This window comes from Aristolochia californica, unplaced genomic scaffold, assembly GCF_029961685.1.
Source record: "Aristolochia californica isolate CCGP_79_NKW_82.1479 unplaced genomic scaffold, dmAriCali1.0.hap1 SCAF_4, whole genome shotgun sequence".
NCBI lineage: Eukaryota > Viridiplantae > Streptophyta > Magnoliopsida > Piperales > Aristolochiaceae > Aristolochia > Aristolochia californica.
The window spans coordinates 7,593,696-7,665,784 of record NW_027182103.1 but is presented as its reverse complement, the minus strand read 5'-3'; the positions used below and the strand labels follow the sequence as shown (position 1 = coordinate 7,665,784).

Below are 72,089 nucleotides of genomic sequence, written 5' to 3'. Positions count from 1 at the left end.
TATGTGACTGCAAGCACTTCACCTTCAAATTTGTCTCATTCTCAACCATTGTTCTCCATTTCTTGAAGGTATCAAAGACTTTAGATTTATTTTTCATGAAATAAACCCATACCTTTCTGCTTGAACCACCAAGGGAAGTAATAGTTGAAGGCCCCCACACATCTGTGTGAACTAACTCCAATTTTATTGTCTTTTACTCCTTTCCAGCCTTAGAAAAACTAACCTTTTTCTGCTTGTCGAAAATACAACCTTCACACAAATTATTATTTAAAGTTTTCAACCCTAGTAGCTTCCCTTTGGACTGAAACACTTTCATTCCCTTCTCACTCATGTGATCGAGCCTATAATGCTACAAGTCAGAATCATTAACAACATTAGCAATTGCAACTGTGTCTCTGCAACTAAAAGTGATGTAAAAAGTTCCAATTTTAACTCCTCAATGAAAAACCATGAGTCCCTTTGTGACTTTCCAAGCAGCACTATTAAAATTCACATTATGACCATCATCATCAAGGTGCCCTACTGAGATAAGATTACACATCAGTTTTGGTACATGTCTCATCTTGTGAATTTTCAATACTGACCAATTTGACATCCACAAATTGACATTACCAATACCGACAATATCCAAAGGTTCTCCATCAGCAAGATGCACCTTCCCGTGATCTCCAACAACATAATTCTCCATGATCTCCTGATGTGTGGTGGAGTGAAAAGAAGCTATCGAATCTAACACCCAAGACTCAATAGGGCTATCAATCGACAAGAGTAAAGCTTCTTGTACCTCTTCAGTCACCGCATTTGCAGCATTACTTTTCTTTTCATCCTTCTTCGGTGCTTTGCAGTTCTTCTTTGTGTGACCAGACTTGCCATAATTCCTGCATTCCACATTCCTTTCGAATTTGGACTTGGTTCTACCATTCCTTGACTTCTCTCTACCATTGCGCTTGTTGGAATTCCTCTCGAAGTTCTTGCCCCTAGTATCGACACTTAGGGCAGAATTAGATGTCGACGATTATTTGGAGTCCTTTCTACGAACTTCCTCCACGAGAATCGTATCCCAAACAGTATTAAAGATCAACTTTCTGTTGCCTACAGAGTTGCTGACCGCAACCCTCATAGGCTCCCAACAATTTGGCAGAGACGCCAAAAGAATTAAAGGACGAACCTCATCCTCAAATTTAATTTTAACGGATTTCAATTGATTGACAATCGTGCTTAACTCAATCAAATGTGATGCAACTGATGTATTTTCTGTCACCTTTAAATTGAAGAGTTCTTTCATGAGATGTACCTTATTATTTGTGGAAGGCTTCTCATACATGTTGGACAAAATCTTCATCATCCCCGTTATAGTTTTCTTGGATGCCACATTGTGAGCAACGTTCTTCCACAGTGTTAACCGGACTACTCCCAACACATGTCTATTGAGGAGATTTCACTCATCATCTTTCATACCTTCTAGTTTCGTATCCAGAAATGGTGCGTGAAGCTTTTTACTGTGCAAATAATCTTTGATTTGCATCCTCCTAAACGCAAAATCCATACCATCAAACTTGTGTATCCCTACTGTTGATCCTTCTCCACTAGCCATTGCTCTCAATCACAAACCAAAGCTCTGATACCATTTGTTAGAAATTAGATGCCCTAATTCCAATCTAATAAGAACAATAATAATACTTGTAGAAGAAGGGAAAAACAAGCATGGAAAAACACAACAAGATTTATACAAGTTCGCCTCAAGGTGAGACTACGTCTAGTCTTCTACCGTTGCACTAATTCACTATGAAGATGAAATAGTTTACAAGAGAAATCGCACAATTACAGGTGTTTCTCTTTAACCTCTCGGGCTGCAACTCGAGATGCTCCTCAGATTAATATAATAAAACCCTAATAGTGGCACCCCCCAATTTAAAGAGAAAGCTAGGGCAACCGCATTACAAGAGTGAAACCCTCAACGTAGGGCGTTAATTAGACTCCACAACTTAACAATTTTATCAGAATATGTCCATTTTGCAATGGTACTTGATGAAGAGGAGTCACGTTTAGAGAAATGTCCATCAATAAATCCTAATAGTCAATGACACCTGACGACTAGGATAACTTGAATCTTCCATAGAAAAATAATTGTCATTGCCTACCTTAGGAGAGGTCTCCTAGGAAATTGTTAATTTTTAGAACTCAATGGATTTAGTTCATGGAGAAAAAGAGAGAGACACCCATTGAGAGAAAACAAGAGGAAGAAGAGGTTATGGACTTATGTCCTATCCCTCCCCTTAAAGCTCAATTTATATATTGCTAAAACCATAATATTACAATAATATCCCAAGAACTACTAATTACATCAATGCCATCTCTATGAGATGACTCTTTATTTACTACCTGTCATCACTGTATGGGCATGTGGGCCTTCCTTGGTTTTGTTGGCTTGGGCCCATCTTCCAACACTCCCCTTCAAGCTGGAGGTGGGAGAACATCATGAACGCCCAACTTATCACAAATGGTGTATAAGATCTTCCCATATAAAATGGTTGTCCACCATATCTTCCAACACTCCCTCTCAAGCTGGTGGTCTCTTCCACGAGGCCCAACCGACATAATATAAGTGAGAGTAAAATCCTTCTGTTATGATCCCGGATCTAACACAAGGATTCGTAGGGAGGAAGAAGAGAAAGATGAAAATCAAGCCGAAGGGAAGCTTGAAAACCCTAGGTTTTTTTAGGAGAATGCACACCCCTGAGCTCATTGAGGAGAACTCAAAACCCTTGTTTACGCTAAATTAATACTTGCTTTTTTTCATTACTCTTACCCCTTAAATAGGGTTCACCCTTACAAGGTTCAAGATAAAATATTAAAAAAATGTCCCTATAGATAAAATATTACATAAATGCCCCTATGGTTTATTAATCCTTTAACTGAAATAAAATAAATAAAATTAATTAGACTTTAAATAACTTAATAATGTTATTGCGTGCATAACATCCCCCCCCCCCCCCCCCCCCCCCCCCCCCCCCCCCTGGGAGAAAGAGCTTGTCCTCAAGCTCGAAGGTAGGGTTTGCTTACCAACGTTTCCACCTGGTCCCAAGTAGCATCCGCGGTATTTCGGTCAGCCCTCTGGACGACAAACTTGGAGCATTCCACCAGAGAACCAATTTTTTGTTACACTACCAACATCACTAGCTATAGTACACCCCAATACGGTTAAGCACCATGACATCGAATGCAGGAACTACTTCCTCATACAACGCCTTCACCGCAACAAAAATTGCAACATGTGGACCTATGCCCATTACAGAAGGGTCCACACCAAGAATTGCTAATGCTTTTTGCTCTGAAACTGATCTTCTCATAAAGAGGATTGCACCAGTACCATCACTTACTTGGCTCGAGTTACTAGTAGTGGTCGTGCCATCCTTCTTGAAAACAATCTTTAGATTAGCCCGATTGGACACAAATGCATTATGTCGGCAACTATCATCCATAGAAAGCGCAACATTTTTCTTCTCCTGATTTTTAGTGTCAATGATCTTTGTAGCCACTGATGCAGTTGCTGTAGCAGGTTGCTTATGGGAGAGAACAACAACGTGATCTTCCTTTTGCCTGGTGACACCAATTCAATGAGGAACATATTCAATAGTAATACCTAGAGGAATAAAATCTGGAGCTTGCTGGAAGTTTTTTATCTTAGGGTGGATTGAACCTTTCCACGTCATTGGATTTGCAGTCATCGAACCTAATCCAGCTCAAAGTCCTATGTCATCAAAGCCGGCTTGAATAGCTGCAGCAACAGCGGTAACAACCTAAAGGCTAGAAGAACCTTGATGTTTCACAGTTCTGAATGGGACCATTTCTGGAAAACCAGTGTAGAATACTTGCATCCTGAAAATCCACATGCCAACATGGGCTGGAAACTAGCAGCGTCATCTGTTTCATGCTGCACTGCCACTATTTTCAGCAATGGTTTCTACACTGTGACAACAACTCTGTTTTCTAGGCTGTCTGGCAGCACTATTTTCTGCACTAGCATAGCAAACATCATGTGGTGGAAGAACCCATTAGCCGCTTCAGTTGGCATATGCTGGGGCTGACTCGATCGACTGAGAACAGCCACCCAGCAGGCATCATTTTCATTATTTGGAAGTAGTTCTTGTTCAGCAAATGGAGCACCCAAGTTTGTAGTATCACTTGTTGAATTGTTAGTGGAGGGGAATGAAGGCATTACAACAACTGCTGCCAAGTTCATCCCGGGATGTGTCTCTGTAATGCTCCAACTCCTCTGTGCCACTTTCTCTATTCCAGGTATAATTCTCTTGTTTTGGTTGTCAACCGCAGAACCCATTGTGTCATATAATGTAGGACTGAAATGGGTTGTCTCTTCCAGCTCCGTCCAGTCCCGACGTCCTTGTAGGAGTTTGCGGTTCATGTTAGTAAATATTTGGTTGGCCTCTCCTGCCCAAACCAACTTCTCCATCTCCCTATACAGTGGCGGCCAATGGCCTGGCTGTAATCCATGTAACTTTCCAGCAAGTATAAGAGTCTCAAGAGCTCCATGAATGGCACATGCAGTAAGAACATTAATTACCTTTGTTGTTGTTCCTTTTCGGCCAGAATTAGCTACATCCTGCAGAGGAGTATCTATTGTACCCCAGCAACAGATAATTGTGCTTCATAAGTCACTACTGCTTCTACTCTTAGAACTATCAACACTGTTTTCAGCAGTGCCATTGTTGTCAGCACTGGTTGTTGCAGTGCCACAACAGTAGCACAAAAAAATTTGTTGAAGAACCCATGAGCGTAAGCTCAAGCTATCCATCTTGATACGTCCAAACGTTCCTCAGCGACATCCTTCAGATGGTTGTGAACACGTACGGTTATTTTGTGCTCTTGTAGGAGTCCTTTACATACAACATCTATCAAAGTTGAATATAGCAACAGAGGGAAGAACATTAATTTTCTCTAATGAATCACACAACCTAATTGCTTGCACCAGACATCCCTCATGGCACAAACTATTAATTACTGAATTATAAGTAACTATATTGGGTTGGACACCCTTGGCTCTCATCCTCTCACAGAGATCTAAAGCCTCTTTCAGGCATCCTTCTTTATAGAGCCCATCAACCACAACAGAGTAGAATTGTTGTTCAATACAGTGAAGCAACTCGAAGACACCCTCTATACCACCTTCATTAAACTTGGCATCCATCAATTTCATATAAATAAAATCATGTAGTGTCAACACATTTATTCTGAGTTCAAAAAAAAGGGCAGCTACCATTTCCACCATACCTTCTCTGCAAAGCACTCTAATGATGAAGTTATAACCAGTAGCACCAGAAGATCCTAGTGAAGTCTTTTTGTACTCATCAAATATCTCAAGTGCCTCACTAATCCTTCCTATTTTAAGACACCCATCAATTATTGTACATTTCAAATTGGTATATCAATAACAAGACAAGATTCTGCCAATCTCTTCACTACTTCCACCATTATTTCCCACTTTGGTGATCCTCTCATTACCAGAATTCATACCCCAAATTTTTTCGAAGTTTATTTTCCATTGGGCTGCCTAGGTCGAGATTGAGAGGGAGAAGTGTCGTTCTGAAGCCAAAGCCCACCGGAATTTTGTCCGACGAAGCCTCCTCTTTTTCTGGTGGTGAACAGCAACCCTTTGGGGCTTCACCGCTTGGAGATTTTTCGAGATAGAGGTCTCTCAGATTTTTTTCTTCTCCTATTCTGGGAGACGTGTTGCTTCCCATGAGAAGGGGGTTGATGTCAAACCCAAATCAGGACTTTCCGACAAGGGTTGTGCTGAATACCCCTCTTATTTTGGAAATTCTGTGTCCCTGCCGTTTGATTTCCCTGCTCGGGATATTGAATTTTTCTGGCCAGTCGTTGAACTTCCCTACTCGGAGATGTTGAAATTTTCTGGCCCGTGGCCTTTCTTCATGTCCAAGACAACGTCTACTCGAGCAAGTTTAGGTCGTATGACCTTCTTTCTACGCAACGAGATGCCTTTCAATTGCAGAGCATTCCTTCAATATTTTAGTGGAAGATTGACGCGTCTCCGGTTGCATCTCACAGACTAGGGTGCACACATCTTGATACATCTTACCTGTTGTTGTGTGCAAATCTTGAAGTATGGCGAGTATTTCCTCTCGGGTTGAAGAATCCATCATTGTGTTCCCACTCTGATACCAGTTGTTACGGTCTCGGATCTTACATAGGGATTCGTAGGGTGGAAGAAGAGAAAGATGAAAATCAAGCCGAAGGGAAGCTTAAAAACCCTAGGTTCTTTGAGGAGAACACACACCCCTGAGCTCGTTGAGGAGAACTTAAAACCCTTGTTTATGCTAAATCAATACTTGCTTTTTCTCATTAATCTTACCCCTTAGATAGGGTTCATCCTTACAAGGTTCAAGATAAAATATTACAAAAATGTCCTTATATATAAAATATTAAAAAAATGTCCATGTGGCCTATTAATCCTTTAACTGAAATAAAATGAAGTAAATTAAAGAAAAAAATTAATTAGATTCTAAATAACTTAATAATGTTATTACGTGCAAAACACCTTCCTATCCGTAAGACATCGCTCCATACTCAAGTCAAATAACTCATGCTGGATGTTGGGCACACTCCTATCTTCTGTAGTTAGTGGGTGTACTCTTAGTACTAGAAGTGTAATAAAAACTCTTCCATCACTGTGTCCCTCCATACGACATCGACTCTCAAATGGTAGGAGTAATAAATACCAATTGAGGGTCACGGGTAATTACACAGAAGGTAATACTATGGGGCCACCTTGTACTTTATTCTTCATCAGAATAACCAATGCTGACAAAAATCAGCAATTGAGAAGTCATTCAATAATAATGTTTCAGCCAAAGAGACACAATAGCACCAATTGAAATGGGCCTGACCCAATAACATGTACCAAAGAATGAAAATCTTAAAAAATTACCCATAAAATAATCCTCAGTAGTCTATATCTAAATAAGGAAGTTGCACTAAATAATATGTTGGAACTAAGTAATAATCCAAGATAATAATCCAGTTGAAGAAAAAGGGACCGAGTCAACCCGATTCAAATATCAGACGAACATAGCCAAGTCATAAAAAAATAGGTATAGAACTTGAGATCTAGACACGTATAACCGAGGCAAAAAAAATGAGCTGAGTCAAGTTGACCGAATTGAGTTGACTCGGTAGAGGAGGCACTTGATTAAATATGGTTTTCCAACTTAGGAAACATTTAAATCGGCAGTCACTGTCCCCGCTTTCGAACAGAGCGTGACAACAATTGTCTTCCAGAAATGGCCTGAAAAATCTTCAGGCCGTGATAGAAGCTCTATATTAGAGGGTGAGACAACTACGAGACTTACTAGTGTGTTGGTTCATAGCCAAAGAAACTAAAAGTCAATCTAGCTAGCATCTTCGTCCTCCCAAAGCGACAACCCAGCTGGTGCAAGAAAGGCTAGCATAAAAGACTCTATCTTCAGAAGTTACGGAAACAAAAGTTAGGGGGAGGACCAGCGAGGAGATCAATAAGCATAGAAGATCAATCCCGAGAATTTTTCAAATAAGAATCAATTCAGCAGAGAGTTTCTGTTGTGGACTCAATAGCACACCAAGTCACACAACGAAGAAGACAACAACAAATCACTCAATAGGATTTAATTCTTATATTTCTTTGAGTAGGATTTATTTCTTATATTGTTTTAAGTAGGAGTTATATCTAATTACTTTATATGTAAGGGCATTAAGGGAAATTATTGTAACCCTAACCCTAACCCTAAAACTCATTGACATGACCTATTTAAGGGAAAGGTATGAATGAAATAGGTAAACTTTGAGATTTTAGAATAACCTAGTCTAAACAGGTTGAGATTACCTCTTGATCTCGAGTTTAGGGTTTACTCCAAAAATCCAACCAATCCTTCACCCTCCATTGCCATCCATCTTCACCCAAATTCATCCCTCATCATCCATACTAAGAAGAGGAGCTTCCTGCCCCTATTTCAAGCCCAAAGAGAGGATCTTCTCTCATCACCAGCGTCAACAACAAGTTGGGATCAATTTCCATCTTGACGAGCAGCCAAAGAGGAAGAATTCTGGTTCTTTCACATGAAGGGTTAGAACAACTCTTCTTGCTGGGAATTCATCACAGAAACAGAGCAAGGACAGCCATCAATGTGAGCCAAGGCTGCCCCCCAAAGCTAGGCCTTCAAGTCCTAGAACGAGCTGCATCAAATCAGGGTTGAAACCCTAATTAACGTGAGAAAGAACAGGTATTCCTCTATTCTCTCTCCACCTGAATTACATCCATTCTAGCTATAACTTTAGCACTAGAATGAGGTCATAAAAAGGGAGACTGATCACTAGTGGAAGAGTACCTAAAGAAGGGATCTTTAACCCTCCTTACCGAGTCCAGCAACTCAGTACCAGTGCTGGATTCACAACTCCCATGCCGTGTTACTCGATCCATGACCCGGGACCGTAACAACTTGGTATCAGAGCAGGGTAACATGGGGGATAATATCAGCAATGAAGAAATCCAAATCAGGATACAAAAGATAGAAGATAGCCTTGAAATAATACAACTAGTGTTAGGAAAGGTTTGTGGTTTGGAAGAAGAGATGAGCTGAGTCATCAACATGCTATAGTAGTTGAAGACAAAGAGACATCATAGTCCAGAGGTGAGAGAGGTTGCTCAACCATATCACAGGAGAGGGGAGCAGTGGCCCGTGTGCACTGCTGTCCAAGGACCTCAGCATGGAGGCACAATCCCAAGGTACACCAAGTTAGAGTTTCCCTCTTTCAATGGTTCTGTGGATCCCTTAATTTGGTTGCATAGATGTGAAATTTTATTTTTTTTGAACCAAGGGAATACTGAATGGGATAAGGTGCAACTAGCCTCTTTCCATATGACAGATGAAGCCATGATATGGGTTACTCAAGTAGAGAAAGAGAGACCGGGAATGACTTGGGTAGAGTTTAAAAATCTATACACATTTAGATTTGGGCCTCTCGCCAACAGCAACCCCCTGGGAGAGTTAGTCCTATTGAGACAAAGGGGTTCGGTGGAACAATATCAAAAACTATTCTAGGAAAAGTTGGCTCGTGTTGGTGAGAGGGTATTGGTTGACCAGCAGGTCTCCTTATTTACAGCAGGTCTCAATGAGTATTTACGGCTAGAGGTAGAACTCCTTATGCCCACGGATCTAGCTCATGCCATGAATATGGCCCGAGCAATGGAACAACGACAACAACTGCAACAACGGAAGCCGGTTTGGTTGAGTGAGAGGAACACTTCCTCCACGTGGCAAGGGTGCCGCTATAATTCATCTCAGGGAGCATCTATAGTAGCACCATCTAGACACACTCCGACTATGACTCGGGTAGCCCATCCCCACCTAGGTAATTCCTACCGAGTTTTATAAAAAAATTGACGAGTGCGGAGATGGCAGAAAGGCGATAAAAAAATCTATGTTATAACTGCGATGAGCAGTATCAGGTTGGACAGCAATGTAAATGATTGTTTTAGCTTAAGGTGGAGGATTCAGAGGATCCAGAGGAGCCAGAGGATATTATCGAGGAGGAACCACCAGAGATATCCTTGCATGCTATTACTGGGCAAAAATCGCCTACTACAATGCAAGTCTTAGCTCATGTCATGGACCAAGAACTGGTGGGACTAGTCAACTCGGGGAGTACACACAATTTTCTGAGTTTGATAGCCGTACAACATCTCCAGCTCCAGATACACACTCATCCGACAACCACCGTCTCAGTGGCTAGTGGCGAGAAGGTCCCTAGCTATGGGATTAGTAAGGCGATAAGTTTTTCCATTGGATTTACTTCATTTAATGCAGAATTTTTTGTTATTCCCCTGGTGGGATTTGATATGGTATTAGGCATTAAATGGTTACAAACGTTGGAGCCCATTCTGTGGGACTTTTTGGCTTTAACCATGAGCTTTGATTTGGTCGGAAGTCGGGTGCTCTTACAGGGCTGTCAGGTGGACAGGGCCCACTGCATGCACACTTTGTAGACATAGGATCAGCCTGACAATACTAGTGATGGTCTGGTTGAGGAGTTATCTGACCCCTTCCAGGAGCCTTGCCTCCCATGAGGCACTGTGACCACATGATCTATTTGAAACCAGGTTCTGAGGTAGTGGTCATGCGACCATACCGTTACCCACACCTTCAGAAGGACGAGATAGAGCGTTAGTGCGATGAGATGTTAAAACAGGGTCTTATTCATCCCAGCCGCTCCCTGTTCTCTTCACCCATCTTACTTTTGAAGAAACATGATGGGACATGGAGGTTCTGCGTGGATTATCGGGAGTTGAACGTGCAAATAGTAAAAGACAAGTTCCCGATTCCGGTAGTGGATGAGCTCCTGGATGAGTTACATGGGTCGTGGTTATTCACTAAACTCGACCTCCGTTCGGGATACCATCAGGTCCGGATGCACCCCTCTGATATTGAGAAGAATGTGTTCCACACATACAATGGCCACTTTGAGTTTGTCGTCATGCCGTTCGGATTATCCAATGCACCCTCAACTTTTCAAGCTTTGATGAACAAGGTATTTAGCCCCTATCTTCGAAAATTTGTTCTTGTATTTTTTGATGGTATTTTGATATATAGCAAGTCGGTTGAGGAGCACTTGGCACACTTGAGGATTTTTTTCGACTTGTTAAGAGCACATAGCTCTATTTGAAACATTCCAAGTGTTCTTTTGTGGTTTCACATGTGGGGTATCTGGGACACATTATCTCACATGAGGGGGTTACGGTGGATCCCGAGAAGATCCGAGCTATTCACGAGTGGCTGCAGTCACAGTCGTGTTCTGCATTACGGGGTTTTTTGGGTCTTGTGGGCTACTACTGCAAATTTATTCAGAACTATGGGCTAGTGGCAGCACCATTGATGAGTCTACTCAAGAAAAATTCCTTTATTTGCAATGAGGGGGCCACCACGTCGTTTGTGGCACTCAAAGCTGCCCTCGTATCCGCGCTAGTATTACAACTTCCCAACTTTGACTAATTGTTCGTGGTAGAGTGCGACGCTTTGGGCGTGGGCATTGGGGCCATTTTATAGTAGTTGGGCCATCCTATTGCGTATTTTAGCAGACAGTTGGTGGTCCGTCATCACAAGCTGACAACCTATGAGCACGAATTGATTGGGTTGGCCAAAGCGGTCCAACTTGGAGGCCTTATCTCTGGGGTCGGGTTTTTCTCATATGCACGGATCACTACAGCCTTAAATTCCTATTAGAACAGTGTTTGACGACATCGCCACAGCAGCACTGGATCAGTAAGTTGTTGGGGTTTGACTTCTCGGTGGAGTATCGTGCGGGGAGATTAAATAAGGCAATAGACGCCTTGTCATGGTGTTTTGAAGATCAGCAGTCGGTCTATTCTATCAGCCAGCCGAGATTTCTCATTCTGGACTTGGTACGAGACACACATGCTAATAACCACGCACTACAGGAACTACATCAGAAGATCTCAGAAGGGACAATGAATTTGAAGTGTGTTACAGTCCCGAATCTGACACAAGGATTCTTTGGGAGGATCTGGGGTCTGCCACGGGTTACGGGTCTTCCAGGCATTACCGTAGGGATAGTAGGAAGACATGGAGAACAAAAATAAATGATTAAGCCAAAGGGAAGCTTGATACCCTAGAGCTCGTTGAGGAGAACTCTAAGCCTCTTTACGCTAGACTTAACCTAATTCTTAATACTTCAATCATTCTGTTTCTCATTACTCTTACCCCTTAAATAGAATTCACACTGTTAGGGTTTACAATAAAATATTCTAAAAATACCCCTATAAATATACTATTCCAAAAATACCCCTATAAATAAAATATTCCAAAAATACCCCTATGGCCTAAAACTGAAATAAAATAAAGTAAATTAAATAAAAAACTAAAATAATAATGTTATTGCGTGCTTAATATTACACCCCTTGGAAGACGAACTTGTCCTTAAGCTCGGTAGTAGTGTCGGTATGCCGACGTCTCCACCGGTGCCGAAGTAGCATCCGCGATAGCTGTGACCCCCCTTCCGGACGCCAATTTTTGTTTTTTTTTTTGGCCCAGTCCGAGTTAACCTAGGTTGACTTGGTTCAGGAAACTTGGTCCGGCGTAGCCCCACTTTTGGACGCCATTTTTTTTTGGCCCGGTCCGAGTTAACCTAGGTTGACTAAGTTCAGGAACCCCGGTCTGGCGTACGACTCAGCTTCGTGCGCTGATTAAATTTTCCTTCCTTAGGAAAATTTGAATCTACTTCATCTTCTTCCTTCGGCGTAAATTTCACCGACGGTTCGTCGAAAATCAGAATCCTGCCGAATTCTCCTGTCGATCCCGACGATAGCGGCCGTTTCCTTCCTCTCTCACGGCACCGACGAAGTTGCCTTATTTTCCGGTGGTGAATCGCAGCCCATCGGGGCTTCACCGCCTGGATAGTTTTCGAGATAGAGGGCTCTCAGAAATGTGTGCATTGTTGTTGCTCAAGCCCCCGAAACCGAGATCCCTTGCAAAAAAGTTGCCTATGGCACTGACGAAATCTCGTGCTTCGCTAGTGGCAAAGAGAAGCCTGTTGGGGCTTCGCCGCTGGGAGCATTGTCAAGACAAAGAACCTCTATTTCTCAGCCCCCCAAAACAGAGACGCCTTGCGGAAATTTTGCCTACGGTGCCGACGACACCTCCTCTTCCTCCTGTGGTCCACAGGAGGACGTCGAGGTGTCACTACTGGAGGATTTTTCGTTGCCTGGTTCGAGAGGCGTTCTGGCACCCCTTTTTCCTGTCGCCCTTTCTCCCCCCCGTGTGCTCCGCGTCATGCCGGCTGCCAGATCGACGGACCCCGACGGAAACGTGTTGAGGTTGGGTGCCCGCAGAACTTCCTCCGACGGTGAACAACACCCCTTAGGGGCTTCTCTGCTGGCCGATTTTATTGCCATAGCCAGTGGAATTCTAGTTTCCCGTGATAAGAGGTTTGGGGTCGCCCCCAAACCTTCCGTAGGTGCTTCGGCTGGTAAACGGGACAAAAATTTTGATTTTTCCGGCCCTTGGCCTGTTGCTCCGTCTAATATAGCTTCTGCTACCTCTTGTGGGCCTATGTGGTCGGAGATTTGAGGTCGTGTGACCTGTTTTGCTGCAGCAACGAGTTCCTCCCTTGCATAACGTTTAATGGAAGCATCTAATCGTGCTCGTATTTCTTCCAATTCCTTACCCATAGCAATCCATCTTTCTTGGGATATAGAAATAACCCATTGTGTTCTCGCTCTGATACCAGTTGTTACGGTCCCGGATCTGACACAAGGATTCTTTGGGAGGATCTGTGGTCTGCCGCGGGTTACGGGTCTTCCAGGCATTACCGTAGGGATAGTAGGCAGACATGGAGAACAAAAATGAACGATCAAGCCAAAGGGAAGCTTGATACCCTAGAGCTCGTTGAGGAGAACTCTAAGCCTCTTTACGCTAGATTTAACCTAAATATTAATACTTCAATCCTTCTGTTTCTCATTACTCTTACCCCTTAAATAGGGTTCACCCTATTAGGGTTTACAATAAAATATTCTAAAAATACCCCTATAAATTAAAATATTCCAAAAATACCCATATGGCCTAAAACTGAAATAAAATAAAGTAAATTAAATAAAACAACTAAATAATAATGTTATTGCGTGCATAACAAAGTGGTCCATCCAGGATTCACTTATTTATTACAAGTAGCGGATTTTCCTTCCACCTGAGTCCGAGTTGATTCCAGCTATTCTCTCGGCCTACCATGATAGTACACATGAGGGGATCCAGAAGACCTTACACAAAATTCGAGCTGATTTTTACTGGCAAGCCATGAAACCCTCTATTGCGACTTATGTGGGCGACTATCAGGTATGCCAGCGCAACAAAGCTGAACACTTGAGTCCAGCCGGTCTTCTCTAGTCTCTGGCCCTTCCTATGTAGGTTCAGGTCGGCTTTTCAATGGATTTTGTGGAAGGCCTACCCCTGTCCGTCGGCAAATCCATACTTTTCATAGTGGTTCATAGATTCTCCAAGTACGAATATTTTATACCGATGGATCATCCGTATACAGCAACACGGGTTGCTCAGACTTTCTTGGAGCAGATAATACGCTTACATGGTATTCCAGAATCCATCGTGAGTGACAAAGATGCAGTTTTCACGAGCACCTTTTGGCGGGAACTGTTTCGATTGAGTGGGACGAAATTGAAGTTCTCCTCCGCCTATCATCCACAGACAGACGGGCAGACTGAGGTGGTGAACCGCACCATCGAGATGTATCTACGGTGCTTGGTGGGGGATCATCCGCGGTAATGGGTTCAATAGCTTTCGTGGACCGAATACTGTGACAACACTTCATTCCACTATGCCTTGCAATCCACTCCTTTCCGGGTTATATAACGTCGGGATCCACCTCGCCTTCTCTCGTACAACCCAGGGTCCACCCGCGTGGACGCGATTGATCAGGCACTCATAGACCGGGATTTGCTGCTACAGAATATCACAGAACGGCTACGATGCGCCCAAGCTCGGATGAAGGATGTCTACGACAGAGGCCACCGTGAGGTCTCTTTTGAGGTTGGGGAGTATGTGTGGCTACAGCTCCAGCCCTACCGTCAGCAGTCTCTTGAGGGACCTCCACGTCATAAGCTCTCACCCAGATTTTTCGGGCCATTTCCCATTCTTCGACGTGTGGGACCAGTCGACTATCAGCTCAAATAACCGGACACAGCCAGAATTCACGATGTGTTTCATGTCTCTCTTTTGAAGCCGCATTCCAGAGCACAACCTATATCCACTCCATTCCTACCATCGGTTGATAATGGCGAGGTTATTCTTAACCCAGCTACGATGTTACGTGTGCAGCTGACCAATGACCATTGGGAGATTCTCGTTCAGTGGATGGACACTGGCCCCGATGCTGCAACATAGGAACGTGTGGACATCTTCAAACAAGTCTACCCAGCTTTTGAGTTTGAGGACAAGCTCTTTCTCCATGGGGAGGCAGAAGTTGTGGACTCAATAGCACACCGAGTCACACAACGAAGAAGACAACAATGACCCACTCAATAGGATTTAATTCTTATATTTCTTTGAGTAGGATTTATTTCTTATATTTTTTTAAATAGGAATTATTTCTAATTACTTTATATGTAAGGGCATTATGGGGAATTATTGTAACCCTAACCCTAAAACTCCTTGACATGACCTATTTAAGGGAAAGGTATGAATGAAACAAGTAAGCTTTGAGATTTTAGAATAACCTAGTCTAAACAGGTTGAGATCACCTCTTGATCTCGAGTTTAGGGTTTACTCCAAAAATTCAACCTATCCTTCACCCTCCATTGCCATCCATCTTCACCCAAATTCATCCATCATCATCCATACTAAGAAGAGGAGCTTCCTGCCCCTTTTTCGAGCCCAAAGAGAGACTCTTCTCTCATCACCAGCGTCAACAACAAGTTGGGGGATCAATTTTCATCTTGACGAGCAACAAAAGAGGAAGAATTCTGGTTCTTTCACGTGAAGGGTTAGAACAACTCTTCTTGTTGGGAATTCATCGCGAAAACAGAGCAAGGACAATCATCAATGTGAGCCAAGCCCCCCCCCCACCCCCCCCCCCCCCCCCCCCCCCCAAGCTAGGCCTTCAAGTCCTAGAACGAGTTGCATCAAATCAGGGTTGAAACCCTGATTAATGTGAGCAAGAACAGGTATTCATGCATTCTCTCTCCACCTGAATTACTTCCATTCTACCTATAACTTTAGCACTAGAATGAGATCATAAAAGGGGAGATTGATCACTGGTGGAAGAGTACCCAAAGAATGGATCTTTAACCCTCCTTACTGAGTCCATCAACTCAGTACTAGAGCTGGATTCACAACTCCCATGCCGTGTTACTCGATCCATGACCTGGGACCGTAATAGTTTCCATCTAGAGATAAATTAAAAGAAGAAAACCAGCAGTAATCTGGATTAATACCAAAGCTGAGTCAGTTGGTTAAGTTATTTTGGGACACTGAGCATCAACAGATCAATCACCAATCATTTACTCAACGAGATTACCTCAGAATGAATCTGATACCATTGAGCAGATGGTATGAACTTGATTACAGCACCAACGGAGATATTATCTTTTGAAAACAGCAACGTCCCAAAAATAGAGAAGGTAATTGGCACGGAAGACAGCGGAGAAACAATAGCAAGATCATTGTCGTAGACACTGGGCAGAAGCGAAATTGCTTGCACCACCTGTCAATGGCTGTAGGAGTGCATTCAGGCTAACACTGATGGATTGTTGCTTAAGTTCGGATGATGCTCGAGCCAGTAAAGTTTCAGTAGGGATTTCTGACCTGAATACCGGCCGTGTGTTTGATGATGGGGAAATATAACCATAGTCTCTTCGACACAGTGGAGGCTGGATGGAAGGAGAACCCAATACATTATCCAGAAGTATTTGCCTATCTCCTTACCTTAATCTCGCATGGGGACGTCCAAAATAGCAGTGCAGATGAAGAAAAGTTATTGCCACTGCTGTAACCTCAAGCTTCATCTCAGCAGGAGGTGAAGACACTTTAGCAGTCTAGCGTCTCTCTTCCTCTGCTTCTACCCAACAATAAAAAAGACAAAGATAGATAGATTCCCTTTGCAACAGCAACAAGGAAGCAACGACAATGCTGACACTTCTATTCAGCAATCTCTGAACACGTCAAAGAGATATGAGATGTTGCTTTCCTAGTTTCTGAATCCTAACACAAACAAGTCTCATAAGCAATATGCCGTGAAAGACATCAACCATCAACAATATCAAATCTCAAGCATATTCTCAGCATAAGGCATGGTAGAGAAGAGAGTAACTAATCTATTATGAGTGCGCTTTCCGATTGGCATTGATCAATTTGCTAGAGCAAGTGTACGAGTGGAAGAAAGAAAATAACAACAATATGATGAAAAATACTAAGCAATAATACGAGCAAAGAAAAAACGATGGTTTTTTTTGAATCCTGAAGAGAAAAAGAGAGAGACACCCATTGGGGAAAAAAACAAGAGGAAAAAGAGGTTATGGACTTATATCCTAACCCTCCCCTAAAACTCAATTTATAGATTGATAAAACCATAACATTACAATAATACCCCTGGAACTAAAACTAATTACATCAATATCATCTGTATGATATTACTCTTTATTTACCATCCTACCAACACTATATGGGCCTATGGGCCTTCTCCTTGGTCTGTGGGCTTTGAGCCTATCTTCCATATCTCTTGGATGTGTGGACATTCCTTGGTCTCGTGAGCTTGGGCCCATACCATGTTGATTTTCAGAACTCCATGGATAAGCACATGGAGAAAAGGAGAGAGAGAGACTCATTGGGAGAAAATAGGAGGGAAAAGAGGTTATGGACTTCTATCCTAACCCTCCCCCTAAATCTCAATTTATAGATTATCGAACTACAATATTACATTTATTCCCTTAAAACTTAAACTAATTACATCAATGCCATCTCTATGAGTTGACTCTTTATTTAAATCCTGCCATCACTATATGGGCCCGTGGGCCTTGAGCCCATCTTCCAGATCTCTTGGATGTGTGGGTCTTCCTTGGTCTTGTAGGCTTGGACCCATCTTCCAAAAGAAATATACTTCACAACTTGAAGTGAAACTTCATTGGGAGAGGAAAGAGAACGGGAAGAAGCCATGGTGGTAGAAAAAAATGAATTCACCAACAAGGAAGAAACTCTGGTACCATGTAACTACAAAATTTTCTTATAAAATTCTTCTATTGGCATTATGTTCCCTTTTATAGCGTTGTCATGGCATTTGTGTTATGACTTAAAGGATACAATGAGAATAGATAAAATGACTAGAGGCATTTCAGTAAAAAAAGAGGAGAAATGAATAGAGGAGAAAGAAGGAGAAATTTCAAGAGAGTTTAATAGAAGTGGCAAAGAGTAGAGAAAAAAAGAAGAGAAACGTTAGGAGAAAAGAGGAGGAAGAATAAAGGGAGAGTGAGAGCAAGAGCAAGGGAGAGTGAGAGCAAGAACAAGAGAGAGGGAAAGGAAGGAGGCAGCAAGGAAGGAGAAAGGGAGAAAAGAGGAAGGGTGTGATGGAGAAGGGAAGAGGAGATGGCAAGGAGGAAGAAAATAGGAGGAAGAAGAAGGGGAGAGAGCGAGAGCAAGACAGAGGGAGTCAGAATGAGACAGAGGGAAAGGAAGAGGAGTCGATGAGAAAGGAGAAAGGGAGGAAAAGAGGAAGGGTAAGTTCGAATCCAAAGTCTTTGTCTATTTTCTCGTTGATTTTGGGTCTTTAATTCGTCTTCTTCTTCTTTTAGTAAGTTTTTAAATAAATAATCGATCTTTTGTTTGAACCGAGGTGTTTGAGTTCGGATTTAAGGCTCTATAGTTCAAAAATTTTATGCCCTACTTGGTTTATGTATAATTGATTGTGTATTGGGTTTTGATTTCTGAAATTGGTGGTTTTGGATTGTTGAATTCTAGGGACAAAACATAAACACAAGAGATCTCTTGGGAAGGAGAGAAGAGAGGAACTCTAGCTTTTGGGAAAGATGAGAGAAGAAACCAAGGGAGAGAAGGAAGAGGAAAAGAGGGAGAGGTGTATGACGAATTTGAGCCATGAAGAAGATTCTGGAATGCTCTGACCCATGCCTTGAGGTTGTATTTATAGTTGTAGAAATGTGCTTACAATGATTACAATGCCCTTAGGACAACATGCTTCAAAAGAAAAAAAGACATAAGTGGACATACACCAACTTGCATAATCATAATTCTATGCCATCTCTATAAAGTTCTCCTTATTTACTAGCCATGCCACCCCTACACATGTGGAAGTCTTTGAAAACTCCCCCTCAAGTTGGTATTTGTAACTTCACTTTGACAATAATCTTGGTCAAGAAATTTGAGTGCTTGTAAAAGAAATTTTGATGGCCTTGAATTGATTAATCTTCTTGCTGTTCACATCTTGTTTGTAGTCTTCATCTTGTTCTTATCTTGTTTCCCCCTTCCTTGGATATTCTAGTAAGAAAAAAAATGACTACCACAATGTTGGAAGATGGGCTCAAACCCACAAGCTCAAGGCTAGAAGCCCACACGTCAAAGGAGTGGCAAAGTGGTAATTTATGATAAGTTCCATAAGGATGGCATAAAAATATAAATATTTTGTATAATTATGTCTTTTAATATATTGATTTGTAGCCCTAAGGGCATTGTAACACTATAAATAAGAACTTTGGCTAAGAGGTAAGGCATTCAATCATTTTCCTCTCTTTTCAGAAATCGTCCAACCACCCTTTCTTCTCCCTTAACACATTCTCTCCTTCCCTTAATCCAAACTCTCCTCTCTCACGTCCTTCTCCTTCCTCTCTCCTCTCTCTCTTCTCTCCTTCTTCTTCCACGTTAACCTAGAGTCCTTATGGGATCCTAACTTCTACATCATGAAACAAAATAGAATACGAAGTTTGATTGCTAAGCACTGATGAAGGTAACCTATTGATGAGAAAACATGTTGTAAGAATAGCATAAGGCCAATAAAATTAGGGTACATTCATGGAGTAGAGGAGGCCCCGAGCAACTTCAAGGAGGTGACAATTCTTTCTTTCAGCAACTCCATTTTGTTGAGGGGTATAGTGTTATGGACTCCATAGTATCACAAGTTATCCATAGGCATAGGAATTAAATTATGTCAATTTACTTTTCATGTAATTTCATTTGGTTTGTTTTAATTTGTTTGGTTTGGTTTACTTTGGGTTGGTTCAGTTGTAATGTGGTGTGAACCACTTGACCTATGGGTCACCTTTGTAATTTCGTCCTCAACCCTATTTAGGGGGATGTCAAGGGAAGGAGAAAGCAAGTATTGAGAAAATTAGAATAAACAGGTCAGATTCTCCCTCAGAGGTCTAGGTCGGATTCTCCCTCTGAGGTCCAGGTTGAGCTTCCTTCAAAGCTCCTTCGTTCTCTTTGATTTCCATCATTCCACGTTCCAGAAACAAGAATTTTCTTCCAGCGTCAAGAGCATCCATGGAGGGAAGAGAGGAAAGAAGGGTGACTCAATCCATGGCAAGGGAAAAACCTAACATCTTGGTATCAGACAGGTCCACCCTTGGGGATTCCTCTTCCCCTGAAGATTTGAGGCAATTATTGGAAGATAATAGGCAGAGGACAGACCTTCTGGCTCAATCCCTGGAAGAGGTGCGTCAGACAACCACTGACTTGTGTGAAGCCATAACATCAATGGATGCTGCCATCCAAGCTCTCCTCAGGCGATAAGAGGACAATGGTACACGAGCACAACCACCGCCTGCCTACTCTCCACCAGCTGACCACCATCAATTCCACCCACCACCTCCCCCACAACCACCAATGCGTCAACACCATCCCCATCTAGGGCCTGCCGTTCAAGGACCAAATACTGTTCCCAGGTATTTAAAACTTGAATTTCCTATGTATGATGGGTCTAAGGACCCTTTGATTTGGTTAGCCAAGTGTGATCAGTTCTTTTATCATCAAAAAATACCTGCGGATGAGAAAGTTTATTTGGCCGCCTACCACATCCTCGATGAAGCGCTTCTATGGTACCACCAATTCTGAAATGACCAATTGGTTCAGGATAGGGCAACCTTTAGGCAGTCTTGCATGATGAGTTTTGGTCCGTCCTCCAGCTAGTAGCAATCCACTGGGTGAATTAATCAATTACAAACAAACTGGATCACTAGAGGTGTACCAAAAGACCTTCCAGGAAAGGTTAGCCCGAGCAAACCAGTTTGTCAATCATACATAGTATGTTCATATATTTATTGTGGGTTTGACTGAAGCTTTGAGACTGGAAGTTGAATTACATGGTCCTACAGATTTGGACCATGCTACGAATTTAGCTAGGTCAATTGAGCACAAACAGCGTGTTCTAAAGGAGTCACTGGTCAGAAAACTAGCTTGGCCAGGAAGGCACAATGCCTTAGCGCCAACCCCTTATTATGGACCTCAACGTTCTAGAGACAGTGCAGCCCCACGCCCAGACATCTCTACTTCGGCTCCACCTGCTTCTGACTTCAAAAAACTCAACAGACAGGAAATGGATCAGAGAAAGGCCAAGGGCCTCTATTTTAACTATGATGAACAATATGTCATTGGTCACCACTACAAAAGATTATTTAGTATATGTCTGTGGGAGGATCATGACGACATATTACCTGAGGAGGAGATTGGGGAGACAGACCAAGAGGGTCCAGAGATTTCCCTTCATGCCATGACTAGTCTACGCAGTTCTAGCACAATGCAGGTTAAAGCCCAGTTACATCATCTACAGTTACTGGCTTTAGTTGACTCTAGCAGTACACATAATTTCATCAGTCAGCCGGCAGTAGAACAACTTGGGTTAGTAGTCCAGCAACAGACTGACCTTTCTGTATCTGTAGCCAATGGGGCTAAAATTACTAGTGTGGGCATATCTCCAGCCACACACTTTGATATTGAGGGACATGCATTTATTGCAGATTTCCTAGTAATTTCACTGTCAGGATTCAATTTGGTACTAGGAATTAAATGGCTACAACTGTTGGAGCCAATACTATGGGATTTCCAAGCTCTGACCATGTCTTTTACAGAGGACCAACGTCAGATTGTATTGCATGGCACACAAGCACCAGTGCCCTGCACACTACAGGTTGTTAAGGTCCACTCCACGACCAACTGTAAGTTATCTCACTTACAGAATTTGAGGATATCTTTCAGGACCCTACTGCTTTACCGCCAATTAGGCACTGTGATCACTGTATCCATTTGAAAACGGGCACTGAGCCTATAGTGGTGCATCCTTATCGTTACCCCCACTTATAGAAGGATGAGATTGAAAGGCAGTGCTAGAAGATGCTAGCCCAGGGTATTATTCAACCCAACAGGTCTCCTTTTTCCTCACCGGTATTACTGGTCTTCAAGCATGATAAGTCATGGAGGTTTTGTGTGGATTACCAGCAACTCAATGCCAATACTATTAAAGATAAATTTCCCATCCCAGTGGTGGACGAGTTGCTAGATGAGCTACATGGAGCTACTATTTTTACTAAACTCGATTAGAAATCTGACTATCATCAAAATCGAGTTCACCCATCAGATGTGGAGAAAACAACATTCCTCGTGTATCACGGCCATTTCGAGTTCCTTGTAATGCCATTTGGTCTCTCAAATGCGCCTTCCACCTTCCAGGCCCTCATGAATGAGGTATTTTCCTCTCTCTTGAGGAAATACGTATTGGTATTTTTCAATGATATTTTGGTCTACAGCAACAGTTGCAAAGAGCATCTTCAGCATCTTCACCATGTATTTTCTCTTATCCGTTCACATCATTTGGTTTTAAATACGTCCAAATGTTCTATGGGAACGTCAGAAGTGGCATACTTGGGCCACGTTATTTCAGCAGTGGGGGTGAAAGTAGACCAGAGTAAGATACAGGCGGTCACAGATTGGCTTCCTCCTACATCCATTACAACCTTAAGGGGATTTTTGGGCCTACCTGGGTATTATAGAAAATTTATTCGTAGCTATGGCCAGATTGCAGCTCCGCTCAACAACCTCCTCAAGAAAAATGCCTTTACCTGGTCAGAGACAGCGGCTCATTCCTTTTAGTAGTTGAAAGAGGCCTTATCATCTGCCCCAGTTTTGCAGCTACCCGACTTTGATGAGTCCTTTGTAGTGGAATGTGATGCTTCAGGGGGCGGTATTGGTACAGTGTTACACCAACAGGGCCACCGATTGCATATTTTAGCCGCCAACTTGGACAGCACCATGACAAGTTAGCAGCTTATGAGAGGGAATTGATCGGATTGGCGAAAGCTATATAGCATTGGTGCTCTTATCTCTGGGGACGTACATTTTTTATTCGCACTGATCATTGCAGCCTCAAGTATCTGCTTGAGTAGCACCTCACTACCTCACCGCAGCAGCATTGATTAAGAAAATTTATGGGGTTTGACTTTACTTTAGAGTATAAATCGGGGAGTTTGAATGTAGGGGCTGATGCTTTATCTCGTCAGGACATTCCAGAGCCGCAATTACATGCCATCAGTCAGCCCAGAGCTCTCTTGTTGGTTTCTATATGGGAAGAGGCACAAACAGGGGATAGATGATGATGAGACACAAAGTTTGTTATGGGATGAGAAGCAGAAGGCATGGTGCATGATCTAGGCTCTTTCCTAATTGCAATAGGATGTGTATATTATTTTGGGCCAAAAATAATCGAAGAAGATGGACTGACCACGGTAGGATCCAAAAACTCAGCAAGTGTGGTGTCAACCAGTGTTTTTGGGGGTTGAGTAGTTTCTACAGCACGGGGCACAACCGGTCGAGGAGAACCCGGTACTAAAGATAAACCTGGAGGAGCATTATCAGATATCCTGAGAAGATACACTTCACAGATTTGGGATCAAGTTTACTATGTGTTTTTTTTTTTTGAGGGGGGGGGGGGGGGGGGGGGGGAATATGGCCCAAACATTGATAGTCGAAGACTGTCAAGGGCAGTGAAAAAAATCATCATCAGGTAATAATAGAGTGTAGGGAGATTTTATACCAAGAACGGAAGAGGGTAACCGGTTTATAAAAAAACATGCAGTAAGAACTGCATGTGGCCAATAAAAGTATGGAACTTGCATGACATATAGTAAACCGCGAGCTACCTCAAGAATATGAAGGTTCTTCCGTTCGGCTACACCATTTTTTTGAGGGATGTAGGCACATGATGTCTAATGAATAATGCCATTTTCTTGACAAAACGAGTCAAGATCTTTGGATGTGTATTCTTTGGCATTATCTTACCAAAGGATTTTAATTTTCTGCCCAAATTGGGTGAGTACCATTGTATGAAAAGATTTACATATCAATGGTATTTCACAACAGTCTTTAAAAAAAAATAACCAAGTGGTATGAGTGAAGTCAACAGTGAATGTAATAAAATATTTCACTTGAGAAATGTTGGAGACACTCAAGGGTCCCCATACATCAGTATGAATTAACAAAAAAGGAGAGACACTTTTAATTTCTGGAATAGGTGAGTATGTAGACCTCTGATGTTTACTCATTTGACATGCTTCACAATGAAGGTCCGACCACGCTTTAGGAAGAATATGATGAAGAGATTGGGTGGATGGATGTCCCAACTGGTTGTGCCATAACCTAGTTTCAGTGTCACAGTTGAATCCAGTATTTATTTGTAGGTAGTAGAGACCACCTTGTTCACGGCCTCCACCAATCACCAGCTTCGTTGTAAGATCCTGAAACACACATGGAGTGGGTGAGAAAGTGATAGAGCAATTAAAATATTTGGTGAGTTGACTAACCAATCAAAGATTCAAAGGGAAAGTAGAAACAAGAAGGATATCAGTGAGCGGAAGTAATGGTGTAATAGAAGTGGATCCTTTCTCTTGAACTTTAGTTTGTGAACCGTCAACAATGGTAACAAATTTATGTGAAAGACATAGAGAAACTGAGTATAGTAGATGTTTGTTACCTGTAAAATGCTTGGATGCCTAGAGTCAATTATCCAGGATGAAAAGAAGGTAGAAAACACACCTGAAGCGGTGGTGGCAATAGTTGGTGAAGAAGTACTTGGGGAGTACCCCATCATGGTCTTCATTTTTTGGAATAGTTCATAGTCTTCATCAGTAAAATTATTCTTTGCAGTTGTTGTGGTAGACTGCTCTATTTTTGTATTACTCACTAAGGCGTGGTTAGCCTTATTCTCATTAGATTTATAACATCCTTCGCGAGAGTGGCCCAATCTACCACATATAAAGCATTCTTTCATGTGCTTATCATAAACGCTAAGTAATTATTTTTAATGGAGATGCGTATCATAAATGGTAAGTAATTATTTTTAATGGATAATGACTCATAAAAGTCTCAACATCATCCTTATTTATCCTGGAATCTTTTTCCCATAGATTTATAAAAAAAATCCAATATGCACTGGTCCCGGTCAAAGTATTGTGCAAACCGACAAAAATTGCCTTGATAATCTCTTCTAATCAAAGATAATCCAAGATGCATATATTCTCTTAATTTCATAAGATGAAAACATTCATAAGAACATCTATAAACCACCTCTTAATATAAAAAACCAGTAGCATAAAATTAATAATATAAAAAATAAATACTTTCTCATGAGCTTCAATCTTTCTTCATAAGGAGCCTTCTATGAGCAGCTTTTAATCATATCTTCATAGAGCATAATGGGATCCTAAATTGGTAGTTATAATACCATCTTGAATTTAGGACCCCATGAATAATACCTCGAGCAAGGGGAGAGAGAAATAAAAAGGGGGAAAAAGAGAATGGCTCTCGGGTAGAGAGAGATGAGAAGAAAAATAAAGGAGATTAGAGAGAGAGCACTTCTCACGAGAGAGGAGAAAAAATGAGACTTGCTTGATATTTCTGAGTTACAGTCACCCCTATTTATAGTTGAGGAGGTGATAGAGTCTATGTACAACTAACCTTAGGGCTCCTAATTACATTCCAACTAGAACTCTCTAAGATAAGCCTATTATGATAAGATTATATTATCTATTTAAGAGACTAATTTAACTCAACTACAAACACCTTCTTTAAGGACGTGAATCAAGCTAGAGAACCAGCTCATGGTCTTATCTTGTGGGTCCCACATGATCTTCTAGCTCATGTAGATAGAGGTACTGGCTCGTGGTATCTTTGTGGGTCCCACTTGATCTTCTAATCTTCTATTCTATTTCAGCACATGTTCCTTATCTTTTAGCTCAAGTCACTTTATATGAGGACTCTTGTTGACACCTCTCGAGCTCTTGGTGGGTCCCACTAGCTTGTGTAGCCATGGTGGGTCCCACATTGTAACAATTTCCATTCCACAATCCTATCAGGAGGACCTGAAGCATCCAAGATGGAAGGGGGTTATGGATGAAGAAATGCATGCAATATATGAAAATCAAACTTGGACATTGGCATCACTCCCAAAAGGGGGGGCATAAAATCGAGCTGGTTCACGGTTCGTGAATAGCTCAAGTTCGGCTCAATTCCCGATCAGTCCAGTTCAAAAATTTCCGATCTCGATTCAAATTCGAGATTGGATTTGGAGTTCGTTTAGGGGGTGTTAGTCAACAAACTGGAAATTTGATCTTCATCTTCATCTTCATCTTATGCATCTATAAGATTTTCATCTTCGAAATGGGTGTTAGTGTGGACAAGTTCATCTTCAAAATCTTCGAAATAGGGTGTTAGTGTGGACAAGTTCATCTTCATCTTCATTTTCAAAATTTAAAACCATTGATTTTATTAATTAAAGAAATAAGTTAATTAAACTAAGTGTTTGAGTTAACAATCTTTTAATTACCACTATTAAATCACTAATACAATAGAGTAAATAAAAATAAATATGATTAATGAATAAAAAATTATTATATTAATAACATAAGATAGATTTTTTACATGGTATTAATTAATAATATATTTTGATAAAATTAAAAGTAATTAATTAATCAAATGCATACTTTAATTATATTTTATTTATCAGAGACTTAAATATGAAGCTTAATATAGTAATAAAATTGAACAAAAATAATAAATAAATACATATACAACTTTATTAATAACCTAAAAAAAAGATTTTTCTAATAACGAGTTTGTGCCTTTAATATTAAAATCATCAAGTTACAAGATTAGTACATATAAACGACACATGTTCAAAAGTAATAAGATACAACCATCATTTATCATTCCACATGGAAGTCAATATGGCATCTCGAAATTGTGCGGCTCTTGTGGATTCTAATGCACTTTGCCTCCGAAAGCATGTTACTTGGCTACCCACATCCTCAAGACCATCGCAATCGTCGCTGTCTCTATACATTTTACATAAAATTGGATATGACCTCAACATAAAATTAGGCATAACCTATATATATAATACATGTATAAGATTGGGCATAACCTCTTCTTAAAATTGAGCATAATCTATGTATATAATACCTGTATAAAATTCGGCATGACCTCTACTTAAAATTGGGCATAATCAATATACATAATACCTGCATAAACACTCCATAAACACTAAATAAAATTGTCTATACATTCCATAAACACTCCATGAAATTATTTATATACAGTCCATAAAATAGTCTAAACACTCCATACACTGCATAACATTATAAATAAACTCCATACAATAATCAAACACAACAAAATTAAATGAAATATCACTATCAATTTTCAATCACCCAAATAAAAACTATAAATCCATTATAAATTTACAAACTATAATTGTATCTCTTCATGCTAGTTGCTCCTCACCCATTTCCCCCTATGAACTGATCTCCAAATCTTCCCCTTGATTGATCTTTCTCTTGTAGAGGAGGCAACTTGTTATGGACTCAATAGCACACCGAGTGACTCAGAGGAGGAGACAATGACTCACCAAGTCACCTAATTTTACTTTTATTACTTACGTTGCTTTTAATTTCGAATTTGATTGATTATGTAATAAGACTTGAAGGTAGGGGTATAGTTGGGATTTATAAACCTAACCCTAACCTATCTTGGCGTGAATGACCCTATTTAAAGGGTAAGGAATGAGAAATAAGGTAAGTTCGGATTTAGAGTAAAATAGAGTAATTAGGTTCTTGCTAGGTTCCCTATCTTAGGGTTCTTGGCGTGAACTATCCTTGGTGGTTTGTTGCATCCATGGGGGAGTCTTTGAGGACATCTTGGAAGGAAAAGGAAGAGGAATCAACCTTCTCTTCCAAGCTAAAATAGTCATCCATCTCTTCCACGAACCAGCAGTTAGGGAAGGAGGATTTGCGTGAGCCTTAGCATCAAGAAAGGGGTTTTCCAGTTGCTGATTGAAGGAGGTCTTCAAGAGGTATTTTTATCGATCTTTTCCGAGTTTAGAAGAGCTAGAGACTGCCCTCTTTACATTCAGCATTGGGAGTTGCATGAATTTAGAAACCCTACTCATTGAAGTGAGGTATAAAGTGGGGTTTCATCATTGGATCCTTAAAACAGTCTCTTGATTGAATTGGTGCATCTATAATTGAGAAAAGGAAACTCCTTTTCAATTATAACGTGTGAGGTAAGTAAAAGAGATTTTCTTTTCACAAAAACGTGTTAAGAAACCCTCTAACAGTGCTGGACCTTATTTGACTCGCCGAGTTACTAGATCCATGGCTAGGGACCATAACAACTTTGTATCAGAGCAGGGTAACCCGGCAGATATCAGCAGCCATGAATTGCTTGAAGCTATCCTCAAAGGCAATGCAGATAATGAGAAAAGATTTGTTGAATTGGAGGAGAGGTTCTCTAAGGTTGATATCGGTATGGAGACCTTGAATGGAAGAATGGACAGAATGGAGACTGGTCTGACTACTGGAAGGAACACAACTCCAGAGCAAAGAGGAGGGGACCATTCATATAACAGAAGGGGAGATGAGTTTATGAGGCGCACGAGTTTCTCTGACCAGCAAGGACCCTTCATCCCAGGGGGACCCTTCAACCAGGGGGGAGGCACTGCACCTGGCCAACAAGGACCCTTCATCCCGGGGGGACCCTTCCACCAGGGAGGTGGCACAGTACGTAGGTACACTAAACTCAAATTTCCCACTTATAATGGGTCAAAAGACCCTTTGGTATGGCTATATCGTTGCAAAAAAAAAATTCCCATCAACGAGCACCAGCGTATGATAAAGTGGGGATGGTTTTTTTCCACTTACTGGGAGAAGCACAACTCTGGTATCAGCAAGTTGAGGCGGATAGACCAGTTGTGGAGTGGGAAGAATTTAAGAATTTATGCTCTCTTCATTTTGGTCCTCCGGCGTACAGCAATCCCTTGGGTGATTTGGTTCTGTTACGAAAAAATTGGTTATGTGGAGCAATATCAGAAACTATTCTAGGAAAATTTAGCACAAGCAAACGGTATGGTACGAGTGGACCAACAAGTGGCGTTAAAGCTTGAGGTGGAGCTCTATGCACCGATTACATTATCACACGCGATGAATATAGCTCGTGCTTTAGAACTGCGGCAGAAGGCCCTGCACAGACGACCCACAGGTCGGGGGAAAGGAGCACTTCCTCCACCTGGCAGAGCAGACGCAATTATCCTCAAGGGGTTTGGACCACAACACCTCCTCCCAGACACACTCCGAGCACCACTTTACTAGGGGATATGAAATCGAGCAGTCATCCACCTCAATACATAAATAAATTGACAAGTACTGAGATGATGGAGAGGCGGTCCAAAAATCTATGTTACAACTGTGATGAACCATATCGGGTTGGTCATCAGTGCAAAATATTGTTTTTAATTGATACGGTTGAAGATGATGATATCGAGGTGACAGAGGATATGATAGAGGAAGCACCACCAGAAATTTCCTTGCATGCAATTACTGGGCAAAAGTCGCCCAAAACCATGCAAGTCAAAGCTCAAATCTTCGATCAGGAACTCGTGGGCCTAGTGGACTAGGGGAGCACCCACAATTTTCTTAGTTTGATGGAGGCCCAGCACTTGCAGTTACAGATTCTTCCCCATCCGACAGCCACAGTCTCAGTGGCCAGTGGGGAGAAGGTTCCTAGCTACGGAATCAGCAAGGTGGTAAATTTTACTATTGGCACTACTTTGTTTCATGCTGAGTTTTTTGTTATTCCTCTGGCTGGTTTTGATATGGTGTTGGGAATCAAATGGTTACAAATGTTGGGACCCATTTTGTGGGACTTTTCTGCATTGACAATGAGTTTTGTCCTACATGGTAACCAAGTGCTCCTACAAGGAAGTCAGACAGAAACACAGCAGCACATTCATTCTTTGATTGACCCGGATAATTCAGCAGGCAGTATTGATGGCATAATTGATGAGTTCTCTGACCTCTTCTGTGAGCTTACAGGGCTCCCCCCACTCAGACAATGTGATCACCGTATATGTTTTAAACCAGGGTCAGATGTGGTAGTAGTTCGTCTATATCGGTATCCTCACCTCCAGAAAGATGAGATTGAAAGACAGTGTCAGGTGATGCTACAACAGGGCCTTATTCGCAGCAATAGGTCCCCCTTCTCTTCACCAGTTCTGCTTGTGAAGAAACATAATGGGACTTGGCGCTTTTGTGTTGATTATCGTGAGTTGAACGCGCTGACAGTGAAAGACAAATTTCCCATTCCGATGGTGGAGGAGCTCCTCGATGAGCTACATGGATCGTGGGTCTTCACAAAATTAGACTTACGATTTGGGTATCATCAGATTCGCATGCATCCAGCAGATATTGAAAAGACGGCATTCCGAACACATCACGGCCACTTTGAATTTGTGGTCATGCCTTTTGGGTTATCAAATGCTCCTTCTACTTTCCAGGCGCTGGTGAATGAGGTATTTTGCTCTTACCTTCAGAAATTCATACTTGTTTTTTTTATGATATACTCATATATAGCAAATCTCGAGATGACCACTTAGCACATTTGAGAATTGTATTTGATTTATTGCGAGCACACCAATTATATTTGAAGAAGTCCAAATGCTCCTTTGGGGCATCTCATGTTGCTTACTTGGGCCACATTATTTCCCATGAGGGGGTCACTGTTGATCCCGAGAAGATTCAGGCCATTAGTGAGTGGCCACTGCCTCAGTCTTGCTCAGCAGTACGCGGATTATTGGGTTTGATAGGCTATTACAGGAAATTATTCAGAGTTTTGGTCCGTTGGCAGCACCTTTGACAAACCTCCTTAAAAAGAATTCCTTTAAGTGGAACGAGGAGGCTTCCATGGCATTTGACGCACTCAAGAATGCTCTTGCATCTACACTGGTGTTACAGCTTCCAAATTTTGATGACTTGTTTGTGATAGAATGTGATGCTTCTAGTGGGGGCATTAGGGTCGTGTTGCATCAGAACTACCACCCCATTGCTTATTTCAATCGACAATTGGCCTCTCGTTATCAGAAATTGGCTGCATATGAATGCGAGCTGATCGGGTTGGCCAAGGCGGTCCAACACTGGCGGCCGTATATATGGGGACGAACTTTTCTCATCCGCACTGATCATTATAGTCTCAAATTCTTACTTGAGCAGAGTCTCACGACATCACCACAACAACATTGGATTAGTAAGTTGATGGGCTTTGATTTCTCAGTGGAGTATCATGCGGGCAGATTAAACAAGGCGGCGGATGCCTTGTCCAGAAGTTTTGAACATCAGCAGCTCGTCTATGCCATCAGCCAGCCACGTTTTCTCATTCTAGACATGGTCCGTGATGCGCATGCCACAGTTCCAGCACTACAAGAGCTGCACCGCAAAATTTCCAATGGGGAGATGGATTCTAAGTGGTCCATTCAGGATTCACTAATTTGCTATAAGTAGTGAATTTACCTTCCAACCACGTCCGAGTTGATTCCCGCCATTCTCTCGACTTATCATGATTCTACCCATGAGGGGTTACAGAAGACGTTGTGGCATATTCTGGCGGATTTCTATTGGCTGGCTATGAAGTCCTCCATTACTACATATGTCTCCGATTGTCAGCTATGTCAAAGGAACAAATCAGATCATTTGAGTCCTGCAGGTCTTCTCCAGCCTCTTGCTCTCCCTACTCAGGTATGGGCCGATATTTCAATGGACTTCGTGGAGGGTCTTCCACTCTCAGCCGGGAAGTCTGTTTTGTTTGTAGTGGTTGATCGGTTCTCCAAGTATGGTCATTTTATCCTGATGGCTCACCCCTACACGGCAGCCCGCATGGCTCAGACCTTCTTGGAGCATATTGTACAGTTACATGGCATTCCTGAATCAATTGTGAGTGACCGGGATGCGGTTTTCACGAGTACTTTCTGGAGGGAACAGTTTTGACTGAGTGGCACGCAATTGAAAATTTCCTCCGCATATCACCCTAAGACGGATGGCCAAACCGAGGTGGTTAATCGGACCATCGAGATGTATCTCCGGTGTTTAGTGGGAGATTGATCGAAACAGTGGGTTCAATGGCTACCCTAGGCAGAATACTGTTATAACACTTCATTCCACTCGGCCTTGTAGTCCTCTCCTTTCCGGGTTCTTTATGGGAGGGACCCCCCGAGGCTTCTTTCTTATACCAGAGGCACCACCCGCGTGGATGCCATTGATGAGGCACTCATGGATCGAGATCAGGTGTTGAAGACGTTTACAAACCGGCTACAAAAGTCTCAAGACCGGATGACTACGGCTTACAAAAAGAGCCATCGGGATGTCTCATACGCAATTGGGGACTATGTGTGGCTACATCTCCGACAATACCGACAACACTCTCGCAGGGCCAGCGCACCATAAGCTATTCCCCAAGTACTTTGGGCCCTTTGCCATTATTCGACGCGTCGGGCAGGTGGCGTATCAACTAAAATTGTCGAACACAGCGAAGCTGCATGATGTGTTTCATGTCTCACTACTGAAACCTCACAAGGGGCCAGCCCCTTCTTCTCCACCGTTCCTTCCTCCAGTGGACAATGGCCACGTCATTCTGACACCCTACGCGGTGTTACGGGCTCGGGTGACGAATGACCAGTGGGACATCCTCGTGTAGTGGACTGCCCTCTTTACATTCAATATTGGTAGTTGCATGAATTCAGAAACTCTATTCACTTAAGTGAGGTATAAAGTGGGGTTTCATCATTGGATCCTTAAAACAGTCTCTTGATTGAATTGGTGCATCTATAATTGAGAAAAGGAAACTCCTTTTCAATTATAACGTGAGAGGGAAGTAAAAGAGAGTTTCTTTTCACAAAAACGTGTTAAGAAACCCTCTAATAGTACTAGATCCATGGCTAGGGACCATAACACAACTCCTTCAATACTGCAATTGTTACATCATTCGCATTGCCCTAACATGCAAGTAAGAACATCCAGAATAAACCTGTGATTATGGTAAAAAAAAAGGGTCAATTCTTTACTAGTTTACTTTTAACAATCTAAAAATTCTGAAGATGGATATAAATATTGCCCTGATGAGACATTCTCAAGCAAGCCTCCGGACTCAAAAGTCTCCTACTCCAAAAAAATAAGATTGGAAAACAAAATCTTAGAACAATGGTTGAAATGGCATTGGTCAACAAGTTCTCAACAATATCAAAAGTAGGATATATCAATCACAAGTAGTTGTCTATAAGGCAAATCAAATACAACACTAAATTAATAAAAAAAAATAGAGTTTAGACTTACCTTATGAAATTTGAGAAAAATCAAAGCCGAAGGGTTAAATCAAAACCACAAAAAAAAGAAAATACCATGTGGTGGATATGTATAACACCCGAATCTCCTCACCACATGGCAAAAACATTCCATATCACTTCAAAAATGTTCAACAACATTCTAAAATATTTCAAAATTAATTAAACTATTTTCACTACTGCATATGTACTAAACAATGAGAAAACACACACATCAAGTCCAAATTCACCGAACACCCGTGGTAGAGCCCCATAAAACTTCCCAGTCACTACGAACTGTACCTCGTCAGTGATGGGGGTCGGGTTTCGTTGGCTAATGGACGCCCGTGTAGGCGACTCAGCCTTGTTTGAATTGGACTAAAAAACCCCTAATAAAACCTAAAACATAAACCATGAAACCCTAAAGTCAAACTATCACCTACTAAACTCTAAACCCTAAACACTATTTCCATAACACAGTACCCTAAACCTTAGAAGCCCTAAACCCTAAACCCTACAGCATAATTCCATACCCTAAACCCAAAAAACCCTAGAGCTTATTTTACGGTCTCAGATCTGGCACAAGGATTCTTTGGGTGGATCTGCAATCTGCCACGGATTACCGTACGGATAGTAAGGATTGAAGGAAGACATGGAGAACGAAAACGAAAGATCAAGCCAAAGGGAAGCTTGAAAACCCTAGAGCTCGTTGAGGAGAACTCGAAGCCTCTGTACGCTAAATTTAACCTAATTCTTAATACTTCAATGTTTGTTTTTCTCATTACTCTTACCCTTAAATAGGGTTCACCCGGTTAGGGTTTAAGATAAAATATTACAAAAATACCCCTATAAATAAAATATTCCAAAAATACCCCTATGGCCTAAAACTGAAATAAATAAAGTAAATAAAAGAAAACACTAAAATAATAATGTTATTGCGTGCATAACATTACACCCCCCTGGAAGACGAGCTTGTCCTCAAGCTCGGAAGCAGTGTCTGCGCAAGCGTCAACCGCGGTATTGGATTGCCTCAAGCCAGCGAAAGATTTTTTTTATTTTTTTTTTCGAGTTGACTCGGTTTTGGACCCCCGGCCCCGCGTACAACTCAGTTTCCTGCGCTCATCAAATTTTCCTAACTTAGGAAAAATTGAATCGGGAGTCATCTTCCTCCTTCGGTGGAAATTTTGCCGACGCCTCTTCTGGGGAAATCGGAAATCTTCCTCATCCTCATGTCGATCCCGAAATGAGTGGCCGTCAGACATTGCAGGAACCTCGGCTCCTTCCCTCACGGCACTGACTAAGGCGGGCGACGGTCGTATGCCGTCCTCACGGCATCGTACAGTGCAATAATTTTGCCAACGGAGTCTCCTACTGCTCCGGTGGTGAATCGCAGCCCGTTGGCCCCCCCCGGAACAGAGACCCCTTGCGGAATTTTTGCCTATTTCGCCGACGGGATCTCCTGCTTCTCTGGTGATGAAGAGAAGTCCTCTGAGGCGTCGTCGCTTGGAATTTTTCCAAGACAGAGTGCTCTCCAAAACACATCCCGATCGGAAGAAGCACCGAAAATATTACCTTCTCCTGTTCGGCAAGGTGCTTTGCTTGCCGTGAGCCTTGTTGGTGTGAATTTGGATTTGAGGTCTCACCCAATTTGTCCAACGCCGACGAGGTGTTAGTAAAAAACCCCTCCGATTTTGGATTTCCTGAGTCCCGGCCGTCAGATTTTGGAAATTTGGAGTCCAATTTCTGATTTGTGTCCCCAATTTCGGATTTCGCCGCCGCTAGAGAGACAGGGGGCGCTCTGATTTCTTGCGTCTCCTGCCCTTCCGAGACATCTCGAGCGACTTCTGCAGCGAGTTTCTCTCTCATAGCAAACTCTCCCCCTGCGTTTTGTGTCGGCATTGCGTTCCTTCCCCTCGTTAAACTTGTTATGCTGTTCATCCTCCCATTCAACCTCTCTATATCGAGATTAAATTTAGAGCACCTTTCGAACATCTCATCAAATTTTCTGTCATTCTTTGCCTGACATCTGAGGATCAATTCCAGTAATTCACTTTTGCTAATTTTCGTTGGAGAATCCTGCTCTGATATTAATGTGTTCCCGCTCTGATACCAGTTGTTACGGTCCCGGATCTGGCACAAGGATTCTTTGGGTGGATCTGGAATCTATCACGGATTACCGTACAGATAGTAATGATTGAAGGAAGACATGGAGAATGAAAATAAAAGATCAAGCCAATGGGAAGCTTGAAAACCCTAGAGCTCGTTGAGGAGAACTCTAAGCCTCTTTACACTAAATTTAACCTAATTCTTAATACTTCAATGCTTCTTTTTCTCATTACTCTTACCCCTTAAATAGGGTTCACCCGGGTAGGGTTTAAGATAAAATATTACAAAAATACCCCTATAAATAAAATATTCCAAAAATACCCTTGTGGCCTAAAACTAAAATAAATAAAGTAAATAAAAGAAAACACTAAAATAATAATGTTATTGCGTGCATAACATTACACCCCCCCCCCCTGGAAGACGAGCTTGTCCTCAAGCTCGGAAGTAGTGTCTGCGCAAGTACCAGTTGTTACGGTCCCGGATCTGGCACAAGGATTCTTCGGGTGGATTTGCAATCTGCCACGGATTACCGTACGGATAGTAAGGAATGAAAGAAGACATGGAGAACGAAAACGAAAGATCAAGCCAAAGGGAAGCTTGAAAACCCTAGAGCTCGTTGAGGAGAACTCTAAGCCTCTTTACGCTAAATTTAACCTAATTCTTAATACTTCAATGCTTGTTTTTCTCATTACTCTTACCCCTTAAATAGGGTTCACCCAATTAGGGTTTAAGATAAAATATTACAAAAATACCCCTATAAATAAAATATTCCAAAAATACCCATGTGGCCTAGAATTGAAATAAATAAAGTAAATAAAAGAAAACACTAAAATAATAATGTTATTGCATGCATAACAGCTTAAAAACACAACCCCCCCCCCCCCCCCCCCCCCCCCAAAAAAAAAAAAACCTTAAAAACCCTAAACACTAATTCCAGAACTTAATACCTTAAAACCCCTAAACCATGAACTCTTCACCCTAATTCCATACCCTAAACCCAAAAAACCCTTGAGCTTAAAAACACAAAACCCCCAAAACCTTAAAAACCCTAATCCCTAAAATACCCTAAATCCTTAACCATAAACACTAAACCCTAATTACAGGACCTTAAATACTGAGCACCAAACCCTAAAAATAATCCCTAACACGAACCAAGAATTTAGACCCTAAACCGTAACCCTAAATCCCACAATTATGCACAAATAACCCCCAATTAGGCACTGAAAATAAATTTAAATCAAATAAAACACTAATTTAATGAAAAAAAATTAGGGTTTAGGCATACCTTTTGAAATTTGGGGAAAACTGAAGCCGAAGGGTGAAATCGATGCTGAATGGGGAAATCGAACGAAATTGGAAGGTATTTTCGGGGGAAAGGAGAATAGCCAGAGAGAGAAGGGAGTGGGAGGCCGAAAGGGAGAAGAGAGGGAGAAGACATAGAAGAAAGGGAGGTCGGGAGGGATAAGAGAGAGAGAAGCGAGAGAGAACGAGTCCGAGAGAAGAGAGAGAGTCACGGAGACGAGAGAGGGGGTGCAAGAGAGAGGGTGAAGCCGAGAGAAAACCGAGAGATGAGGCTGGAGACTAGAGGGAGCGAAGACGGTGGCCGGAGACGAAAATCCGATCTATTTTATGGTAGCAGAACTTCGGGGGCACAAGGAGACGAGAGAGGGAGTGCGGAAGAGAGGAAGAAAAAATGAAAAATGATGACGCGCGAGGGGGGGGGGGGGAGAGGGTGCGAGGAGAGAGAGGGAAAAAACCACCGTCGCCCATCCTTCAACTCAAAGAAGATCAAACAAGGCCTTCTTCCAGATGATTGAAATTAAACCGTGGAGATGAAGGACCCCTTCATCCCCTGCATCGAGATGAAGTATCATTTGCGCTCCACTAACGACTTCAAGTGTTGAAGAGCGTTATCTGTTGAAGATCATCTCGTCCTTCAAGTTGACTAACCCCCCCTTAAGTAAATGAGTTGAACTCAAACCAGCCCTAGTTCGGTTCACGAGCTTGCGAACTAGCTCGTTTACTTAAACGGGTGAACCACGGGGATTGGTGGAGAGAGGAGTTAATCCCGACTCTTCAGGCGGCATTCAATAGCAAATGCATTTGTCGAGAAATTAGAGCAACCACCCAACTCCTCTCCATCGATTTTCCCTCAACAATAACCACAAAATCGGAGCAATCTTGATGTCTCCCATTTCTCTGCCATATTCGTCTTAGCTCTTCAACGTCTTCACTTTTCAACGTCTTCGTTTTCTTAGCTTCTCAGCTGCCAGAATCCAGAGCTCCTCCGCGGAATCGTCAAGTACTCTAGATCGAAAAATGTATCACAAAAGAAATTCTTGTGAGAAAATCATAAATCATTGAACTCCTTGTTGATATGTTGTTGTAATTAAGTATGTTCTTTGCCTGTTCATCTTCTATTCTCCTGATTTTCATTAGGCTGATAATTTCTATAATGATCAAGGGCTTTTCGCGCACTCGAGTCACCGTCCAGTCGCTCATTTGATCTGTGGACCTCAAGCAGAATATCTCCCTCTCATCTCTCAACTTCTTACTAGTCTTCCTCTTTAAATCACGATACAAGCTCCATCGCGATTCTATGCAAGATATGACTGGCAAAGCTTGCTTTCATGAACACAAGAGAGGGATGAGAGAAGATTTTACCTCTCCTAATTCTAGTAAAATTGCAAGGCATCTTAAACTATCTCATAGATGTTAGTAAAAATCACACCTCAATCTTGATGAATCATCAAATGCAAGTAATAGTGGAATTAAATGAGAAAAGGGGTTTTAGGGAATGCGTGTTCACTTTGCAATCTTGGACTAATAACATACAAATAAAATAGGTTGTCATTTACTTGTCTTCTCTGTTTGCTTTTATGGTATTTGGTAGATGCTTATGCCTTTGGGAAAGCAATCTCGAATGTCCACTATGGTACTTTAAATCATTGTTCAGTAATAGCTTTCAAGAGTAGGTAAAAGTGAGACTTTGTGGCCTAATGGCAAGGCACCACTATTAGTGAAGATTTGTGGGTTCAAATCTGGCCATTTTACATCTTTGCGTACTTGTTTTTGTTTTTTCTTTATCTTTTGTTTTCTCATTGTATGTCCTAACTAAAATAGCAAAGATTTACTGAGGGGTTGCTCATGTATGCTTTCTTACTGTCTTGAATGTTATTTGATGTGTTCTTATCATCACCATCATTGGCAAAGTGTGACTTGTTTTCTTCTATCCTGATAAATCTTATATTAGGTCCATTACCAGGGCTTCCCTTCACAAATTGCATATCTTTTTCAGCTTTTTTTCAATTTCTCAACGCAGGAGCTAATTCTAGTAAAGCCAATTTTTGCAACTTAAAGTATTGGTCATAGTCTCACCTTTCCTGTAGCAGTGGCACATTGGTCTTTTAGAATTACATGAAAGTGTAAAACAAAATTGATTCATATCCAAGAGATTAATCCTAACCAGACATCTAGTAATACCTACATGACCTATTTAATGATGGATGGTGCTTTGTTCTTCCTGCTTTTTTCTTTGGTCTGATTTATTGTTCAATGTGTATAATCAACCGCCATCTAGATTGTGTCTGCTTTGTTGTGTACTTTTCCATAGTATAGCATGCAGATAACTTTGATAAAATTATATTAATCAACTAAACCTCTAAATGATTTGTCAAATAAACCTCTGAATGATTTATGAGCTAAACCTCTTAAGTTATTATTGAAAAGATTATGCATAATACCATGCAATGTTTATGAATAATTTTATGCAAGGTTTATGTACAGGGGTTATGCCCAATTTTATGTAAGGGTCATGCCAACTTGATTGATGTAAAATTCATGCCCAATTTTAAGTAAAATTTATGCATAATTTTATATATAATTTATTTAACATATTTTATACAAAATTTTAAATATAAATTGAACTCGAACTCGAACTCAATTAAAGTTAGAACTCGATTAAAGTTATTGGACTCTAACTCGATTCCAACTTTAGGCTTGAACTCGAGTTCGAAGTATTTAAATCAAACCAGTTCGAACATATATAGGTTCAAGTTGGGCTCAACTCAAAGCCACCGCTACAAGTGATGACTACGAAATGACAAAAGCAGTTGAGTAAAAAACGTCTCTTGCAGTGATCCAATGAAAACATTATACTGGAAGAGGAGAACGCAATGCAAACAGGAAAAAAGAGGAACTTTCAAACACACGCCACTTGCAAAACAGGCAACAGGAACCAGCTAATGGCAAGAAATAGCAGTTTCCAAACGCCTCTTACCATAAGATTGACACCGTTAAACAGAGAGCTCGCTGACACCGCTCGTAGTTGCAATGCGGTAAGCAACTGCCTAACTTGTCCAGTAAAGTAATATAAAAGGGAACCGACTGCACGCCTAATCAAAACTTCTTTTTTATATATTTCCTCAACAATATTATGAGAACAAAAAAATTTCAGACTAAATAACAAAAACACTCTACCCAAACTAAAACGTTTCAACTGCATTATTTTTATCAGGAACAAAACATCAACTAATAAACTACTACTTATCATGCATCCTTGACAACCTTTCTTGAAAGGAAAACTAAATGATTACACGTCTATGAAGCATATAGTTCTTTGTACTAAATAAATACACGAGGCATTATCCTGGGCACTGATCACTTCCGAGCTTCAGCCTTCTTCTGGTCTTTGGCTGAGAGAATACATTTTAGTTTCGGTATCTGTAAAATAAGAAATCAAACCAGAACGAAAGCTCAATAACTACAGGAGGGGTTTACCGGCTTTCTCTTCTTCTCGTTTCTTTGCAGCATCAGCTCTTTGTTGTCGTATCAAAGATAGGCGTTCTAACAAGAAAAATAAAACTGTTAATTAAGGATTTCATTGATTGCACCATCTGATGAAAGGACAAAAGTGTTAAGCACATGGAAAGTCTTAGTAGAGGTTCAACACAGTCACTTTCATAAGACTTGTACATAAGATGACTATAGCCTACAGTTCCAAAGCTATGCTACTATCTGCAGAAAAATTATAGGATGGAGTAAAAATAAAATAAAAAAATCAGGATTGCAGGTATTCCCCATGATGGCTCCAAGATTACTTGAGCAACCTTTCTTGGACAAAGAACTCAAGATGGCATCACTGAGATGTCAACTTACACAGCGCCTGAGCCACCAATGTTTTTTGTTTTGCACACATTCTTCCCACATAACCAAATGGCATAGGAAGGGTTGGAACCTCCACATGAATAGAAGTCTCAATACGATGAAGAAGCTACTCCAAGTCTCTCCCAGCCACTCAGTTTCTCATCTTTGGTTGGAGTACTCTTCATGGAAAGCTTCTTACCTTTGATAAGCTTAGGAGAGAGGTATCAAAAATTAATTGCAGCAATTGTAAAGCTCAGTGATTCCTTTGATGAGACATTCAACTATCTCCTCCTTCGTTGTTCCTACACTAAGAGAGTTCAGGGCTCTTTCTACACAAGTTCAGGTTATGGTATTTTGTTTTTTTGTTTCTTGTGAAGTGTGTGAAATTCGTTCAAGAAAAACAGAAAAAGGCCCATTACAAAGAGAAAGGTTGCGATTTGAGACACCTTGTTGTTGTGCTTTGGTTTTCTCCACACTTTTGGTAACCTTGTTGCCTAATGTTGCTTTATTCCTCTTCCACGAATACAAAAAATCCTTCGTTGTTTGGCCCATATTCATTAGGCTTGATAGAAATAGAAGGCATTTAAATGGGAAAAGTAGTGATGCAGTATGCTTAATCTTTTAATTAAACGCACCTGAAGCGGTAGATAGGCTTCGTGCTGGAAGGAGAGAAGAAGAAGAACAGAGGAGGAGAAAAGAGACGGGATGAGGAGATTGAGAGGTAACAGTAGAAAATCCTCAACTGATAACATCCAAACTAACTCGTAAAATCAAGGAACATAAAAATAAAAATAAAAATAAAACAAAAATCATAAAATCTCTAAAATGAATATTCACCCAACCACAATATGGTGGATCCCGCTGTGGCCCACTGCCTCCAAGTGTACACTCGTGTAATCAGTAGCATATAGTGGGTGTTCCCACCAAGTAGCCTTCTTAAAGTTGTGACAGAAATGATCACCCTTTCAGATTATTTCACGAGTGTGCATACTCAAGAATTCAAAGCTCTCTGATGGTTAACAAAAAGTAATTGGAGACTCTTGGCCTCCCTCTCAGCTTTCAAGCAAGAAGGAAATGGCTGAATTGAATCCCCCCTACACCAGGTTTTATCAAACGCAATATCAACAGGTATGCATAAGGCAACCCAGGCTTGGCTGGCACCAGAGCGGTCTTTAGATCCCATGCCGGCACTATGGTAGCTTCTTTTTTCTGGGCCCAAGGGTGCAGCTCATTATACTTCAGGTCAATCACTCCTGCATTGGTTAATCCCTAATTATTGAATGAGACTTAAAGGTTGTCATAAATTGGTACAAGAACTATTGGGATGGCAGTATCGGAATATAATTCATTTGATTCAAGACCTAGCCTTGATCATGTTTCAGATGGGATTCACATCCCTAGCTCCCTTCAACACTCACAGTTAGAGGTCCCCCTGAGTTAGTACGTGGCTCGCTTGTGGAAAAAAAAGTCATCTAAAACTATTAAAGATATATAAAAGAAGGAAGAAGAAAACGAAAGACGAATACAGAAATACAGCTGTTTGTATTTTTGAAAAATTGATGTTTAAACAAGTACTCTATTTTGGTGCTTTTTACTTAAAGAAAATCAACAAGTTTCCACTTTAAAGTTTGTCAGCAATCCCAATTAGGAAAGTTTTCTTTAGGAAAGTGTTTGGTTAGTAGTTTCCTTCATTAGTAGTCAATTTAGGAAAGTCATAAAATTAGCAAGTTCATGGTTTGTTGTTTCTTAGTTAATTGCTGGAATTATTTCAAAGCAAGAAGTTTTTAATTTAGTAAGTTCATGGTTTGTTGTTTCTTAGTTAGTTGCTGGAATTATTTCAAGCAAGAAGTTTTTAATTTAGTAAGTCATAAATCAATTGGAAGTAGGAGGTTTAGTACTAGAAAGTTCTATTTTGTTTGATGTTACTTATTTTGGATAGTTTTTAGATGTTTTTAAATACTATAAATAGGAGAATCTGCTGTAGCATTGAACAAGTTTTGAAGATTAATACAATTTTTTTTTCTTTTTGCCTGCTAAAGCACCATTGTTTCTCTTTCTTTTTTCTAAGAATAGTTTCTTAGTAAATTTTTCTCTTATGCTAGCTACTACTAGTTACAAAATAGAAACTGAAAATTCAAATTCTTCCTTAGGAACTTGAAAACTAGGAATTTCCTAGAGTTTAAGAAATAGAGGTTGGGTTACCCATACTCCAAGTCTTCTCTACTTTATTTTTGTAATTTGGGAGCATTATTTGGTATCAGAGCTAGTATCTAATCAAGGCTAGTGCCAAAACTCTAGATCCTGAAAAAATCAGCATGGAGAGTGCGTCAAAATCAGATTTGGGGAGTTTAAGGCTGACATCACAAGGAAATTCAAGTAACAGCTCACGAGAAGTTTCAAAAGCTGCTACAAGTATTGCTGCTAATATGGGAATCAGCCATGTAGTTCCGGGAGATTATGAAGAAGGTCAAAATCTCTTGGAGACTCCCAACCTAGGGATGTGCTTCTGTATTAAGTCCATGAAATCCACACCCATGGCGATTGCAAGGTAAAGCAAGACACAACAGCAGCTGGGAGAGTGAAATCAAAATGAGAGCCTCCACCAAACTCTCTCTCTCTCTCTCTCTCTCTCTCTCTCTCTCTCACCCATGGCGATTGCAAGGTAAACCAAGACACAACAGCAGCTGGGAGAGTGAAATCAAAATGAGAGCCTCCACCAAACTCTCTCTCTCTCTCTCTCTCTCTCTCTCTCTCTAAGTATTAAAGAATATATGGACGAAGAAAGTTCTAGCACTCTTCCCAGAAATAGTTATACAACTTTACCCAAGAACTCCTAGGAAAGTATATTACTCAGGAAACATGCCAAGGATTCCTTACAGTGACCCAGTAACTTATGATCGTAAAATACATCCTAATAGAAAGGCCTATAAAATTCCAAGAAATGGGCAAAGGAAAAATTCTTAATCTTTCAGCCCATGATCCTCAAGAATGGACAACCGTATTAGATCTCTGACTATATCCAGAACTTTCAATCTCAAGATGTAGAAGAAATGTATAGATATTTAGAAACATTTCTAGGAGAAAGTGTAAAAGCTTTATGGGAAAGTTATAAAAGAGGTAATCCAGAAGAATTTGGTCATTTAATGAGTCTAGGATCTAACCCATATAATTTTGTTAATAAAGTCTATCAGTTAGTAACAGGAGATGATCCTAATCTAGGATTTGTTACATTACAAAAGGATGCTGTAGTTTACTTAGAACAACTTAGTTTACACAATTACAAATATGTGAAGAAATTTCTCCAAGATTACTTCTACTATACCTGCATTTCAGGAAATGCTTTTAACAGATATTTAGGTACTAAACTGTTTAGAAAATTACCGGAACATTAGAAAAAGAAATTTAAGATAAATGGCAAAACGTAGAACTTGCAAATCCTACATCAGTTTATTCAATAGGACAAAGAACGAAATTCATTATGACCATCCTCCAAGAAAAATGTACAGATATCCAAATACAAAGACAACTTAAAGGAGATGACTTTGGATTCTGTAAACAGATATATACCACCCAAGCTTATGGTTTAAAAGACTCAAGACAAAAACCTAGAAAAAACAAAAGATATTTCAAAAAAGGATAGTTTATCTGGAGATCGAAAAGTAGAAAACCGTATTTAAACAAAGATAGACATGTTAGAAGATTTAACCCAAAAAGAACCTATAAGAATAAATTGTCTTGTTACATTTGTGGTCAAACCGAACATTTAGCTAACACATGTCCTAAAAGACAAAATATTAACTCTAGAAGATCTACCCTTGTAGAAAATGTACAACAAGACCTTATAGAAGTCAACGAATATATGTCAGATACGGAATCCATTTATAATATAGTAAGTATCCAAAATGCTTCTCCAGCCTCTTCAGATTCAGATGAAGACTTAGTCATAGAAGAACACCTTGACCTTATGGATACAACTTCCGAATGTACACACACATGGTCTTGGTATACTGGGTTAGATAGCAACCCTTGTTTTAAATGTGCCTGGTATCCCAGTAAGAAACAGAGAGCAAAGTGCAATCAGTGTTTCTTAGAAGCCTGCATCCCGTGTCTCAAAATCTTAGGAATAGAACCCATAGACCAGACTATCCATAATAGGATACATAACACTAAGCTTGATATCATGGCCAGAAAAATAGAAAACTATGAAGCAGAGATTACTCTCCTCAAACATAGACTAGATACAATAGAAAAAGATTCCTACGATGGGATTACTGTAGGCATAGAAGACCCAGAAACCTCTTATGTCTGTAACCAAGATAAATCTTTTTCTAGCATACTTGTTAGGGCTAAGATCCTTTTCCCTAATAAACAATCACTCATATTAGATGCACTCGTAGACTCTGGATGCACAAAATGTATTATCCATCGGAGACTAGTTCCCCCTCGGTTTCTTAAGAAAACAACTAAACAAGTTTTTAGCCAACAAGTAGATGGTACTTAGAACCCTTATACGACCTATTTCGATGACGGCAAGATCCAATTTTTTACTAATTGCTCCACTTTTCTGGATCTTATTCTTTACCTTTAACATGGGTTAGAGACCTCAAGCTTAAAGTAAACTTTATTTTAGGTCTTAATTTCATCTTACATAATAATGGCTCCCTTACTATTTTCTGAGACTGTCAGAGTGGTTTCGTCCACTCTTGTTAGAGTTTGTGGTTTGAGTTAGGTACTTGGCTTTTCGCACCTTAAACGGCTAGTCTTTTCGGGTTGTATTGGCTAGGTATCTGACTCAGAACTCCGAAGTTAAGCAAGCTTGGGCAAAAGTAATTCTAGGATGGGTGACCTCCTGGGAAGTACTCTTGCCTAGGACTTTGACATGGTATCAGAGCTAGGCACGCCACGGCCCGCGTTCGTATCCCGTGAGAAGCGGCTCCAAAATGGGCGGGGTGGGTGTCAGAGTGGTTCCGTCCACTCTTGTTAGAGTTTGTGGTCTGAGTTAGGGTTTAATTTTTACGTAGTTTTCCAAGGTCATACTCCAGAAAAAGAAAAGTTTTAATTTTTACGTAGTTTTCCAAGGTCATACTCCAGGATTTTCCATTCCTAGACAGAGGTGGTTGAAAGTATTCAGAATTTCAACAGACCCATTTACAAAGGATTTAATAACCTTCAAGAAGCATTAGAGGCCGCCAAATTAACTATTGGCACCAATTACTATATAGCCCCTATGGCGTGGCCAAGGACAACAAAAGAATAATGTTTTGTAATCACTATGATACTTTAGCCAAGACTATTCAAAGACTCAATGAGAAAAGAAGACTTCCAGAAGAAAAGAATGACTTTCAGAAAGAATATAATAAGACTTTGGAAGAAGAAAACAGAAGACAGAAAGCAAAGGCAACAGGTACTATTTATACCCAGATCCCTACTAGTGAAGCGTTTTCACTAGCTAGTCCGGCTCAAACGGCAGTTGGTAAAGACACATCAAGTCCATTGATGGCTGGGCATTTGCCAAAAATGCCAAAAGACAAACAGAAAGACACACAGAAAGAAGACCCAGTTTTTTTTTTTTTTTTTCCTCCAACACACAGACTTTCAGCACCCAGTTTTGAAGAAGCAGTTTTCAGCATATGGTTTGAGCAGCCCAAGGTTTTCAAGGCAAGATGTTTCAGCACATGGTTTAAGAAGCCCACAGTTTTCAAAAACAAGATGTTTCGGCACACTGTTTGAGAAGCCCACAGTTTTCAAACACAAGATGTTCCATTATTGTACTTTTTTCCTTTTTGTACAGTTCCTTTTTTGTACAGATTATTTGTAACCGCACACCTGGAAAGCTAAAGGTAACAATCACTGACGATGGGGCCCAATGAGCACCCGAGTGATTCCCTTTGCCTTCAAGTATCGGCAGATTTTAGGCTATAAATAGCCATTTGCAAAACTTGACAGACATGAATGAAGAGTAGCCTTTCCTACTTCTTGTTTGCAATGTCCACTACCATTTCCATCCCGGAACTCTCTTGAAATATTTGACCACAACATTTTCATAGTAATTTCTTCCTCTCTCTTTAATTCCAACAGTTAAGGGGTCTTCCCGAAGGGACCTCCTAAAACTTTTTTTGTTTAGATCTGTAATGGTTTTCCCTTTGGATTCATTTCAAGCGCTTAGTAAAAGCATTGTGTAACCCTCTGAAGTTGTACAGTCCTGAGTTCCGATTATATGCCCGTTGTTGTCCACAGAGACTTTAGGGGTTCTTGAGTTTTCGGAACATAGACGGAGCCCTTGGCTGAAGCTATATGCTAGGGAAGCACACACCTCTTAGTGTCTTGAGTGTCTAAGATTTGTCGAAAACCAGATAAAGATCTAAACAGGAAAGTGTTTTAGGAACTACCTTCTGGAAGTTTTTACAACTATATTCTTCTTTTCCTGAGTTCCGATTATATGCCCGTTGTTGTCCACAGAGACTTTAGGGGTTCTTGAGTTTTCGGAACATAGACGGAGCCCTTGGCTGAAGCTATATGCTAGGGAAGCACACACCTCTTAGTGTCTTGAGTGTCTAAGACTTGTCGAAAACCAGATAAAGATCTAAACAGGAAAGTGTTTTAAGAACTACCTTCTGGAAGTTTTTACAATTATATTCTTCTTTTCCTGTGATTTCTCTCCATCGCTTTTATGCTCGTGCTTTTTGTAACATTAGGTATTGTTCTTGTTGCTTTAATCCTTACTACTTTTATCGTGTGTTAAGACTGTATTCTATAGCAAGAATTTTGTATTACAGAAAGGTATATAAGGCTGGAAACTACTGGGTGAGGGCTACGCCCTGACAAACGCCTCTGCCTCAGTTGAGCCAAGCATTGCTCTCGTTTCTCACAACGCCGTTGTACCTTTTATGTATATTTGGTTAGTTAATAAAATAATAAAACAGTTTTTGAGAATCGTTTTAAGAATACTACCTATGTATTACTTATACTTAGGATTATTATATCAAACCCTAAGAAAATATTGTACAATATCATAGGAACTTATAGTTATATTCTGATATTAGTTATAATAGCATTAGAATTATTTGGGTATTTTATATTTCTCCCAGAACAAGTAGACAATCTGTTAGCATCTAATATATTTTTATTCCTTAATATTTTAGCCAGAATCCTAGATAGAATCTTAGATACATGATTTTTGTCTTTATAGCTTTAACAATAGTATTTTGTAACTTGATAATCTTTAGCTTTATCTGTTTTACCCTATCCTTATATTCTTACATAAGATTTGTAGAAACTCCTAGGCAAATCTTTGTACCTAAAAGACAACCTAGAAGACAAATAATAAGGAGACCCTCTCATAATTCACCTTTAAATACTCCAGATTAAAGTAGTACCCCCTCCAATTTGGTCTCCTTATTATTTGTCTTCTAGGTACAAAGATTTGCCTAGGAGTTTCTACAAATCTTCTGTAAGAATATAAGGATAGGGTAAAACAGATAAAGCTAAAGATTATCAAGTTATAGAATACTATTGTTAAAGCTATAAAGACAAAAAATCATGTATCTAAGATTCTATCTAGGATTCTGGCTAAAATATTAAGGAATAAAAATATATCAGATGCTAACAGATTGTCTACTTGTTCTGGTAGAAATATAAAATACCCAAATAATTCTAATGCTATTATAACTAATAACAGAATATAACTATAAGTTCCTATGATATTGCACAATATTTTCTTAGGGTTTGATATATTAATCCTAAGTATAAGTAATATATAGGTAGTATTCTTAAAACGATTCTCAAAAACTGTTTTATTATTTTATTGACTAACCAAATATACATAAAAGGTACAGCGGCGTTGTGACAACCGAGAGCAACGCTTGGCTCAACTGAGGCAGAGGCATTTGTCAGGGCGTAGCCCTCACCCAGTAGTTTCCAGCCTTATATACCTTTCTGTAATACAAAATTCTTACTATAGAATACAGTCTTAACACACGATAAAAGTACTAAGAATTAAAGCAACAAGAACAATACCTAATGTTACAAAAAGCACAAGCATAAAAGAGATAGAGAGAAATCGCAGGAAAAGAAGAATATAGTTGTAAAAACTTCCAGAAGGTAGTTCCTAAAACACTTTCCTGTTTAGATCTTTATCTGGTTTTTGACAAGTCTCAGACACTCAAGACACTAGAGGTGTGTGCTTCCCTAGCATATAGCTTCAGCCATGGGCTCTGTCTATGTTCCGAAAACTCAAGAAGCCCTAAAGTCTCTGTGGACAACGACGGGCATATAATCGGAACTCAGGACCGTGCAACTTCAGAGGGTTACACAATGCTTTTACTAAGCGTTTGAGATGAATCCAAAGTAAGGGAAAACCATTACAGATCTAAACAGAAAAAGTTTTAGGAGGTCCCTTCGGGAAGACCCCTAAATTGTTGGAATTAAAGAGAGAGGAAGAACTTACTATGAAGACGTTGTAGCTAAATATTTCAAGAGAGTTTCGGGATGGAAATGGTAGTGGACATTGCAAACAAGAAGTAGGAAAGGCTTACTCTTCATTCATGTCTGTCAAGTTTTACAAATGGCTATTTATAGCCTAAAAACTGCTGATACTTGAAGGCAAAGGGAATCACTCGGGTGCTCATTGGGCCCCATCGTCAGTGATTGTTACCTTTAGCTTTCCAGGTGTGCTGTTACAAATAATCTGTACAAAAAAGGAACTGTACAAAAAGGAAAAAAGTACAATAATGGAACATCTTGTGTTTGAAAACTGTGGGCTTCTCAAACCGTGTGCCGAAACATCTTGTTTTTGAAAACCGTGGGCTTCTTAAACCATGTGCTGAAACATCTTGTCTTGAAAACCTTGGGCTGCTCAAACCATATGCTGAAAACTGCTTCTTCAAAACTGGGTGCTGAAAGTCTGTGTGCAGGAGGAAAAAAAAAAAAAAAAAATTTCTAGTAAGGAACCGTATCTTTTAGTCTTTTCTATCCAGTCTCTTTTCTAGTGAAGAATTCTATTATCTTTTAGTCTTTTCTATCCAGTCTCTTTTTTATCCAGTCTCTTTTCTATCCATCGAGAGTGGTCAAATTGTGGATGGCTTCTGAGTCATAGTCACAATCTTCGTCTTCTTCTTGTGAATAGCATTGTAGTGTCTGTGTTCCAGTTCTAGTAGACCCAGTCTTACTGGAGGTGTCTGAGTCTTTCTTCTCGTAGCCTTGTTCTTTTAAATATTCTTGGAAGTAGTCTTGCATCATTTTCTTGATTTCTTCAGGATCTGTAAACTATTTGTCTTTAGGGTCTTCTTTCTGTGTGTCTTTTTGTTTGTCTTTTGGCATTTTTGGCAAATGCCCAGCCATCAACGAACTTGATGTGTCTTTACCGGCTGCCGTTTGAGCTGGACTAGCTAGTGAAAACCCTTCACTAGTAGGGATCTGGGTACAAATAGTACCTGTTGCCTTTGCTTTCAGTCTTCTGTTTTCTTCTTCCAATGTCTTAATATATTCTTTCTGAAAGTCATTCTTTTCTTCTAGAAATCTTTTTTTCTCATTGAGTCTTTGAATAGTCTTGGCTAAAGTATCACAGTGATCACAAAAAATTATTCTTTTGTTGTCCTTGGCCACGCCATAGGACACTTGGTCTTCTCTCATATGTCTCAAAGAAGGGGCTCTATAGTAATTGGTGCCATTGGTTAATTTGGCGGCCCGTAATGCTTCTTGAAGGTTATTAAATCCTTTGTAAATGGGTTTGTTAAAATTCTGAATACTTTCAACCACCTCTGTCCAGGAATGGAAAACTTCTGGAGTATGACCTTGGAAAACTACGTAAAAATTAAAACTTTTCTTTTTCTGTGTAAAATATTCTGAAAGACTATTAATGCTTGCTAAAAAAATTTTATGATCTTTAGGAATCCTTCGGTAAGAAAGCCATAAATTATCTAGCAAACATTGTTCTTCTTCAGTAACAGAAACATTTGGTAAAGTCTTGAAAGTAATATTAGATTTTGGAAAAACAACTAGCTTCTGACTACCAAAAGTAAGAAATCCTTGCCCATAATTATTAAATCTGGAAGAGTATGGTCTGGAAGAGCTGCGGTCTGGAAAATCCATCTGTCAAGTAGTCATAATATTATTGTCAAAAATCTTCTACTAAGTGTATCTGCAAGGCTATTATTTTTTCCTTTAATATGTTCAAATACTATTTTATATCCATTTCCTGTAATAATATCTACAAGGTTTAACTATCTTCTTTTGCTTATTTTATTTTCTTTGCTTTTTTGAAAATATTTTACTATTGCCTCACAATTTGTTCGTAAGGTAAATTCTTGTTTATTGATAATAAATAATCTGAAAGATTCTAAAGAGTAAATTACTACTAGAATTTCTGAGTCTATGCTGCTCATGTTTCCTTTCTCTTTATATTTACCGCTAGCATAATTACAAATTCTTTCTTGCTCTTTTGCACTATATTTAAGGGGTTTAGCTATAAGAACTCCTCCCCATCCAAGATTGCTACCATCTGTTTCAATTATGAGGTAGTCTAAGTCTAATGGCATCTGTAATTTTGAGAGAGTTTTTACTTTTTCTTTGATTTTTCTGACTAAGTTCTTATCTTCTTGGTTAAAAAATTTCTGGCCTGTAGGTGAAGTTTTTCCATATAATGGACCAATTATTTTTCCTATATCTTTTATAAAAGGTCTGGCATAGTTAACTAATCCTAGAAATCTTTGGAGTTGTTTAGTGTCAGATAAGTCATCTGGCATTTCTAGTATTTTCTTAGAAATATGTTCTTGAAATTCTATCTATCCTTGTCCTCTGTTTACTCCTAAGAATTTTATGTATTCCTTAAATAATTCTATTTTTGTTTTGCTAATTATAATTCCTTCTTGCATGAAGGTAGCTAAGACTAACTGTAAATGTCCTATATGTTCTTCAATAGTTTTGTTGAATACTAGGATGTCATCTATGTAAACTAGGACAAATGTATCATATTTCTTGAATATATTATCCATTTTTCTCTGGAAAATAGCAGGAGCATTCTTTAATCCGAAAGGCATAACTAACCATCCATAATGTCCTTCAGGACATGTAAATGTTGTCCATTCTATGCTATCAAGATGCATCTTTACTTGCCAAAATCCTGACTTACAGTCAAACTTACAAAATATTCTTTTATCTTGAATTCTATTGATTAACTTGGATTTATCTGGTATGTTGTAACTATCTGTTACAGTGTTATCATTTAATCTCTTATAATTAATTACCATTCTAGATTTTCCTCTTTTTTGTTCGCTATGTTTTCTAACTATAAAAGCTACTGATCTATGGGGACTGATAGAATTTCGGATAATCCCTAGGTTTAATAATTCTGTAAGATGTAGTTTAAAGTCTTCTTTATCTAAATTAGTGGCTTCTATATTAGCTGTTTTAACAATATAGTTAGGGTTTAATAGTTCTAACCTACACTGTATGTGATTATTTTACCAATGTTTCAAAGGGTTTTCTCCAAAATATTCTAATTGGTCTAATTTGTCTATGATCTGTTGTAAGTGATGTTTATCTTTGTGATGGACATTAATTATTTCTAAATAAAGTTTTTCTATGTCTAAAAAGGTATAATCTAGATCTATCATTCTTTCAATCCAGTCATCAAAATCTTCTTCTTCTCCCATCATTTCTTCTGGGTAATCTTGGGGACTTGGTAAAGGTGGGATGTAAGAGTCTGAATGTGTAGATACCTGAACTGTTCCTGTATGTATTACTTCTTCTGGAAAATTCTGAGAGTAATGAACAAGTACTTCTGTCATGGCTTCATCTATTTCTTCATAACATAATAATTTGTTATCTAGTTTGACAATATTATTTTCTATTTGTTGTTCTAAAGCTAAAATTGTTGGGTTATTAATCTGTTTACAACTTCCTGGAATTGAACATTGGCAACTAGTTTGGGGTTTGTCTTTGTCTAAGGGGGGGACCACCACGCTCCGCTGAGGATTGAAGAGTGGGAGAATAGGTTGTTTGGACAGGAATAGTGCTGGAATTCTTATGAAATTGTAAATAGTCTCTGGAAATTGTAAGGGAGCCATTATTATGTAAAATGAAGTTAAGACCTAAAATAAAGTCTACTTTAAGCTTGAGGTTTCGGACCCATGTTAAGGGTAATGAATAAGATCTGGAAAATGTGGAACAGTTAGTAAAGAATTGGATCTTTCCTTCATCGAAATAGGTAGTGTAGGGGTTGTATGTTCCATCTACTTGTTGGCTGAATACTTGTTTGGTTGTCTTTTGGAGAAACTGAGGGGGAACTAATCTTCTATGGATGATACATTTAGTACAGCTAGAATCAACTAATGCATCTAGGATTAAGGATTGCTTATTTGGGAAAAGAATCTTAGCTCTAACAAGTATGCTAGAAAAGGATTTGTCTTGATTACAAACGTAGGATGTTTCTGGTTCTTCTATCCCTACAGTAATCTCATCATAAGAGTCCTTTTCGACGGTATCTAATCTATGTTTTAGAAGAGTTATTTCTGCCTCACAGTTTTCTATCTTTCGGGCCATGATTTCTAACTTGGTATTATATATTTTATTATGGATGGTCTGGTCTATAGGTTCAATACCTAAAAGTTTTAAGCAGGGAATGCAAGCTTCTAAGAAACACTGGTTACATTTAGCTCTTTGTTTCTTACTGGGATACCATGCACACTTAAAACAGGGATTGCTGTCTAATCCAGTATTCCAAGACCATGTATGTGTACATTCTATAGTTGTATCCATAAGGTCTAGGTGTTGGTTTATGTCAAGATCTAAGACCAGTTCGTCATCAAAGTCTGAAGTATCTAGTGGAGTATTTCCTATACTTACAGTGCTATAGATAGATTCTGTATTTGACATATATTCGTCTACTTCTATAAGATCTTGTTGTACATTTTCTACGAGGGTAGATCTTCTAGAATTAATATTTTGTCTTTGAGGACAAGTATTTGCTAAATGTTCTGTCTGACCACAAATATAGCAGGAAAGTTTATTTTTGTAAGTTCTGTTTGGGTTAAATCTTCTAACATGTCTATCCTTATTTAAATATGGTTTTCTACTTTTAGACCTTCGGATAAAATACCCTTTCTTAAAATACCTTTTGTTTTTTCTAGGTTTTTGTCTTGAGTCTTTTAGGCCATAAGCTTGAGTAGTGTATATCTGTTTGCAGAAACCAAAATCATCTCCTTTAAGTTGTCTTTGTATCTGGATATCTGTACATCTCTCTCTCTCTCTCTCTCTCTCTCTCTCTCTCTCTCTCTCTCTCTCTCTCTCTCTCTCTTTTTAGGGTTTTCCTTCAAGGAGACTCTTGAAGTTATGTAAAATACTTTTGAAAAGAAGACTTACTTGAAAACAATATTGATGATGATATTATGATATATGCTGGATCAAGGAGAAACTCATGGGTTTTGGAGGCAAGGCTTGAAGGAACTCAGTTTTTTCATTCATATCTACTTGATTTACAGATAGCTATTTATAGAGAGAACTTTTGCCAACACAGGAGATTTGAGATAATCATCCGGGTGCTCATTGGGCCCCATCGACAATGATTTTTTCTCTTAATCATATAGGTGTGCGGCAAGAGTTTAAAGCTAAAAATTACGAACTTTTTTACAAACCATATACCCTTTCTGTGGGGTTACAAACCATATGCCCTTTGCTATGGGCAAAAACCTGGGGCGTCTTCAAAACCAGTGTTGAGCTGACATGTATCTTTCTTGTTTATTGGGTCTTCTTAGTGCCCTTTGTCTGTCTAGCTGACACATATCTTTCTATTTCCCATCTAAAGTGGTGAAATTATGCACCGCTTCGGAGTCAAAATCATAATATGTGTCTTCTTCTTGTGAGTGACATTGTAAAGTCTAGGTTTTTTCTGAGCCAGATGCACTGAAAGTTTCTGGGTCTGTCCTCATATATCCTTGATCTTTAAGGAATTCTTCAAAATCATCTTTTTTAATTCTTCTGGGTCTGTTTGGTCTTTTTCTATCTGTTTTTCTTTTGACATTTTTGGCAAATGTCCAGCCATAAACGGATTTGATTTGTCTTTACTAGCTACCGTTTGAGCTGGACTAGCTAGTGAAGGACCCTCACTAGTGGGGACGTACTTGTCAATTTTGATATGAGTATCCGATTTTCTTCTTCAAGAGTTTGAATATATTCTTTTTGAAAATCATTCTTTTCTTGCTAGTCTTTTTTTTTTCATTGAGTCTTTGTATGGTCTTCAAAAGTGTTTCGCAATGATCACAGAAAATAATCTAGTGGGTATCTTTGGCTACTCCATAGGAAACTTGGTCTTTTTTCAAAGACCTCAAAGAAGGGGCTATATAGTAATTTGTTCCTATGGTTAATTTAGTTGCTTCTAATGCTTCTTGTAAATTATTAAAACCTTTGTAAATTGGTCTTGGAAAATCTTGAATACTGTCTGCTACTTCAATCCAAGAGTGAAAGACTCCATGAGTTTTTCCTTTAAAAACCACATAAAAATTAAAACATTTTATTTTTTGATTAAAAATTTCTGAAAGGCTGTTAATACTGGCTAAAAAGTATTTTTGATCTTTAGGTACTCTTTGATATGATAACCATAAATTGTCTAATAAACATTGTTCTTCTTTAGATACTGCACTATGAGGTAATGTTTGAAAAGTAATATTTGATCTAGGGAATACAACTAATTTTTGGTTTCCAAAACTTAAGAATTCTTGACCGTAATTATTAAATCTGGAAGGTGGTCTTGTGGAGTACTGATATGGAGGATCCATCTGCTCAATTAACGAGGGAAGAATAAAAACACCTTCTACTTAAGGTGTCTGCAAGACTATTATTTTTTCCCTTAATATGTTCAAATTCTACTTATATCTATTTCCAGTACTAAGTTTAACTATCGTCTTCTACTTATTTTCTTTTCTTTACTTCTTTGAAAATATTTAACTATTGCTTCACAATCCGTTCTTAATATGAATTCTTGTTTATTAATAATAAAGAGTCTAAATGCTTCTAAAGAATAAATAATGGCTAAGAATAAAAGAAACTTATAGCAGCTCATCACATTTTAAGTTTAGAGCAGGAACCATCTAAGCACAATACAGTAAATCCAAAACCCCAAAAGCTACACAACAAATGCAAAAAGACAACAAGGAAAATAAACTATGAGATAACTAACTTACCCAAATCTTTTCTTGCCTGTTCTGTTTTTCCTTCCTCCTGCAGCCTCATGTATCTTTCATGAGCTCTTTGTTTCTCTAGTTCCTCTCTGGAGAAAAAAATGTGACAAAAACTCAAAACACAAAACTGTGAACTGTAAAAAAAAGAAATTATCTTACCAAAAGGAAAAATCATGGCATATTTGGTAAGAACAAAATCTCAACAGAAGATTTAAGTACAAATTAATATTGAAAGAATAAATAACACAGAAAAACTGATAATATCAAAAAAGAGATTGAAGAGAAGATTCCACCATCAGTTCATATATTACCAAATTTCTTTGTTCTTTCAAAAAAAATTGAAAGAGATTGCAATGAGAGGCAAGAGGTACAAGAGCACCAAATAGGCAAATTACATTCTAAGACAATAGGGCCCCATAAAATATCCACGCATAAGAAAAAAAACAATCAAAACAAGAACAACAAAAGGCAATCGAAAAGAAAGAAAAAAACTAATGAATTTTTTTTAAATGATGCTGAAAAACTAATCAAATTGAAGGCCATCTACCACAATGAGATATTGCTGGAAGAAGCCGGATCTAGCAAACGATTTTGGATATCGTTCGCTGATATAGGAGTACAATTCCAAGCGAAATTAAGAACTGACCTCATTGATAAGGTGCAAGAGACGGCCATAAGAGGGAAGACTTTCCAGAGGCCTAATTGATGGAGATCTGTGAGCAGATATGCAAACAGAACATTCTACTTATTGATGACCAAAATCAGAAAAACATATTAAATAACAATAAGTTTCTCAATGACTTCTTTTTTTTAAATGGTGTTTCTTAGTTAGTTATATATTATCATTTGAGAAAAGACTTTAAAAAAAAAGTCCATTTAGAACATCATTTTCCAAAAGACCAAAAAACTTCTTTTTCTTTTTGTGAGAAGGCAAAAACTTTGCTTCAAAGGGCCAAAAATCAAAAGGAAACAAAATTTAGGATGAGGTCCCCTTACTATGAGGGGTAGGAGGGACACCCCCTGTTTAGCAAAGAGAGCCAGCCAAATAGTCGGCTGATCTCAGTACATGCATCCAATTACAAGGGAATCCACAGGCGGTGTCCAAAATTTCCTGGAAAGTTTGCAATGGTGCCAAGGGGGTTCTTTAGCTCATAGGGCCAGAGTACTTTACATGAAGCCAGCAGTTTTCAAATTCAAATGGTTGAGCTCCCCATCTAGCAAATCGGCCAATTGTCCAAAACTGACTTGCTCAGCAACTTTCCCCCAGCATCCTCAGATGTGAAACAATCTGGATTGGTGAGAAAGTGGTTGATCTTTGTCTTTGGCCATTACTCCAGGTGAATGATTTCCCGAGGTGTGGATTTCAAGTTCACATCCACCAATGAAGTCACAGAGATTCTGCATTGCGGAGATGATCCTTGTGGCTGGGAGATTTTCTAGTAGCAAAAGCAAACGGGATCGAAATATCCAGCAAAAAGCAATGGTGAGTCCCAAAGCTGCATCAGGTCAAAAAGCTCTTCCCAGAATTGATCTTAGCATTCAATTGTTAATTGTTTCTATTTAAAAAAAAAAAAGAATTGGTCTTAGTGCCAATAACATTCATCCATAAAGAGTTACATTTGATTCTTTTCAAATTATATATAAAAAATAAAAATTTGAGTTTCCATGTAAACTTTCTGCACAAACACAGTTAAGACATTCTCAACTGCTACATTAGATTGCATATGGTTGCTTACACATATACTCGGAAGGGTTAGAGCATGGATCAAGGAATGCAGAAAATTGAAGCTTGTTCACTTTCAAAAGATGAGGACATTCAATGATTCTTAATTGTCCATGACAACAAAAAAACTTTGTCCAAATGTAATGACTACAAAAATTTCTAAAATAGCTCTTGCAAACAAACTTGAGTGCATGAGCACAACAGCAACTAATATGAGAAAACACTCAAGTTCAAAGATTTACAACTCTCAAGCTGAAAAGGATTTTGATTGCATGGACCCAATCCAGGGAAAAAAAGATGTTATTGCAGAGTGTTGACCGGACAACATGCACGAACACATTGTCTATGTAGAAAACCAATATTGCTATTTTTTGCTCATTTCAATACAAGATAATATAAGGTACACACTGGACAACTAAAATGGTCAAATAAGTTGAAGAAAAATACAAAACAAACTTGAAAAGCATAGCCAATCAGAACTCTCTTTAAGACTAATTAAGCAAACATTCTTGCATTACTTAAGATGAAGTAATCTAAGCAAAGAGTACAATTTGAGTTTTGATCTTTGTTGCAGTAACTAAGGGTTGGCCACTGGGTGGTTGTTCGGGGCATCCCTGTGTAACTCCGGTGCCGCCATACCCTCAAATACCTTGTTGGCATCTTCAGCAAGCTCATCTGGGCAGAGGATCAGCCGGCGCTCCTCCACTGGGAGAGATTCCTTCTCCAACCAAAACCTCCAGTAAGTGGTACTCACCACGTAAAGCTCAATTCCAGCGATTTTTCCTCATGGATCATTCTAGATCTATCCCCATCCCTTCCATCCCCTTTTCAGATCACCACCCCCCTCACCCTGACAAACGCCTTCACCTCATCTGCTCCCCCCCCCCCCATGATCAAATAAACCGCCTTTGCGTTGCCACCTGTCAACGCCCTGATTCCGAGGGATCAAAACCTTTTCCCCCATTCATTCTCCGTCCCACCCCCTCGATTACAGCATCTCTACCCCCATTTGACCATTGCACCTCTCCCCTCCTCGATGATTGTGACCTTCCCCCCTTCGTGTATTGCGCCCACCCCTTTGGAACCTCCTTCAAACCTTCTTAATTCTTCAAAATGCATCCCTCCAACCTCGAAAACCACACAAATCATCATCAAACCACCAAACCTTTTTCCTTCAGCACCATCCTACCAAGTGACTACCTCAAAAAACCCACCCATCCCTTTCGATCTCAACCTTCCAGATTCTTCTAACCAGATGTCGTCAATCATGGGACAGGAAATCGCCTCAACTGTCCCACCCTCGAATGCCCTACCCTTGACAGTAAGATATTTTGCAAATCTTTTGAACCTAACCCCATGTTGAACCCTCTCCACTCCCTCTGCCACATCGAGCCACCTAAACCCTGATTCCCTCGAAAATCCCTATAGTATCGCTACTTGGCAATCCCCAACCTTCCGCCTTCCCCCTCGTTTTGTGATCCTCGAGCTGACAACTTGTCAGAATCTGGCGATTTGCTTCGCCGAAGACCTATTCTTGAGATAGGAGATCAATGAGAAGCGAGAGACCTCGAAAACCCATACCCCTCCTACCCAAAGTCCTACTCAATGAGTGGCACAATTACTTCACCCCACCAAATAAATGTCTGCCATCTTGTTTACATACACACTCCTCCAGCCCCCCCCCCCACCCCCCTCTTCTTTGCCCAACCCCCTTGGCAATAATGAAGCCCAAGTCCAATTTCCCCATGGAGACCTCCAATGCAAAGTCCTCAAACAAACCTTCCACCACCCCCTTGCATTCACCTACTCCAAAAGACAGAAGAAGAGCACGGGCAAAGACTCTGCCCCAGCTGAATCCTGCACTTCCAAGAACCATCCTTCTGTTATGCCCGGAATCTAACACAAGGAGGAAGAAGATGAAGGTGAAGAATCGTTGGGAGGTTTTGAGCCTTCGAAGGGAGTTCAACCCTGGACCTCAGAGAGGGAGAATCCGACCTTGGACCTCAAAAGGGAGAATCCGACGTTGCTAACAACTAATTGGATTAATGCTTGCTCTCTTACTCAGCCCAACCTCCCTATAAAAGGATTAGGGAACACATACACACATAGGCCTAAACCGAAGGCCCCAAGTCTTAAGGAAATTACATAAAAACCCTTCTAATACATAAATTGAAAAATGCATTAATTAAACCCTGCTATGGGGTCCATAACATCACTCCCCTTCTGGAGAACGAGCTTGCCCTCAAGCTCGAAGGTAGGTCTGCTTGCCCGTGCCGCCTTCTCCATCCATGCACAAGCGTCAACCGCAGTATCAGCGTCAGCCCACTGGACTACAAATGTAGAGCAACCAAGCAGAGGAGCGAAACATCATGACCAGCCCCCTGGGAAGGAGTAGACTCAGCAGCACTGACCCCCTCCAGTTGCTGCACCAGGAAACAGTAACAGACCCATTAGCCTTAACTGCTGGCTTACTAACCTTAGTTGCAGGAACTTCATCATCATCAGAATCAATCTCAGATTCAGAGCTGCTAGCTGGTTTTGCTTTCTTCAAGTTTCCAGCAGATCCATTTTTGGAGACAACAGAGGATGGTTTCTTTGAAAGAAGAGCAGCTTGAGCAACAACCTCCTCTTCTTCGGATTCAGACGAACTATCCTCTAAGCTGATTGTCTCTTGCTTCTTTTTAGGCACAACTTCAAAAACAGGTTTGCCTTTCTTGCTACCTTTCTGCACCTGAATTGCAGCCTCTACTTCTCGTTTCTGCTTTTTGGCAGTAACCTGTTTCTCAAGTGCTGCCTCTGCTTCCCTCTTACTCTTCTTTGCAGATATTGCTGGAGAAACTTCCATGGGAGTTGTAGCAACATTTGCAAAAGAACCCTTCAGACTTTTCTCCGTCCTTGCCCGTGCAGGAATTCTTCCTAGCTCACCCCCCGACATGCCATTTCCAGCAATAACATTTGGGGCCTCGAAAACAAAATCACATTTTCCATACACAGGTCCATACTGGGAGCCAACAAATTTTCCATTGAAGAATGCATGCAAGACATGTCCACTGGAGGTCACCCTCAGTGTCACGTCGTTGTTGAAGATTGGATTGCTCTTTTCAATCCGCACAGGAGTCATGTACCACAAGTAGTCACTGGCATCTCCGGTGACTGTGATTTGGTCAATGAGACGAGATGCGGTGAAAGAATCACGGCCAGCCCAGCCATTAAGAACCTCAGCTAGACGTTCAGGTCTCAACACCCACCTCAATTGCTCAGGCTGATCCGCAGCCATGTTAGGCTGCCTGACCTTCACTGAAGTCGGAGTGCTTACCTTTGCTGTGTTGTATACTTCTGCGAAGCAATCGGGCAAAATGCAAACAGACCATGCAGGTACCAAGTATTGGTTTCCATGGAAAGTGATGGTGGCATCAGTTGTGGTGTTCACATTGCACAAGAAAGCCGCACAAGAACCTTCTTCAGTGGACACAGTAGCAGCAACTCCATTGCCCCTGTCAGTGGTTACATTGTCACCATGAGTGAGAACTCTCTCCCTGGACGTGAGGACTGCATGAAGTTGCTTCAAGTGACCCCATTTAGGCTGATTCAAGTGACCGTATTCATCAAGGGGTGCATCATAGTCATAGGATGTGGAGATATATGGACCTCCTGTTGTTCGCCCAAAGTTTGTGCCACCAAGGTACATGCAATAGTTTTGGAAGACTCCACCAGTCTGGAAGAACCTTGCCACAGCGAAGGCTACATCTGCCACCCTCATGTGTGGGTCATTCTCTCCCCAAGCGTTGAACCAGCCAGTCCAGTTCTCAGTCCACATCTTCGGAGTGTTGGGATTGGTCGGAGTGAAGTTGTCACAATACCATCCATTGCAAGTGTTGATCATTGGAACAGGAGCATCTGCTTGCTAGCACATAATCCATGGGATGCCTACATCGAATGAATCGGCCATGGATGCACACCACTGAAGATACTTCGTCCCAGCAAAATGGATATAATTCCTCCACAAACAAAATGTCAGCACCCCGTTGTCAAATTGACTACCCAAAAGAATTCTATCTCCCTTCAGCAAAGAATATGAAACAGGTCTTGCATCCCTGCATGCAGCAGAAATTGAAAGAGGTGCAAGGCTGCTAGTCTCAGCCGTATAGAAAGAAAAGAACCTCCAAAAAACTTTTTGTGGCTGAACAGCATACACGGAATCCAGAAAATTAAACCCCACAACATCAATTGGACAACTCACATTCGCACAAATATGGTGCTCCTCCACAGAAAAACAAAGCCGCTCAAAAAAAGATTTCCAAGACGGTTTATCAAATAACTTTCCGAAATTTTCAACGCAAAATTGAGGTTGCCAATACTCCCCCCCCCCCCCCAATTGGGAACTTGGGTTCTCACCCCCCGACTATCTAGAAGGGTTCCCTCTGCTCTCCCACAGCAAGCGTGCCAATAATTTCATCAGGCACATAAATACCCTGGGCATGAGTTTATGGAAATGATGAAGTTAGCCTGGGACTTCTGCAAGTACTAACATAGCGCCCTCTGCTACTCGGAGGAGGATCTCACCCCCCGCCCCCCACTATGATAGTTTTTTTCTTGGAACGTCAAGGGAATCGGCTCGCGCTCCAAGCGTGCAGTGATCAAGGGAACTCTTTTTGAATGTAGACCAAATATTGTAATTTTGATAGAAACAAAGTTGCAATTTTTTATACGTCTATCGCTCGTGATCTTTGGTACGACTCGGACCCGAAATGGGCCACGGTCAATGTCACCCTTCTCTGCTCTGAAAAACCCCCTCCCGCCAGAAAAATTTCTTCCACAGTGCATGCCTTCTCGGATCTCATTGGCAGCCTTGAACTTTCAGAAATCCCCCTCTCGGGGAAAAAATACACTTGGTCCAATGGCCAAAGTCCCCCAATCCTGTCCAAACTTGATAGATTCCTTGCAAATAATGACTGGTTACAACTTTTGGGCAACACGTAGGCCAAGTCTTTAGCAAAGTCGGCTCTGACCACTGGCCGATCCAAAAATATACTCATCCCCCAGCTTGGGGTCAATCTCCTTTATGCATTGAAAACTCCTAGCTACTTGAAGGATCTTCTGCATCTCAACTTGTCGTCTGGTGGCAAGAACTTAACACCCCAACCCGGGTTGGTCCCCCCCCCTCCCTCAAGCTCAAAGCCCTGAAGTCCAAAATTTGCTCCTGGTCCACCAACTACCACATTGTTGCTGCCCTTCGGAAAGATTCAGTTCACCATCATATATTTGAGTTTGATCTCCTCAAAGAACAAAGGTCTCTTTCTTCTCCTGAATTACTTCTCCAAAATCATTTAAATCATGATCTTACAAAAAAAATTTAAAAATGAAACTACTCACTGGAAATAGCGGGCAAGATTCCACTGGCTGACCGACGGGGATGGAAATACAAAAATTTTCCATGTCGTTGCCTTGGCAAGATGGAGAGCAAACCATATCACCTCTCTCTACATCTCACCTTCTTGCAAAGTTTTTTACAGATTTTTACTCTAGGAGTCATTCAACCAACCAATCCTTCATCAACTCGAGTTCATGCGTATTACAAACCTGGAAGCTGAAAACCTGAAGCGTCCTTTCTCTTCTGATGAAATTGATTTGGCTGCCCTTGCCTTGCCTAAGGATTGCACCCCTGGTCTAGATGGTTTCAATGAAGAGCCACAAATTTTGGGGAGCTGTAAAAAATGATGTGCATGCTTTTGCAAATAATTTCCATCAAGTTGGTATCACCCATAAATCCATCGGAGCCTCTTTCATTGCTCTAATCCCTAAAAAATCCAACTAAGCCCTTCCTCGAGACTTTAGACCTATCAGCCTCACCACTACCTCATACAAAATCATAGCCTGGATTCTTGTTAACCGCCTCAAATCCAACCTCCCTCAAATTATAAACCCCTGCCAAAGTGCCTTCATCAGAGGCCGAAATATTCTTGATTCGGCAATGGCTGCTCGTGAACAGCTTGACTCCTTCAATAAATCAATCTGCCCAGAATTGTCATGAAACTTAATTTCAAAAAAGCCTTTGACAGTGTCAACTAGAAGCTTATTGACCATCTTTTTGACCAAGTGGGCTTTGGCACATTGGAGATTCTAGATGAGAAGCTGTATATCAATCGCGTCATATTCCATACTGATCAATGGCAAAGCCTATGGTTTTTTTAACAAATCAAGGGGTATCTGCCAAGGGGGCTCCCTTTCGCCTTTTCTTTTCACTCTCATTGCTGAACACCTATTGACTATGGTCTGCCTTACCAAAAGCACCAATTGGCTCAATTCCATCTCTATTGACCTTTTTTTCAGTGAAGGCACGATGGACCAAGTCTCTCACTTTAAGGCCTTGCTCAACTTCTTTGAAATTTTCTCCGGTCAAAAAGTCAATTGGACGAAGTCCTCCATCATTGGCTTCAATATTGACCCAAATTTACTGAACTTTATGGCTTGCTATCGAGGAAGCAAAATTGCAACTCCTACTAGCACCTTTTTGGGACTCCCTTTGATCTCTAGATTGCCTTCAAAAAGCTTCTGGCATCCAGTTATTGAACGTTTAGAGGGCCGTTAGCTTCCTAGAGAGAGAAATTTCTTTTCAAAGCCGGTAAAATTGTACTTATTAAGTCCTGCCTTCACGGAATTCCTTGTTACTTTTTGTCATTATTTCGATGCCTTGCATAAAAAAAAAAGGGGTGTGTGTGTGTGTAAAATTGTACTTATTAAGTCCTGCCTTCACAGAATTCCTTGTTACTTTTTGTCATTATTTCGATGCCTTGCATAAAAAAAAAGGTGTGTGTTTGGGGGGGGGCGCACTTACAGTGAAAAGAAATACCATCTCGTGAAGTGGGCTGACATGTGTCAACCCAAACACCTTGGTGGGCTCGGGATCTGCGATACAGCAACAATTCTGTTTTTCTCTTGAAATGGATTTGGAAATTCAATCTACACCCAAATCTGATTTGGAGAGCTCAAGTCACTGCTAAAGCTAGCAAATAGACTGGCTGGTGGACTGAGGATGGACGGCGCTATCACTTGTCCCCTGTCTGGAAAAAAATTGTCATGCTACTACTTGATTTCAAGAAGGCAGTCAAATGTTACATTAGTCATGGACAAAAGTCTGGTCCAATTGGTGGTTGGGTTTGAGCAGTCTTAATAGTAGCCATGGTTTGATTTCAAACTTGGCTAGGAACACTGATGTCACTATCTCAGACCTCTGGTCCGAAACTGGAGGCTGGAATTTGAATCTCCGAAGAGCTATTTTGGACTTTGAGGCCATTTAGGCATCAAATCTCCATACTAACCTCTCAAGGTAAAGCTCCAGACATCCTCGCCAGATACACTTATCTAGGCCACTTGCCCCAAAGGATCTTTTTCCACTGCCTCGGCCTATGAATTCCTCAGCAGTCCCAACCCCCCTCAACCTAATCACCTTGCGGTCATTGCATGGACCCTACTTGCCCCTCCCTGTGCAAAATTCTTTATCTGGAGTGCTTGTAGAATAAAATTCTCACCTTTGATTCCCTTATTCGGCGTGGCACCTCTATCCAGGACCCTTCTTGCCCCTTTTTGCCAAAATACTCCCAAAACTGCCACCCATGCCTCCTCCTCTACCACTTTGCCCATGTTGTCTAAACTAGCCTCCTTCATAAAATCGGCCTCCAGTATTGCTCCTCCCAAAATTTGTCTTCCACTATTCTCTCAATTACCATTGCTAGACTCCCAAAGCTTGGGAAACTGCTCATATCTTGTTGCATAGGTCATATCCTATGGACTTATGGAAAGGAAAGAAATAGCCAAAAATTCAAATTTAAATCTTCCCCTATTGAAATGTTGATAGATAATATTGTTCGGCAAGTTTCAACCTGGCTCATGACTCGAAAGGAATTCAATTACCTCAGTGGTTCTAATCTTAGAGGGAACTAGCGAGTGGTACCTAGGACGATGCGTCATTCTCATCCTCCGGTAATGGCCACCTGGGTTCCACCACCGGCGGGCCACTACAAATTAAAATTATATGGCGGCGCCTTTGGCTGCCCTAGTCCTACTGGTTTTAGCAGAGTAATCCATGATGAAAATTGTCGTCTCCTTTTCTCCTTTGACGGGCCTTTGGAAGTCTCCGACTCTATCACAGCAAAACTCTCCGAATTACTCAATGGGCCTCAGGTCTTCAAGGGCCATCTCGTGGACCCCCTCCTTATTGAAGGCGACTCCAAGATTGTCATTGAGTGGTGTGAAAAGTCAGCCTATCCTCTCTGGTGGCATTGGGACATTTATTTTGAAATATGTAATATAATTTCTCTTTCAAACTGTAATTGGAATCACATCCCTACGTCTGCCAATCATTTGGCAAACACTCAGGTTAAGCTGGCTGTTTCAATCCAATACCTTGTTGTGGAGGAAGGTCCGCTTAGTTAGGTTTATATACTCTCTCTCTCTTTTATAATAGTTTTTACATCCTTCTAAAAAAAAAAAAAAAAGTAACCTAAGCAATAAAATGAATCAGGTCTGAATAGGTGATAAAAAAATTCAACGTAATATGTGATAAAGCCCTTAATAAGTCTTCTAGATCATTTACAAACCTTTCCCGCCTTGAGAGCTCTGTTGTCCTCTCTACCTGCATTGCAGCAATGCCATTATTCAGCATAAAAAATAAGTGAATCAAACAACTTAATGTTTAAAGGATAAAAATATGAACACAAGCATTATTCCCCTTGACTTGCTGGATCAAAAGAAAAAAGAAAAAAGAAAAAAAAAGAAATACTGCAATAATGAATTAATCAAAAATAAAAAAAAATATCAGAGGTAGGTCAACATAAAAAAGACGGGGTTGTACACTACAACCATGTGGAACTAGGTCAACATAGAGGAGAAGGAATTGTACACCACTCTTATGTGGAATGCTGATTCTTAGCCTGAGAAATCAGAATCATATACCAACTAATATGATGCCTTGTATGTGCTAGAACTTTAAAGAACAAAAAGCTAGAAAAAGGCATCATATCTACATTCACTCAAGCCTTCAGATAGTACAAGCAAAGCATGTCTATCTAAAAAAAATGAAAAAATGACAATTCTTATGCATTAAAGAACACATATAAAACATAAATCAAAGAAACAGAACCAACAAAACATGAACCAGAATGAAGGAAAAATTTTGGCCTGCTCAATGCATATAAACTTGAAGAGATAAGCACCTCAATGTAAATCGACCACCAAGAGAAAGCCATATCTAAGAGAACAACGGTTAGTAGTTAGCTTAGCAAGTCAAGGCTATTTTTGTGATCATAAAGTTGCACAAAACAACATAATCATGTCTGTATCAACAATGACAAAAGACAACTAAATACATTTTTAGTTATCCAATACAAAAAAAAACCCATTTGGGGCCATCTTCTGGCATTTTTTAAGTTGGAGAAAACAGATTGGTTGAAATCATTGCCCTAATATTCATGAATATAATATACACCATAGATTGATTACATACACCATTGATGATCAGGAAGGTATAGTAACTTACATCAACATTTCTGACTTTCACATTCTTGGGTTTTACCAAATTCGGATTTTGAACCTCGATGAGACCCTGGATACCTTTTTTTTTCTGATAGCATTCAATTAAAAGAATATATAAATGCATAATTCATTAAAAATTTGCAACTTAAGAATCAAAAAGTGCCGAAAGGAAGATGCAAAGGACTCTGTAAATGTAGCTAGAACCAATGGAGGTACACTAACTTCACTTTCTTCTTCAGACTCCTCTTCAGATTCCTCTTCTGATTCTCTCTCCTCTTCTTCATTTTCAGCTTTTACCTGGCAGTATCAGAGTAAGTTAGGACCTAACTAACAGAAAAAAAAAAAAAGTAAAGTAATAGAAGTAGAACAATGTAACAAATATATAACTTTTGGAAAAGGAACGAATAATTTTATATGTCGGAGCTTAAATTTTTTATTTTGCCTTTTTCTTTTCAAAATAGCAGGGCTTCTTAACTCATGACATCAAAACTATTAATGAAGCTGATCCATTTTATAATCTCTAAATCATCTTTTTTTAAGAATAACCCAATTGGTCTATTCTCCAAAACCCATAAAATTCTGTGAGGTGGTGGATGGGATTTTGTATGCTATCCCTTCTAAGTGCCCATATCAACTCAGTGCCATCAGGACCATTCATTGATCATCGCTGATAAAAGTAAGCAATATTCAATTATATCCATAAATATCCAACCGTCTAGGGGATGAATAAAGAGGTCCACTGAGGATGGAGGCTTTGGAATGCCCTAATCAGGGGTTTCTAAATCTAAGGTATTTGGTCAAGTCTCGCATTTGCCAGAAGGATCTCATTTATGGTAGGTCTTCACATTGATTACAAATGGGTCAAATCATGTGACTGTGGTTCCAACTTACATCCAATTTTTGTGAAATACCAACCCGTTCTGCTATTTGTTCAGCATAAATATGCCTATAATGTGTCAATGCAAGTAGCTGAAGCAACGGGGCACATACACACACATGACAAGTCTTGTATTATAATATCATACAAAAATGATATTGCATACTGCCGGTTCAGGCTGTGAGCGGGAAAACATAGCTTTTCCATACGGCAGCAAGTTCAAATAAGTTGGTTTACATCTAATAGCCCTCATGGACTATCAGCCCACCTCATCAAGACACTGTAGGGTGCAGATCCGATTTATTTTTCTGAACAATGTCTACTTCAGCTATTCATGGTTTATTACTAAGTTTATAACATCCTAAACAGAAACCATTGTCACAACTTCAGCAAATTCACAAAACAAAGCTGCAATCAGGAGGGCACATTTCTTATCCGAAATATTAATCTTTCACCACATCCAGAAGTGATTTACCTGTCTAAAGGAGCGAGGACGAGAAGAGGTACCAGCAACTGCATTGATTCAAAAACAAGAATGTGGAATCAGGAGCTTCCCTCATAAATAGTAAACAGCATGACGATGCAACATATACTGTACTGTGAACCACACTAAATCTCAGAGCATCTGCTTATGTGAATTGCAGCAAGGATGTAAAAAAAGTACACTGAGTGTAGTATTAGGTCGAGCTTCCTGATGAATAAGATTCATTTCATTTTTTCCTGGGGAGATATTATGAGCCATATTGATAATCACGGAGATATCTACATAGATAGAAACTAAGGCCGAGTTTCTATTTTCAACAAACTAAGGCCATTTTTATTTCCTTGCCGAATGTTGTGGGAGTTATAGAACAACTGCTAACAAGTGAAACTCTTCCTTTTTCACCCTTTTGCTAGAAAAGCCACAAGGGTAATTTGATGAAAATGGAACATGCAACCCATGTACTATAAAAAAACAACCTTAGTACAACAAAGAACTTTCCGTAGAATAGTTCAGGAATGTAAGAGAGCACTAGCAAAAAATATAATAATAGTAAGAACAGAGCAGTATTTTCGATTGGTAAAAGGGAGATGGAAAAGTAAATCAATATTGGGAAAGACAACGGTGGCAGCGCTTACGCATGTCTTCCGGTGTAGAAAAGTGCCTACGGCCAGTGGGCTTGCCCTTGAACTTTCCTCTCCCCATGGCGGGTTAAAGACGGATGATGGTAGAGAAGAAGAAATTTATTCAGGGCCCGGGAACGTCTCTCTTCCCCTCCTGTGAATCGCCACTCGTTTTGTTCTACAAACCCTACCCGGCGTCCCGAGACTCCCTGGCGCCCGCGGGAGTAAGAACAGTTCCCTTCTCCAAATCGCTCTTTATTTAATCAAAAATTAATCTCCCGAGCCCCCGCCCCGCCCCTATAATCTGATCAGATTCAGAATCCCCTTCAACAATCGGATGGCTAAGATTGGCTTCGGATACGGAAAGGTTGGTGGGCTCAAGTAAGATTTCCAGCTCGTCTTGTTCAACACATTCATCCCATCAAAATGAAAACTAAATAATAGTTGCAGTTCTGGACCCGGATTAAACGGAAAGAATTGCAGTGGGGGAAAGAGAAATTCAAGTGGAAGAAGATTTTTTAATTCTGATAATGATAGAGATTCCGCAGCAGCAGCAGCAGAAAGGCGATTCAAGAGGATTGGAGCACCGTGACCTGAAGATTCTTGCAGCTAAGATTGAATTTGGGAGGCATCAAAATCTATTCTCCACTATGAGATGCTTCTCTCGTTTTCACAAAAAGATACTCCATTACCCGTTTCTTTTACGGAAGGATTAGCAATCAGGATCATAATTTCCCATCACTGGCCCGACTTGTGTCTCCACGAGGTCAGGAGACAACCACTCACGAAATACGTCAAATCCCGTTTTATTAAGTTAGATTTATTAGTTTAATAAGTGAACTTAATCATTTAAAAATCGGATTGATCCGTCCTTTAAATTGGGTTTGTCTGGAATTAGACTCTCTTTTAGTTCTTCAAACTTAAAAATTGGAGAAAGAATGAAAATCAGATGAATCGCACAGTTTTTTTTTTTTTTTTTTTTTTTTGTTTTAATCTGTTTACTGATAAACCTGTTGAGTCATTTCGACCAAGCAAGTTGCCATTAGTCCGAACTCAAACTTGGTGAAGATTGAAGAGAATCAACAAAGAGCATGAAGAACAACAATAACTTTCCCCAATCTTACAAGAATGCACAAGCATATTAGAGATTTTTTATCTACTAACACAAGTTTATCGGAGCTTGTGTTGAAGCTTTTGTAAGAAGACACCGAGACTTTTTGTAAGAAGCTTTATCAGTACGGCCAAATAAAACCAAATCAACGACGTCCAACGACGAAATAGTCCAAACAACATGGCTTGCACGACAGCTATGAAAATGCACAGTAGGATCCTTGATTGAAGGAAGTCAAAAAAAATTCCAAAGAGAGAATAGAAGCCAACTAAACGATCCTTGATTGCTGCTAAGAGATTGTTGGAATGACGCCAACGTTAGAGTACTACTTTAGCAAATTTGAGAATACTGGAATGAGATATGCCAACGAACCAATGCTTAGTAACTTTCACCAAGATGACAACGCTGTGAACCGATGAACCGAGATCACCAGCTGTTGTGAGAAGGCAGCGCTTTCACTAGAAGTTGATCCATCTTAGCAACAGAAAGGAAGATCACCCTCTTGCACAGAAGCAAATTATCCTCTTATCTATTTTAATACCGACGGAGAGATAATGCAGATGATCCTCTTGTTATCCTCAATGACTGACCAGTCACGCAGGGAACAACTGATGTTGGAGTCAAGCTCATCTGATTCAAATTATAGCTTAAGAGGCAAACTAACTTTCATACATGCAACGGCATAAACCTTGTATAATGTCTTTAGAGATATTGAAGAAGTCCAAAGAAGCATAAGATTGACAGCAGGAGTAGAACCAGAAGAGATATCTTCCAAAAAAGCAATCCTTAAGATGTTTTTTCTGTGATTTAAGTTGGTTGCCCTCATTGTTAGTGACAGAATAGGCAATCTGGGCCTTGTGACAACTTAGCATCAACTTAGCACAAGGCATGATAAAAAATGAAATACAAAACGACGAAGACGAAGAAGAGGATATAATTTTCTGATGTACATTGATAAACTTACAGTCTATATAAATAGACTTAATACATAACAAAAATACACTAAAAATAGACATACACGAAAAGCACGATCCAACGTGCAAAACAGATTAACTTAACAAAGTAATCCTAAAGACTAGGACAACTAGTCTTAATTTAGAAATTCTTAACAATCCCTACCTTAAACTAATGTTCCAAACATAACATTCAATTTAATAAGAGTCAAACTTTGAAGCGCCATCCCTCAAATTGAATCATTTGAAATGCAAACACCAAGTAGGTTCCTGGGCTTCTGAAATGCATGAAACTTGAGAGGTTTGGTTAGAATATCAACAATCTGGTCTTCACTTTTGCAGAAAATAAGATCAATGACTCCATCATTTGTGAAATCCCTCAATAAATGATACTTGACATCTATATGTTTGCTTCGACCATGTAAAACTAGATTTCTTGAAAGCTTTATTGATGAATTGTTGTCACAACAAATCTGAGTAGGTCCACCCTCCTTAAAATGCAACTCTTTAAGGATTTTCTTTAGCCAAATAGCTTGACAAGCACCAGCTATTGCAGCAACAAATTTAGCTTCAGTGGATGATAATGTGACAATAGATTGCTTCTTTGATGACATGAAACAACTCCTGTCCCCATCATGAAAATATACCCAGATGTGCTTTTTCGATCATCTGAATCTCCTGCTTAATCACTATCTGTAAAGCCCAAACAGATTTGACTTTTCTCCTTTCTTATAGAACAACCCAAACTCCTTAGTACCTAGCAAGCAACGAAAAATTCTCTTTGTAGCCAAGAGATAAATCTCTGTAGGACGTTCCATGTACCTGCTAATCTCACTTACAACATGCATGATATCAAGTCTTGTTGTTGTCAAATACATTAAATTCCCCACTATTTGTTTGTAAAGAGTGTAATCAACTTTCTTTCCTCCATTATCTTTGTGTAACTTCATACCAAACTCAGATGGAGTATTTACAGGATTACAATCCTTTATCTGAAACTTGTCCAAGATTTCTTGCATATACTTCTTTTGAGAAATAAAAATTTCAGTAGAAGACTGCACCACTTCTATGCCAAGAAAATAATGCATCAAGCCAAGATCAGACATCTCAAATTCAACCATCATGGATTTCTTAAAACTACCAAACATGG

The 72,089-nt window shown here is 40.0% G+C and overlaps 1 protein-coding gene across 1 annotated transcript; it reads right to left on the bottom strand.

Annotated features, from left to right (window-relative positions):
- Positions 1 to 39,750: 39,750 nt before the first annotated feature.
- Positions 39,751 to 69,603, bottom strand: LOC137963684 (uncharacterized). The gene is made up of 8 exons (XM_068810844.1): positions 68,891 to 69,603; positions 68,247 to 68,284; positions 67,117 to 67,191; positions 66,899 to 66,982; positions 65,961 to 65,995; positions 55,644 to 55,729; positions 40,102 to 40,167; positions 39,751 to 40,016 (listed from the first exon to the last, which is right to left on the bottom strand). Exons 1-8 carry the CDS (start codon positions 68,955 to 68,957, stop codon positions 39,982 to 39,984), a joined length of 486 nt encoding a protein of 161 aa, XP_068666945.1. The 5' UTR covers positions 68,958 to 69,603; the 3' UTR covers positions 39,751 to 39,981.
- Between the last annotated feature and the right edge of the window lie 2,486 nt (positions 69,604 to 72,089).

Coding starts and splice junctions, on each gene's coding strand:
- LOC137963684 (XM_068810844.1), bottom strand. CDS start 68,957: ATGGGGAGAGGAAAGTTCAAGGGCAAGCCCACTGGCCGTAGGCACTTT. Junction 67,192..68,246: donor GTCCTCGCTCCTTTAGACAG/GTAAATCACTTC, acceptor TGATACTGCCAG/GTAAAAGCTGAAAATGAAGA. Junction 66,983..67,116: donor AGTCTGAAGAAGAAAGTGAA/GTTAGTGTACCT, acceptor GAATGCTATCAG/AAAAAAAAAGGTATCCAGGG.